Consider the following 71,013-nt stretch of genomic DNA (forward strand, 5'->3'; position numbering starts at 1 on the left):
TCTTAGTGATGTCCAAAGGGAGATGGTATGAGGGTGTCTGGTTGTCCCAGGATCCTCAGGCTTGGAAACTCACAGGACCTGCCTTGAAGGCCTGTGATTTCTGGCTCACTCAACCTTCTTTTCTTGCCTCTTCCCACCTCATTCCCCCCTCCCTCCATTTCTCAGCAGCCCTCAAAGCTCTAAGGCTTCCCTGAGTCCTGCTCATAGGGTCTGCTATGCCCCTACTGCCTGTCATCTCTTTTGTCTCACTAATTTTTATTCTTTCTTTAGGACTCCCTTCTAGGAAGCCTAGCTGACTCCTCCCTGTCTCAGGCTAGGCTGGCTGTTCCTCCACGTCTGTCTCTATAGAGTACTAAGCTCCTGTCCCTTCTCACCACAGCAACTTGCCTGAGGTCAGGGACAGTGCCACTGCTGGATCCTGGTACACACACTGGACCTGCATGTAGGAGGTGATCATTTGGAATCAGTCCATGAGTGGTGGTCAACCTCATGGCTTTAAGAGACCACAGTTTATGGTAGATGTGGGAGTGGGAGTGGGGGCAGTTCCTGCCCTCAAGTGCTGTTCCCACACCAGAAGTTGCCCCTCCACTCTCTAAGTCCTGGATTTTAGGCTCCCTTCCACTTCTGCACCCCTCATCCCCACCCCATTTCTTTCCACAATTCAGAAGCCAGGAGGACAATTCTAGGACAAGTGGCAGTGGTGTCCAGGGGAATCTCTTGGGTGCATAGGACAAACAAGTGGCTTCAGTGGCAGGTTCTCTGCCCCCGTGTTTGTTTGGCTTTGGGTTCAGGATGCATCTCTGGCATTATAGGCATGTTCTCAATCTTATGACTGACTGCCTGCACAGTGCCAGAGCCTGGGAAATCACCACCTAGGCCCAAGGTGGGGAGCAGAGTCAGTCCAGGCATCAGAAACATGAAATCTTTGAGCAGGCCAGCTGCTGCCTTGACATCTGGAGGGCTCACTGCCCACCCTCAGGCAAGGACGACCACCTGTGCAAAGGCAGAATAAACGTGGCCAAGGACCAAGGCCAGCATTGCACTCACCCCTTCTCTGCATAATGGAAGGCATGAACCCTGGAGGCAGACAGGTCTCAGTTTTAATTCTAACTAGCTGTGTGTGACCTCAGGCATGTGACTTCATTTCTCTGAGCCTCAGTTTCCTAAGCTATAAAATGGGGATAACAAGAGCAGGTCTTCCTTAGAAAGTGATAAAGATTAAATAATAAAATTCATATAATGCATTGAGCTCAGAATGCACATATTAAATGAATAATAACTGGTAGTATTCCAATTATTATTATCTGTCCCTTACTGTGTTCCCAGCATCTACCCAGGATACTCTAATGCTGTCCAACTTAAGAGTCTGAGTCTATTGAACACTTATAATACCTTAAAGAGCTCAGTTAACTGAAATGAGAGGAAAGAAGCCCACCAGGTTCTAAGGAAGGGGCTGCTATCCTTTTCTGCTCCCACCCCAAACTGGGGCCCCACAAGGTCCTGCATGCTGTTTGTCCTTACCTCTTCATGTCCAAAAGCTCAGGGAGGTCTTGCTGCATCTTCCCCATGTGGGAAGCTCAGGCAGGTGGGCAGCCCTGCCACCTGAGGACAAGTGTCCTGGCCTGGAAGCTGTGGGCCTCTCCAGCTGCTTGAGAGTGGGGAGGGTGCATGCCTGGCTAAAAACAGTGATGACAAGGATCACACCTTTGCTTAGTGCCACCCTTCTGGCTTTCCAGTGAGGATTCTCAAACCTTTCTCTCCATAGAGCTGACTAATGGGCAATGATACCAGCAGTAGAAGTGGACTCTTTCTCTATGCTGCAGGGGGGTGGGGGTGGGGTGTCTCAGGGACAACCAAATCCAGCTACAAAGCTTTGTAACCACTGTAAATGTGGACTGGCTGGCAGAGGAAGGGAGAGGCTGAGAGAGCCACATCCCCAAAGGCCTGCGCAATGGAGCAAAGCAGGTGCTAGGTCCCAGGCTCTGGCCTCAGTATGTGGAGTCATGCAAGGGGTAACACACCCTCCCATCTCAGCACACACACATCAGGCTCATCCACATCTATAAAGACAAAAGGAAGCAAAATGAAGTGACCACCGGTGTCGGAGGGTCTAAACTCCTTCATCTACTATAGGTTGCTCCTGGTTAACCTGTGGCAGCAATATGGGCACTTACGTGTCAGCTGAGGGACCCTGGTATTCCCAGCCAGGCCACCCTGGAGTTTTTTCCAGATGAGACCGAGAGCAAGGACTGAGGCCAGTTGGTGGCCCTGGCCACATTGTTGGTCCTTAAAGCTGGGGCCTAAATCAAGCTATCCACAGTGTATAGCACCCTCCCCGACAACCACCAGCAGATGTTGGCACTGTGGTGAGGAACTGGCCCTACTGAGGGGCCCTGCACCCCTATTCAGAGGGAGCACAGGGATCCTCAGCCTTCTGTGAGCTATGCGTGGGTGGGTGGAATGGAGTGGGCCATGGAGGGGTTGCCTCCTACCTTGGTACTAGTGTTCCCATGTAAGGCTCCTTGGCTATCTGGCCAGTACAGTTCTTACCTGGAAGCAGGGTAGCTGCCCACCTCCCCCTCCAAAACCCAGGCCAGAATGTAGGAGAGAAGCCAAGGTCAAGTGAATGCAGGAATCTGGGGTGGCTGGTTTGTTGGATGAGTCCAGTCTGGGGGCTTTGCTGCCTCTCTCCTGAGGGATAGGGTGGGGGACTAATCCTGGCCAGCCCCGGAGTGGTGTGGGTGAGTGCTGAGGGGTGTGAATGTCAATGTGTCAAACCTCTTCATATTTCTTCTAGAGTTCTTTTATTAAATGTCCCAATCCTGTATCTTACCATGGAGCTCAGGAGGCTAGGCCAAAGTGGGTCCCACAGCCTGAAACCCACGCTTGACTGTCCTAGAAACTTCAATGACCACACAGGACACTGTGGCCTCCTGCCACCAATCAACAGGAGGCAAGGAAAGGTGCTTGGCATGCTCAGAGAGGGCCATGGGGAGGGGCTAGCAGATTTCCTGGGTGAGGCATGAGGGGTGAGGGATAGGGTATAGGGAGGCGCATTCTTGAAGCTCTGAGGTCATGTTTCAGGAGGAAGATAAGCAGCATGCCAGGTTCTGCCAGGTATGTGACCCAGTCAGTTTCCTTCTTCTGCCCCTCCCACACAGACTGGTTCCTGTTCTCCCCACCTTCTGTGCATGTGCTCAGAGTATCCTATGATTTTCATCATGGCTTATAATTCTCTATTTGCTAGATGGTTTGATAATGTCTGTCTCCCCTATAGACTGTGAGTCTGCAGGGCAGGACTAGTAGGATGACTGAAGTTATGCTTGTTTTTATCACTGTCTCTCTAGCACTTAGCACAGGGTCTAGCACATAGTAGGTGCTTAATACCCATTTGGTGGATGAATGAGTTGAAGAATAAATTCCTCCATCAGACCCATGAGCTCTCCAAGGGCAGGGACTGCTTATTTATTTTTGTATCTCTAACCCCTGGCACAGTGCCTGGCACAAAAATGGTACCCACTAAATTGTGTGGGGATAGAAGACTCATTGAGTGTAACAGTGGGCTACGAGAAGCCTTTGCAGATGTGTTCATGAGACATGTCTCTATTGCTTCTCACCCCTGATGCACTGAGGACATTGCCTTCTCCTCTAGGTAGCTCTCTTGGGAACAAATGGGCCCCCAGCAGGGCTGACAAAGGGGAGGGGTAGTGCTGACTCTAGAAGAGGCTGGGAAGTGAGACCTCAGGTGGGCTGAACTGGGAGTGCTCTTCCAGGCCGGCTGCTGCATTCAGGTAAATAGGGGAGCGCTGTGGGGGCCACGCCTGTAAGCACTCACCTCTAGGAAAGCTCACAGAAGATGTAGGGTTGGCAGCAGGGCTCTCACAGGTGCTACTCTTTAGACATGAGGGTCTTGTGGTCACGTGCGGCTCTGGACTGTAGGCCACTCACTGCCTTCACAGAGCCAGGATGTCTCAGAGACACAGGGAACTGAAGGACAGAGGGCACAGGTGTGGGATCTTGGGCTGGGCCTGGAGTGGATTCCCTGCACTGTCAGCAGGCACAGTGTTTGTGTACTGGGAGGTGAGGCTCCCTCCAGGCAGCAGTCACTCAGGCTCTCTGTCCATAGGATCAATTTCTGGGCCCATCTTCCGTGTCCAGATGAACTGAGGAGGAGGTAGAATCTCCTGAACCCAGGTCTGGAAGTTTGAAGACTGGAGTTTGCACCCAACCCCACATCTTAGAGCTTGAAAGAGACTAGGCCATATAGGGATGATCCTGCTCAGCGGACAAACCGGTCTTGTCTTGCTGGCTCCTGGAGGGCAGAGGAGCGCTCTCCTCAAGGACTCCCTTCCCCAGGGGTTTGTCTGAGCATCTAACCTATCAGCATGAGTCAGAAAAAAGACTGACACAGATATCAGCCCTGGACTCCTGCTGTGGAAACCTGGGCTAAATGTTAGGGCTTGAAACCGGAGCTTGAGACATAATTTAACCTTTAGCTGTTGCTCTGAGGATTGCAAAAACCCCCAAACCTAACTCAACCAAACCAAAACAAAATGTAAGTGACTAACAAGCAAGTAGAGGCGTACTATTTCAGACTCCCCTTGAAACGAAATATAAACTTTACTTCTTTTATTCAATGGTAGATATGTTTACCTAGAATGGATGTTGGCTAGTGTGTGCACACAAAGAGGATTTTAAAAAACACACACAAAGGTTTATCACCAACTCTGGCAGCCCCACGTTTTGAAAAGGGCTGACTTGGGTTCCAAAGGACGTATTAATACTATTTTTCTATGGAAACAGCATCTCAAGTGGAAAGATCCCCCGCAGTGCCAAAGGCGGGGGCGGCAGGGAAACAAACGATGGTGAGGCCGGAGGTGGGGGGCTGATCTGGTTGGGAGCCTTCAGGGTCTCGGGCTGCAGCCCCAGAGACGTACCAAGATGTGGTCCTTACCGTGAGCTGACCGAAGAGGAGGCGGCAGGCACAACTGTAAATCCATTTTGTCCCCGTTTTGTTTTCCTAAAACCAAAAGGGCCCCCTTCAATAGGGGACTGTAACCTGGGTGGTGAGACTCATGGTGGCCGGCTCGGTCTGAGCAGGTAGAGGCACTCTGATGGGTGCAGGTATGGGGCGACTGGGTCCAGCAGGCCTTTCACGGGTCGGGGGGTTTCTCCGCAGGCACCAGCCGACGAAGCCCCAGGGTGCTGAGACCTCCTGAGCACCACCCGCTGCCGCTTCGCGAGGTGCAGAGAAGGTGGAGAGCCGAGTTGCCTCCTCTTTCTACCTCTCCTTAAATTCCGGCGTCCTCCATTTGCTGCACCCCGAGGTGTGGCCTACTCAATCATCGACCCTAAAATCGGGGTGGCCGGGAGAGCAGAGCCGGTGCTGCCAAGAGGGCTGTCCAGCGGCGGGAAGGAAGCGCAGCGAGCCCGCGGGCAGTGCCCTGTGCGCGCTGAGCGGGCGCACTGTGGCCCGGCCACCTGTGCCGGGTGTGCGGAGGCTGCGCCCTCGCCCAGGCCTGGGGCACCTAGAGCTACCAAGCCGTCCTAAGGGCGTGGCTGGAATTAGCGGCCCGGAGGTTCTGGCGGGCACGTCTTCCCGGGCTGGGCCTCTCCAGAGCGCAGAGCCAGAGCGCCGGGTGTCCCAAGAGCCGGCGGGCACCGCATTCGCCCCCTGGTGGTGCCTGGGACCAACCAGGGACACCACCGCCGCCGCCGCCGCCGCCGCCGCCACCACCGCCACCGCGGAATGAGCTGTCCACAGCAGCACTGGGCACTGCCCGAGGTCACGCAAGAATCTGTCTCCGGGCTGCAAACCTGGAGGCAGGCCGCCTTTGGGGGGAATGGAGGGACGATGGAACAAGGCAACTGTGAGATCGGGAGTCGGGGTGGGGGGCTGGGGGATTTCCCTAAATCCTCGTTCTCCATGTCCCCCCTGGGCTTCTCCACCAGTGTGATGACTGACACCCAGGGACCTCATTCCAGACTGGTCCTCTCTCCTCACTCATTTTCCCTGTAAATAAAAGCCTTCTCATTTACACCCATTCTGGGAAATGTCCCCATATCTTCCCTCCTTCTGCAGTGACCTGACAACCGTACACTTGACTGGCCCAGCCACACCCAGACCTGCCGCTCCTCAGACGCTGAGGTAGGCACAGAGCTCTGGGCCAATGCTAGGAGGTCATTATGAGAGGATCAGCATTCAACAAGTCCAGATTGCCTAACACTGCACTAGGATTTATGGAGGTAAACATCCCTGCCCTCTGGGTGCTTCCAATCTCAGAAGACAAACACAGTCAGATTACTGGCCCAGCAAGTGGCCTAGCAGCAGGAGCCTCAGGGGAGGGCATGGTGTTGATGGGCTGAAGTGTGAACACTGGAACCATCAGAACTTGCCAAGTGAACAAGATTTGGAAGTTGGGGTCGGGGGAGAGAGAAGGGGTGAGGGAGAAAAGGCTGGAGAGAGACTGAGAATATTCTTGGTCCAAGCTGGAGTGGAGTGGAGGGACGGTATGGGAGACTGGGGGTGGGGGTGGAGGTTAGCCTAGGAGGCCCAGTAAAGGTTGGCTCTGCAATGGAAAAGACAGAGGGAGAGGCAAGAGCTGGAGACTGGATGCCCCTCTGGGAAGCAGCAGCAGCGTCTGCTCAGAGGTGCTGACTGAGGCAGGCTGCCACTTGCACAATTCTGAAGTGCACAGGTGCACGTGGGAAACCCGGGTTTCTTGAAGAGGTTGGGTCATATGCTACCAAAAAACCCCAAGACTCCAAAACAAAAGAAAACAAAACAACTTGGGTTAGATTCAGCGGTTTTCATCCTGAAGGAGGAAGCCCAGGTTATGGAAGGAAGAGGGAGCAGCTGTGTGCTAGGCCCAAAGGCAACAGACTAAAAGAGTGCGTGTATGTGTGGTGGTGGCAGTGTGGTGAAGTAGCTTCTGGGACCAAAAGGAAGAACCAGTCTGCCTCCAGGGAAGGAGGTAGCCAGAGGGTGGGAACCTGCCTGACAGGCCAGCAGGGGGCCTTAGAACCTCAGGCTCACCAGAGCTGGCTGTAGTTGACAGCTTGGTTGTGTCATTTCTGCCGCATTTCCCATTCCATTTTCCTTACCAAAGTCATCTCAGGTAATTCCCACCCAGCCTCTAGCTTTGTACAGATGTGGCAAACCCATAATGAAACTTCTAGGCTTGCCCTCCTGCCTAAATCTGTCTAGGTCTTAAGGCTTGCCTCTGTCTTTGACTTTAAAAAGCCATCTTTCTGGCAGCCGGAGACAGACAGACTACTCGGTCCTGTCTCAGTAGCATGTCTTCCCACTTGGCCTTGACTTCCAGAATGGCCTGTCCATACCTGGGGCTGGGCTGCTTCACGGTAACCTCCCACTCTGACGCCTGGCAGACAGATTGAAAAGCCCAGATCCCGAGGCATTGGCTATGCTGGCACTTTCACAGGAGATACTAAGACTGCCCAGATCATGAGCCCAGAGTCAGGGGCCAATTGTCCAGAGCTAGCAATGGGCAATGGGACTCTCCTGTAGCCCAGCGGTCAGACAGGACAGGCTGTGAGATGCTCATTAGGCATGGCAGCCCCAGAGGAGGCAGAGGGAGAGGGAACACGCTGTCATCATATCCTGTCACAATACAGGCTTTGTCAGGGTACTCCACAGGAGAGGGCCCAAGGAAGCACTATTTGGAAGACGGGCTCGGGTCAAAAGTCTTCTGGCATAGGAGTGGGGTGGGGTGGTGGGGTGTGTAGGGACAGGGGTGAGAGGAGTAGGGCGGGGGCTCTTCTGCCTAATAGAGACCACATAGGCCAGTGCTCCTTTGCCCAGGCCAGATTTCCTTTCCTTTGCAATAAAATCACAGCTGAAGGAGAGCCTCCATTTACTTGTGGTCTGCTTGAATTCCTCCATGGTCAGCTACTCCCACTTTCTCCCTCTTTTACAAAGGACCTGGTAAAAACAGAGAGAAGCATGCCTGAGGGCCTGTGTCCCCTGCAGCACCTGCTCACCATTACCCTTCCATCCTCTGGAACATGTTCCAGGGGGGAAGATTGTCTCACAGCCACCTCTCCCTGACATTCCATTTTACAATTTACAAACACAGCTATCAATTTCTAAGTCCTTAATATGTGCCAGGAACTGTGGTAAGCATGCTAGGTGCATGATCTCATTTTATTCTCACGGTAGCTTGGAGACCCATTATCCCTACTTTTTGACTGGTTACAGTTCCCAATCCCAGGCAGGCACGAGGGGTTGAAGTCTGTTCCCTGAGCTGATATGGAGGACACAGTCCAGTCTTGGCGTCACTGTGTAGTGGCTCAGTAAATATTAATTAACTCTGAGGACAAGCTGCACTTTGACTCGTCTCTGGCTAAATAAACCTGCCATGTAAATCAGCATAGGGAAAAGAAATACATTAGGCTGTCCTGAAAAGAAATTGGGCTGAGGGACAGTAGGACCACTGACTTCCAAGTAGAAATCAACCTTGACCTGCTTTAGGGCCAGAGTGGGGGGGATAAGAAATGACTCACCTCTCAGATAAAGCCTCACCCCTGAAGCCCTGGAGAACGGGGAGGAGGGAAGCAGGGTTCAGATGCCCACTGGGTCCTGCATGCCCACAGGACATGAGAATTCTTTAAGGAACTAAGACAGAACTCCTCCTCCCCTCCTACCCCTCCCTATCCCTGAGGTGTCGTGTCCCAGTGGTCCTAGATCAGCCATGGGAGACCTGGGGCCCAGGAAAGACATGGTGTGAAAGCTTCTTCCAACGGTGGCTGGAAGTTTTGGAGTGTTGGGGCTGGCAGGCACCCTACTGGGCTCTGCGTCCTTCTACACCTTCCTGAAGAAAATGAGCCATGACAATGTCTCAAGCCCCCCTACCCCCCGAGACCCAGCTCCCCCTCTGACCAACTGGGAGACCTGAAACAGGGCACTTGGCCTCATTAAACCTGGCCCCTACTCTGTCAAATAAGGAAATAGCAACGTCAGCCTCACAAGGAGGTTGAGTATAAAGTAAAAGCTCAGTAAGTGCTAACTATTCTATGATGGTGAGGATGATGATACTATCAAGTTTATAACAACCACTTGTATTCCCCAATAATACTGGGCTGTCTTGAGACATAATCAGGAGTAGCTACTGTGTTTGTGCCTAAGCTGTCACTTTGAAGGTAGCTATACTCTATATGGAAAAAGAACATCATCTCAAAATGTCATGAAGTTAATATGTAAGAATAAAATGAGATAAGGTAAAGGTGAGGGCTAGGGCAGAGTGAGTTGCTGAGAAAGGATGTAACAGTGTGGCAGGATGCTCGTGCTTCTTCCTCTCCCATCCAAGTCCTACTTTGCAGCTACTTGGGAGTCCTTGCCCCTCAGAAGCCTCATCCCTCCTCCTCCCCTGGGCTAATGTTATCAGCATGGCTCAGAAAGTTAAGGCCAACTCTGGGAGTCTATGGCTTACAGAAGGTGACCGAAGAATCAGAACAAGTGCTGATATAAAATTGGGTCTCCTCCTCCAGCTGGGTCGAAAAAGGTGGTATTTAAGTTTCGGTCTGTTAATAATATGGTAATGCCAGCAGCTATGTCATATATGTCACCATAGTGGGCTACAGGAACCCCACAGAGTTCCCTAGAGCTGCCAAGGAGGCACAAGACAAGCATTTACATTCAACACTTTGGAACAGATCAAATGTGGTTCTCAAAAAGCTTAGACTTGGAAGCTTTGGAGAAGGCCCAGGTTTGGCTCCTTTTAACTCCCAAACAAATTCTTGTGGGATGTTGCAATTACTTGTGACAATCCCTCTCCCTGTCTGGGACTTTGATTTCAGATCTAGACATGCAAAACTGGGTGACTGGCTAAGTCCTGAGCAACTTGGCAGTGGGGGGCAGGGGATGGCCAAGGAAAATTCTTTGCAGCATATTGTGTTTGGAAGTGAGATCTCGAGGAATCAGATGATGTAGCTCTGTTTGTGTTACCAGAACTTTTCAGCCACTGTGGCAGATTTCCTGTCACTGAAATTGGTTCACTATGCTGGAGTGGCTCATTCTGTCATTTGAAATGCAAATGTCTAGGAATTATTTTCTGTAAGAGTTTTATGTTAAGGTAACTTTCCAAGCACTGTAACAAATTCCACAATCCTTACTCAAAATCTTAAAATCTAAGAAGCAGGTGAAGTTTTGTCAAGGCTACAAGGAATATTTTAGTGGTAACTCAGGCTGACCTGGCCCCAGCAAAGCCTGGAAGCAGGAGAAGGTAATAGAGAGAGAGTCAAATGGACAGAAACAGGAGAGGAACCTGGCTGGGCCAAGCATGTTCGGGTGGCAGGATTCTGTGGCCTTTCTGGGTATCTGTGTGTATATACAAATGCTCTGGGCAAACTGCCTATGTCTTTGCATTGTTATTGTACCTGGCCTTAAAGCACATTCAACTATTCTCCTGGGGAGGTAGGGACCTGGATCCTGGCTCACATTCCTGTTTTCCTAATTTCTGGCTACCACACTGGTCAGAAAGCCCACACGACTCTGGTTCTGGTCCTTTTGACTTTCACACTGGCAACAGAATAGGTAGATGCTGCTATTCCTGAAAGAGATAAGAGCAGAAGGGCTAGGGCCTTCTTGCTTCACCCCCAGGTCTTTGGCAGTCAGCCTGACCTAGCAGCCTGCTTCTTGAAGCTGATGCACATGACAGAAATCAGGGATCAAAATTGGCCAGGAATTCCTAGATTCTCTGTGGAGTTCAGGCCAGTGAGCAGAGTCATAAGATGGTACCTTTTGGCAAATCTGGGATAATAAGCTCATGCCTTTAGTCAGGGCAACTGGTATAGAATCACTAAATGTTGGTACCTCCTCAAATACCCTGTGAGCTTTCCACTCCTTCTAACATATTATCTTGTCTGGATGAAGCTTATTAATTACATGGAACAAAGTGAAAAGAGAGAGGGTCAGATGAGGGGTTGTGTTTGAAGCCAACCAAATTCTCAGGGAAGTCCAGACTAAAGACCACATTAAGCTGTGCTACTCTAGATTAGAAATATTGGAATTCCTGAGGGAGCAAGATGAGAAGGGAGATTCCGAAAATGGGATTTGAAGACAGGGGAAAAGAGATAGGACAAGTGCCCCTGGAATTCTTCTGGGTCTTGGAAAGATAAAGCTCGGAATTTCTGAGAAAAAGCAAATGCTCAACTGTTTCATATATCTCTGAGTGGGAAAAGGGAATGAGTAAGCTAGAATCACAGGACACAGTAAGACAAGGATCTGGTGGTTCAGGGCATTAGACAAAAGATGCTGAGGGACTGTAGAAGTCAGGAGAAGTGAGCATGTCTCTTCTTAGAGGCCTTTAAGAACATAGTTGAGACATTCTGTTTCTGGATGAGAAGACTCAATGCTGGGAAGATATCAACTCTCTTACAATTTAATTTATATAATCAGTAATATCCCAAACAGGCCTGGCTGCTGTGGTTCAGTGGACTGAGCGTTGGCCTGCGAACCAAGTGTCACTGGTTCTATTCCCAGTCAGGGCACATGACTAGGTTGCATGTCAGGTCCCCAGTTGGGGGCGCGAATGAGAGGCAACCACACAGTGATGTTTCTCTTCCTCTCTTTCTCCTTTCCCCTCTCTCTAAAAATAAATAAATTAATTAATTAATTTAACAAATATCCCAAACAAAGTTCTAACAGGATATGTTAAACAAAACTTGACAAAGCTGAGCCCTGGCTGTTGTGGCTCAGTGGATTGATTGCTGGCCTGTGAACCAAAGGGTCACCAGTTTGATTCCCAGTCAAGATACATGCCTGGGTTGTGGTCCAGGTCTCCAGTTGGGGGTGTGCAAGAGGCAACCACACAGTGATGTTTCTTTCTCTTCCCTTCTCTCTAAAAAAATACATAAAATCTTAAAAAAAAAACAACAACTTGACAAGCTGATTGGAAAGTACATCTAGAAGGAAAAATATGTAAGAATAACACAATAATTTTGGGGAAACAAAACAAAGGAGAGAAAAACACACTGCATCAAAACATACTCAAAAGCTACAACAATTAAAATGGTATGGTACTAGTACGAGGAATATAAAAAAGTTCAATGCAACTGAATAGAGAATCTATAAAGAGGTATTTATGAAAGTTTGAATATGAGAAGAGTATTATGTCAAGTCACTGGGGAGAGGATGGCCTATAGAATAAATAATTGAATAGCATGTGACTCTGAAAAAAAAAGGTCAGATTCCCTAATTTACATCAAATATGAAAATAAATTCCAGATGGAGTAAAGAATTAATAGAAACACAACTATAAAAGAAATATCTTTAAAAAGTACAAGAAAATATGGGAGAATATGTTTATTCTGGGGAGAGAGAAATGTTTAAAAACCATAAAATATTAAGCTATAAAGGAGAGGACCTATACACTTAATAAAAATAAAAAGCCTCCAGCCCTAGCTGGTGTGACTCAGTGGATTGAGTGCCAGCCTGTGAACCAAAAGGTCATTGGTTTGATTCCCAGTCAGGGCACATGCCTGGGTTGCAGGCCAGGTCCCTGGTTGGGGGCATGAAAGAAGAAACTGATTTATGTATCTCTTGCACATCACCATTTCTCTCCCTCTCTTTCTCCTTCCCTTCTCCTTTCTCTAAAAATAAATAAAATATTAAAAAAATAAAAATAAAACCCTATATGCAATTGATCTCTGCCAAAAGAGCAATATAGAGCAATATAATGGTTCAAAGATAAGCTTTTTTTTTTTTTTTTTTTAAAGCCTCTGTATAGCCCAAGGAACCATGAATAAGGTTAAAGGGACCAGTTGGCCTGGACTGAGGTGTGGCTTGTTTTGCCTGGGAGCAGAGTGGGACACCAGATGGCCTTGAAGGCGTCTCTTCCTTCACAATTCCTTCTCAGAAGGCCTGGTTCAGGAGGAAGTAAATAAGCACCAGAGGGTGACTATTCCCTATTGTTCATCATCCCTAGAGTCCTACAGTCAAGAGATAGCTCAAGTCATAGTTATTAAGAGCCAGCTGAAAACATCTGGATTAAGTGGAACAAGGTACATGACAGGAGTCTTGAAGCAAGATGGAAGGAGTAAAAAGAGTTTTGCTGGCTCTGGGTGAGAAGTGGGAGGAAAGGGCTGCCTCTCTGTCAGACATCATGGTACCCAGTCTGTAGGCCCATCTTTCACAGAGTAGATGTGGCTCAGGCAGCTCCTCCCAAGATCTCATTTTCTCTGTATAGAGAGGTTTTGGGAAGAGCATGTGGGTTTAATCACCTCCATGAGACCCCTCAGCTCTATGTGGGTGAGGACAGTACTGGGATGATGGCAGACTCCCCAGTGGCAGCATCAATGGATGTGCCTATGGTCTTGGCGAGCTGGGTGGCCTTGCATGGTCTGATGGCTCCAAGTCGGAGGCCTATGTCTTGGAGACTTGACTGTTTCACGTCTGGAAAACATTCCCAACTCAAGGCCTCCATAGCAAAGTGAAAATCTTTTCCCATGGAGCCTTTAGCCAATTCACCCTATGGGGATCAGACTCTGCTCATGGGGGAGCCCAGGCAATCACTGTGTTCAGCTATTCTCAGCCCATACGTCCCACCTGTGAGCTGACTCTGGACTCAGAGCATGTTAGTCTGGTTCAGTCAGGAGGACAGCCACACCTCAGGAAACCTCTGCAGCATCTAATGAGGCATTCCAGTAAACTGGATTGAGCATATGGACTTGGGGTTTGAGAGGAGAGGGAAATTCTCAGCAGGCAGGTCGATGCCATTTTCTAACTTGAACATGAAGTTGCAACAAGGAGTTATGGAAATAAAGAAAAGCAGGAGGCAGTAACAGGACTGGCCAGAATTGGGGTGTAGCCTCAATGATAAAATCATATTCCAAGAAGCATCAATCTCACAGGCCCCAACCAAGCTGGCTTTCAGAGATATCTTTCAGAATTTGTAGGGTGAGGAGTGAGGAGTAAATAAGCACAGTTGGGGATAAGACCAAGGCACCTGACCCCTCATGAAAGGATGCTACATGGGTAAGGAGAAGCTATTGGCCTTTGCGAAATTAAAAAATGGACTATGGAGCTTAGATTCATCTCTAAAAGGAAAGGAAACAACTCCATATCAAACACACAAACTGTGGCTAAATACCAACTATGTACCAAGCATTCAAATGAGGGCAACATAAAGATGGAGATCCCTGCAGTCCGCCATTACTACCACAACACACACCAGTGAAGTCACCCAACCCTGCTTCCTTCCTCTGAGATGGCACCAAACCAGTTCCCTAATCTGGCACAAAATATGGCAGTTTACAGTGCTTGGTATATTGCAACCAAATTTCAGGGAAAATAGGAGACATTTAGCTAGCTCAAAAGTGACAGCTTCCCACATGGATGTGGCAGGCTCCAATCAGCTAACACAGGTGTAAGAACAGCTCTCTTTCCTCAAAGCCTAAGCAACTAATAGTCCTGCTGATCAACAAGGCTGAAGGATGCAGCCTCTTAGAGACCCCTTAGAGGAGGGTTCTATTCCTACTCTCAGATCAGGACCTGTGATTCTGAATCTATTTGGGCTCTGACTTGAAAGTTTTGAAGAAAACTATGAATCCTCTTCTCAGAAAAATGTACCTTGAACATACAGGTATACTCTTATGAAAAATTTTAGGAGCTTTATAGACCCCAAAAAGCCCAGGCTTAAGAATTTCTGCCATAGGCAAATCACTCATTTTCTTATGCAAAAGCTGTTTCCTGTGGCTGATTAACTGCTATCTTAGATGTCCAACAGGTGAATTAATATTCAGCATTGACCTCTAGTAATCCCACACTCTTGGCAGATGGCAGAGTCTATGCTGTTGCATATAGCCAGAAGAAAGCAGAGTCCCTAGACTGAAACCAAATTTTGTTTTTCAAAAGAGCACTCTCTTCCATCACCAGAAAACCTCAGACACCCCAGGCCTGGAACAGAGGCACTAAGTGACAAACCAAAAATAACTCTGGTCCAGTATACAAGTAGGCCTGTGGAGATACAGCCACAGATGCAATCTTCCTTGGGCTGGCAGGAGAAAGGTATGCAGGTAGGCCAAAAGCTGAATAGGAAGGGTTCAGAATGGGTCCCCCTCCCTTCAGTCTCATGCAGACAAGTGAATCATTCTACAGAGGCATCTGCTGCTTTCATGGTTCCTCCACTGGGAATGCAGAGGTTGCTGGGGGCAGTGCACCTATGGACCACTCAGGTTCCACATTCATCTCCCCTTTTTCCAACAAGAAGGATAATGATGATGATAACATTTATTGAACATTATTTTGTGCCAAGAACTGTCCTATAAGTTCTTGACAAGAATTATTTCATATAATATTCCCAACACTCAAATGAGGTAGGCACTCTTATCCTACTTACAGATGAGGAAATTGAGACTAAGAAATGTTAGGTAGAGATGCTTAAGGCCACAGAGCTGGAGTAAGAGAGCCTGGATTTGTATTTAGGCCTGATTTAAACCTAATACTTTTATTTAATCTCCATCTCCTTGCTCCTTCCCCAAAAAACCAAGACTCAAAGGCCTTGGAAATCCTCTTGAGTGATTATCTGATCTCCCAGTTTTCCCTGTCCACCATGTAGCAACCTGGTTTTCATGAGAGAATCACTTTATGGAGAGTTGGCTGGAAACTCTCAAACACTATCTCCTATCTCTGTATGGCCTTGCTATTTGAGTTCATACTCCATAACCCTAAATTTACCCTGGAGCCTAAATTTATTTTAAACTCAGCTGAACTCAGGAGCATCATTTCTTCCTCAGATTTAGAATCAAGGAGGGAAGACTCTTTTTTCACTTCCCTGGGAAGTTGCTAGGGGGAGGGCCAAGGAACAGAGAGTAGAAGAGCCAGGATTTGGTGAAATGTCACCAATGATGTTGGTTGCTCTATGGAGGCCATATTTCTCTAGACATCTTCTGCCCTTCAGTATTTGGAAATAGGGCATATCACCCCTTGGATAGCTAGTCTCCTCCGTTCCCTCAACTAGTGGATTCCAGAGAGAGTGAGCGCCCAACTTATTGAGGGAAAAGCCCCAAAGAATGCTGCCCATCATATGCTTAGTGGCCAAGGATCCCCTCCCCACAAGTGCATGTTAAATGGCTAGCACCCTAATCAACTGTGCTTTGGAGAGCAGCTGGGGGTAGAGTGGGCACTAAGCTATCTGTTGAGTCCAGGGTTATTACTGTTCTTTACCCAGAGCCTCATCTGGAGATGAGACGGCTATGGAGAGGAGATGGTGAAGCCCATAGACAGGTGGGAGATACTAAGGAAGCTAAGGAGAGTTGGCAGCAGGCAGAGAAAATCATCTCATATTCAGGGTTCCAGTCTTACCCACATGTGAACCAGAGGTGAGATAAAACAGAATGGCAGTACTTGCATTTCAGGTGAATGAGGAAGTCAGCCCCAGAGGCACAGCTGACTGCCAGAAATGCCCTCGACTCACTGAGTCCAGTCACTTAGCTAACAGATGTTTATTGAGTATCTGCTGTGTGCCAGACCAGTTTGGACACTGGGGATGTCTTAATGAGTCCTACCCTCACAACAGTAGCCCATCAACAGAAAAAGGCAGAAAAGACTATTTTAAACAGTGATAAGTACTAGGAAGAAAACTGACTCAGAGCAGTGAAGAAGAATGATTGGAGGGACCACTTCAGTTTGGGTTGTCAGAGGAGGCTTCCTTGAAGCAAGAACATGAAAGCTGAGGCCTGTGTGTGTAAAAGAGCCAGCCATACGGGGATCTGGAGGGAAATATGTTCCAGGCACAAGGAATAGCAAAGCCAAAGACCCTTAGGTAGCAATGGGCTCTGTGCACTCAACATACAAAAGATGTCCAGTATGGCTTAAGAGAAATGAACAAAAAGATGAAACTAGGAGAGGAAACTGGAAAATTAGGCAGGGGCCAGATCATAAGAGCCTTGTAACTACATTTACAAGCTAGCTGTTGTGTGAAGACTGGATTGCAAGGGGCAAGCATGACAATAAGGAGATCAGTGAGGAGGCTGTTAGGTGAGGAAATGGGTGACCACAAAATTTGTCATCCAAACCAGGATACTTGTGTAGGTGAACAGGGATTCTACAAACAACTTAATCAGGGACAACAGGTGTAACCAGGACTTGCCATTGACTAAGCTCTAGCTGCAGTTGATCCCAGCCAGGACTGTCACTGGAAGTTCAGCAATTTTTAGCAGTTCTGCTCTGACACAGAACTCCCAGCTCCAGGAGAAGGAATCCCTTTTCTATTTGGTCCCAGGATCCTGGCCGAGTGCCCCATGCCTGAGCATTTGGTTTTTGTCTCAGTGCCACAGGCTATAGTTACAGCACATACAGGGAGCAGCAAGTCTTTTTCTCTGTGCTGTCTGGCGCAGGGGCAGCCCACTCTCAGCAACAACCAACAGCACACAGATGAAACAACAAATGGGGAGTATGTGGCCACCACTTCTCCAAGTCATGTTGAGAGGGTGGAAGTCACAGAGGCATGAACCAGCTCTGCATTCCAGAGCAGGGATTCTTAACTTGGACCTCAGGGGGTCTGTGAAGCAGGTGAGAGGGCCCCAAGCTTTCATCAGATTCTCAAATGTAAGACTCCAAGAGATAACCTTTCCTTTAGAGAGCAGTGGTTCTCACACTTTAACGTGCACCAGAAGCACCTGGAGGGCTTGCTACAATGATTGCTGGGCTCTCACAGGTTCTGATTCAGTTCAGTCTAGAGTGAGGCCCAAGCATTTACATTTCTAGTAATTTCCAGGGAGATGCTAATGCTCTTGGTCCAAGGGCCAACTTTGAGAATCACTGCATTAGAGGAAACAGAAAACATGAGGGGTTCTAGTTTAAATGATAATATTTCCTTTTCAGACAAGAGTTCTAACAAATGCCATAGCCCTTAAAACCACCCCTAAGTCCCGAGGAATTTCATATTTTATTTTTGGAAGAAGCCCCTGGAGAGTGACAGACTCTGGACCTCCTCTTGAAGGTCAGGAAGCATCTGGGAAATAGCATTTTAGAGGATGCAGGGAAATAAATTTCAGAAACGTAAAAGCCCAAGCAAAACTGATCTGGAAACTACAGGGCTGGTCCCAACAGATCTGGGCAGACCCAGATCTTCTAGACTGCCTCCTGATCCTTTTTGAGCCTCGAACTAAATGGGCCACGATAGGAGGTCTGCTGTAAGGAAGACATGGTATCTGCTAGGGGGTATAATCTGGGAAAAAGAAAGAAACCAACAACTCCACTATACAGAATTCAAGAGCTCTGTTCACAGAGCCCTTTGATCAGGTCATTTTGGTGAGGGCGGGAAGAAGCAGGAATAGTACTCAGGGCAGTGCTTACTTTAAGCCAGAGTAGTGGAGAGAGGCCTGGAAGGGCCATTTGCCAGCTTTCTTCAGACCTGCTATAAGTCATTCCCTCATGAAAGGGGAGGGGCAAAATGAAAATGTGAATTCATTCATGAATCAAACTTCAAAACAGGAACTGTGGCTTTTGAGCTATACAGGGAAGTCCTCATTTGCTACAGAGAACATTGGCTTTGCCTTCCAGCTAAATACATCCTGAGGTGAGGCAACATCAAAGTCAGGGAGACCCTACAAGTTAGGGGAAGAGGAGGCAGAACATCACAAGGAAGACAACACACTAGAGTTCTGGAGACCAAGGATGTGCTTTGGCATCAGCCTGCCAGAACCGGTGACTTGAATTCTGTGTGACCCTGGGCACATTAATTTCTGTCCCTTAGTTTTCTCTTCTGTAAGATGGGGATAATAATAGTGCCTATCTCCAAGGGTTACAGTAAGAATTAAAAGAAATAACCTAGGCAAAACACTTAGCTTGGTGTCTTGTATATTTTAAGTATTCAACATTAGTTAAAAAAAGTAAAAAGTGGTGAGCTTGGAAAAATTTAGGATGGTGGCAGTAGAGACTCACCTAGGTGTCGTAGCCACAGATAGAAAGCAGAGCTAGGTTGGAGCTACTGCCAATCTCCCCAGAGAAAGAGAGAGAAACTCCTGCTCCCTAAGGAAGGTCTGAGGTATGAGCTGAGCACGCAGGACTAGTCAGGATTCTTAGGATGGTGGGGTTAACTGGACAACTCTGCTGGCTATACAGTGGGGATATCCTGCTCTTTTAAACATCGCAACATTCAGAGAGTGTTTTTGTGACATTTTCTCACTGCCAACCTAAGTGCCAAATGACCTGATTTAAATAAATCAAGATGAATGAAAACCAACGTTGGTAGGGAAAACTGGAATCACGTTATGGGAAATGCTCTGCAGATTTGCAATATTAAGGTAGAATCCTCATTTCCGGCGCGCGCGGGGGGCTGGGGGGATGGATCGCCCCCCCTCAGGTTCAGAAGTGTGTGGGATAATGCTGAGGTGAAAGCAGTAGTGACATGTGCTAACCTTCATGTTAGCAAGCAGTTGGAGCTCGAAAAAGAGATCTCTCTTTACTTGGATGCTGAATGAACAGAACCGTGTCCAAAACCTAGTTCCCCAAATCAAAAAGTCCTTTCTGCTTAGAAAGAAGTTGTTACTGGAAGTAGGAACAAAGATTTCTAAAATCCATGCAAAAGAGCCAAAGTAAGTGACATACGACATGCTTAAATAAGTTAACATCAACGGGGGGTGGAGGGTGGGAAGAGATTGACAATGACATCATTTTAGAAATGAAAAGAGCTAAATAAAAATGACAAATAGTTTGTAGGACATGCTGGGCTCCTTACTTAAGGGGTTCCTGTGGCCCTACAAGCCTCACCCTATTTCATGTCTGGGATGTTTTCCTGTGGCCCTGTATTTTGAGTCTTTAAAAGATTAAGGCCAAAAGACAAATACCATATGATCTCACCTAATATAAGAACCTAATGAACAAAACAAACAAACGAGCAAAATAGAACCAGAGGCATGGAAATAAGGAGCAGACTAACAGTGAGAGGCGGGAGGGGGAGAAGAGGGGAAAGAAGGGGAAGGGTTGAGTCAAGGAACTAATGTAAATGACCCATGAACATGGACCACAGGGCATTGACTGTGTGAGAAGGAGGGGGTGGGCAGGGCAGGGGAGAGCAATTGGGGGAAAAATGGGACAACTGTAATATAACAACAATTAAAAAAATGGAAAAAATAAAATAAAAAGATTAAGGCCACAGGACACTTAGGAAGGGGCCTGGCTTCTGGCTTTTCACTTCCTATATTTAACTGCAAATAACGGCCAGAATTTCCATCAAAAACTCCTGTATTTCGAAGTCTTCCTCTCAGAGATTCAGGAATTTATCTGACTCCCCTTCAGGAGAAAGGGAAATCTAGTCTCTTCTTCAAGAAGTACTCACCTGTCCTCTGTGTGCTCCCCAAAATCAGAGGCACTGCAAAACACAGGGAAATGTAGAGTTTCTTAGCACCCCACTTACCTCCCCAAACAGTGGCACACTAAATTAAGTACAGCAAAGTTTCTGCATTATTTTTTGTTGGAGTTGGTGGTCGTCAGATCTGGAAGCTAGTCCAATAATAGCTAGTCTGCTATTCTCTACAAAGAAGGGGCATTTTATTATTATTTTTTAATTCACTGATTTTTGAGAAAGAGAGAGAAATCAGTATGTTGTTCCACTTATTTATGCATTCATTGATTGCTTCTTCTATGTGCCCTGACCAGAAATCGAACCCACAATCTTGGTGTATCAGGAGATGTCTAACCAACTGTGCCTATGACCAGGGCAAGAGGGGACATTTTAACAGGAAAAAAAAAAAAAAAAACCCAAACCAAAACAGTTAACAACGATTTCTTGGGATTCACCTGGGGAAGCTTGGAACTATACTGTGAGATACTTCAATGGCCATGCATCCGCTTTTAGAATATAACCACTGTTATACACATTTAAAATAACATTGACATTTTTTTTCCATAGTGTCATTTTTGCAAGAACCCTGTTCCTACAAATACTTGTTCCAAGCCTTCCCATATCCAGCCTGAAGGTAAATAAAAGCGCCAGAAAAGATAAAATGAGGAGAATGTTAAGAATAAAACTTCCAACTCCATTTCTAAAGATCAAGGGCATATTATACACCTGAGGCCTCCACTGATTTTTTAGTTAGAGGCCAAAACTGGGATGGTTCTTCCTGGTCAGATAATCTGATCTTCTGTGAGAAGGTCCCATTAAAATTATTCTGAAGGATCCTTCAGATCCTGTGCCACATTTTTATTGGTAACTGTATTCACTATCTACCACTCCGCTCACTAAAAAAGCAGTTTTAAAAGATCTTATTTTCAAGCACAAGTTCTCTTTTCTGCAGAAGATTCTCTTCATCTTTTGTCATATACACTTAAAAAAAATTTTTTTTAAATATTTTATTTATTTTTAGAGAGAAGAGAAGGGAGGGAGAAAGAGAGGGAGAGAAACATTGATGTGTGAGAGAAACATCAATCAGTTGCCTCTCACATACCCCCACCTGGGGACCTGGCCCACAACCCAGGCATGTGCCTTGACCGGAATCAAACCAGCGACCTTTCAGGCTGCAGGACAACGCCCCACCCACTGAGCCATACCAGTCAAAGCATCATATACTCTTTTGTACCCTTCCACTATCCCAAACCAACTTCAAATTTAAAACAACAGAAAACAAAAATCTTCCATTGGAAAGAGGCATAACCTATGGGGAAAGTTTTTCTTTCTCTTCAATTCTGATATCTAGGTTAAGTCATGCCGTCGGAGAATTTTCAAAACTGACTCAAGAAGCAAGACCAGGAAGCCACTCACATAAAATCTTTAAAAATAAATTTGTTTTTAAAAAGTTTTCCAGTGTGAGAGAACACACTTAATGCTTGCAGCCAATTAATGATCAGGCAAGTATACCTGCCACTGAGTCCTAAAAATGGTTTCCATCTATCAAATATTAAAAAGAAACAACAAAAAAACCCCACAAAAACCCAAGAGCAACCAGACCCCCAAAGGCACTGAAACAAAAGACTGATCTGTTTATATAGTCACATGAAAAATAAACATCTTTATTTTTTGCCTACTTTATTTCATTTTTTCAAATAAAATTTAAATCTGTACAAAGTATACTGTTACAGTATATATTTTGTAAGAATCAATGCCTAAAAGAATCACAATACTTCAATAAGCAGTACAGCAGACCTTGCTAGTTTCAGCTTTGATATTGAACAAACTCAAGCCAGCTGATGCACAACACATTTGCTTGGTTTCCACATGGTGAGTTCCCAGCACTGAGATGGGAGAACATGACAGCAAGTATGGTTTATATTACAGCCTGACACACTGCGCTTCTTCATGTGATAATAACTGCACATATTTAATACAGAATGCTCAAATTTACTTTTTAAATTACATTTGCTTACTTCTTAGTTGGCAAAATTAAGCATTCTTAATGGGGGTCCCCAAACAGTGCAAATTAATGATATTCTATTGTATAATTGGCACATCTCCAATACGGATTAACTTGTAAACTCAAAAAATATCACAACTTTGTCCTAAATTTTAACTAATATACATCTGGTCCATTTAACCAAAGTCATTTTGGAAAGATATTAAAGAACAGCTCTATTTCTGAAAGGATATTGTTTTGACCATTCTCTGAAGAAGATAAATCTTTAAATTGTCATTAAAATGTTTTACTATAAAAATTTTACAAACTTGATTAGAAATTTCAAATGATTCACAGCAGACAAATACAAACTGTTTATATTCCAACAATACCTACTTTTAGACTTTCAAACAGAGCACAACCATGTCAGCTGTGTTAACTAAAATTCTGAACAATGTACTAAATCTGTAAGTGGTGCTGGGTCTAGCAAGTGTAAATACACAGTATATTTTAATGAAAAGAATTGTCTTCTTTATACTTTATTTGTTTTCCCATAAGGAAACATTAATGTTTACATTCTTTAATAAAGTTAATCTTACATCAGAATATAACTTAATACTGTCAGCAACAGGAACCACACACAGTAAATAAGAAGCACATTTAAAATAAGTCTAAATTCACATAGATTAACATTTGTTGGTTAATAAAATATCGACAGTATTACAATCTTACAATATTTACAGTAAGAAAAATCTAGAGTAATATATACCTTTCACAGCAGGATTCCTTTTTTTTTTCTTCCAGTTTGGGATTGTGTATAAACAAAAAGCTCAAATAAAGCAACTCTGCAATATAATCTTAAAATAATGGCTACTGGGGGAAATTCTATCTCAACCATTGAAAATAATGGTGACTTTTCACGGAGTCTGTGGCATCTGAGAACCCAGTTAATTAACGAAAGTCTTCCTCAAGCCAGTCTCAGTTACCCAGATTTAAAGCTGCAGAACTCCGGCCTTCCCTGACTACTGAAAACCCAACAGATTTTCTCAAAATGCTACAAGAAAAGAAGGAAAATAGGTCTCAGCTCACACCTCATGGCTAGAAGCCTCTGGCCAGTGCACACTCCCCAACTTATGCTAAAAGAGGGCCAATTCCATCCCCAAAGCATTACAAGAGTTTACCCTCCAACTACAGGGTACTTTGACACCAAACTCACTCATTTCTCCACTCTTATGCAATTAGAATAAGACATGAACTTGGCCTACATAATATACACCAGCATCTTAGAGACTTGGGACTGGGGGAAAAAAAAACCAGACTAGATCGGTTTGCATTGAGATCAACAGGGAAAATGGGAAGTGATGCACATTTCCAATTAGAATGGCAAGAAGACCCACATCCCTAAACTGGAATTTTGCCAGGGCATCAGAGTTAGCACCCCCTCTCTGAGTACCACAAGCAATTAGGATGTGTGCTCTGGGCCTCCTCCAAGAGAGAGCAACTACAGTAAGTAACACCATGTGGGACATTAGTTCAGTGATGACCCCCAAGAAATCAGATACAATTCTTGAAGCTGGGGCTGTCCACAGCATCTGAAGGCACTCATCTGAGCTGTGACTTGTCCCAACCCTGCTTACTTTCAGAGATCTGATGGGCACAGAGCACTCAGGGATACAGCTGCTGGCTACTTTGGACTCTAGATCTCACAGGTCATCAACAGGTATCAGATTGAATTAGCAAACTGTACCATAGCTCCTTAAACAGACAATGTCAGGCTTGAAATCAGGTGAAGTATGAATCTTCCCTGTCAGGTCAAAAATCAAAGTGGGAGTCTTCCCACATCAGCCAAGGTTAGTTTGTCAAAACCTTAGAGGAGTTGAACAGTTTTTCATGTTGCAAGTGGTTAGTTTACTTATTTTAGTCAAGCTGGATTGGCAAACCAGACTGATCTATTTAGTTAGCTTTGTTTTCTTGATTCTTAATGTATGTGTAAACCCAAAGCTGTTGGATTTGGGCTAAATACACTGACAGAAAAAATTCAAACAACAAAAGTTTTCAGCAAACTTCTGTGGCATTTTCTTTTTGGAAGTCATTGCAAGATCTAAAGGTATTTCTACCCAACAAAGTCTGTTTAAGTATTTAATGTTATTTCATTTTTGGTCCTATACAGAATGCTATGACTTCTATATAGGTCTGAATGCTGCTCCATGTAGATTCCTTCTGTATCTCTAAAAATATATACTTCTCAGTAGTTCAATACATGATTAATCTTCCCACAGAGGAAGATTTTTGTGATCACATGTTGCAAAGTAGAAAAACATTTCCTTTCTAAGAAAGGGACTATACTTTCCTATTGTACACTTTTTAATAAGCCCAAAGGCATGCACCAAAAATCATTATTAAAATTAATACATGCACAAAAATGGTGTAGAGTTAGACTTAAAGTGCTGCTTCTCAATTTTTAAATTTGGAGAAGACATCTTGTCAGTTGTTGACTCAAAGATCTCTCCCCATTCCACCCACCCCACTCCATGGCATCAAGAGGGAAAAGTAAGAAGAATGCATAAATATTTAAACTATTCTTTACATGGGGGAAAGGACAGATATACCAACTATCCTATTTATAAACTGGATTCCCAGTTTTAAATAAAACCAATATTTACTGGTAAAAATTGTCAAAGCTAATACATCCAAAGAAATGTTACTAGTAAATAATGTTCTACATAGAGAATAATTTACTTTGGTTTTATGCACCTTCTCAAAAATAATACTGGTGTCCCATATATCACCAAACTGATGTGTTCTAGCAAAATTGTAAGGCAAATCTTTTGTTTTTCCTTCCAGTGACATCTTGTTTCCCAATAGACAAAACTAAAAATCTTTTGGTGAGGAAGGGGTTAAGATAATGGCTAACCCCTTGGCATCCTGAGCATTGTGGTTTATCAAACTCTACCATGCTAGAAGCTGTCAGGCACCCTGACCCTTGCCTTGAACCAGAAATGGCTCCCATGTCTAGAGATGCCCTGACTCCTTATAAATAGCTCTCAGAACTTAGCTTCTTTTTTTCTTCTGTCTGGATGTTATAATGTCTTACAAAGCTCATTGCAATGTCACATTTTGCTAGTAGGGGCCACCATCTAACAATAATTCCAATCTGAAATGTTTTAGGCCAATAGCTAGTTACTAATTTTATCAATTAATTGCATTAAAATTTTCTCTATAGAGTTTACTTAGAGCAGAGATCCTTAAGTTGGGTTTCAGAAGATGTGTGATGCCCCTGAGGTTGTTCGCAAATTATCTATGTGCACTTTTTTCTGAGGAGAGGGTCCATCACTTTCATCGGATTATCAAAGGTATCTGTGACCCCCAAAAGGGGTTACAGGTACTTAGAGGGATACCCGTAATTCACTTCATACCAGGACTGGGAAATGGGGGCAGAAAACTAAAAATGGCCTCAGCAAAGAGGGCGGGGGCAAATTGCTAATCTTTCCCCTTTATTCACATTCGGAAAATAGTGCTTCAAAACTAGGAAAAATAATTAATTAAGCTGATTAAAATCTATTAAAAAATAAAGCCACTTTCTAAATTTTTTTTCATTTTCCATATATGGTGAATTTAGTCTCCAAGAAAAAGTTTGGAGACTGGATTTTTCTCTTGTCCCAAAGAAAATTCATAGATATAATGCTGATCATCATCCACATTTAAAGATCTGACAACATAAAACTTAAAGAAAACTCTAATGATGTAAGCCTTTAATTTACAATTTTTAGTAAGGATTATCTGGAGTCAGATACACATCTGTCAACCTTCATTTCCTAAAATTGGTCCATACTTAGACAACTACTGGGCACAATTCCACTAGGTAAGCCTAACATCTGAACAATGGAAATTTAACTTTCTACCCAAATTAAAAACAAAGCTAAAAGGTTCCAGCCACAAACATCCACACTATGTCATAGAGGACTTTCGCATTTCAAATACATCACTGAATTTTCAACACAATTTGCAAACATAAGATCCAGAACGACTAGCAAAACATGCTGAGAAAAGCATGTCAAGAATTAAAATTACTACCCCCTGCCCACCCCTCCCAATCCAGAAACACACTCAGGCATTCCAAAAATAAACCAGATCTAAAGAGAGGCCTTTCACTTGGTTTTAAGTATGAAGCGTCTAAAACGCTATGGGAAAGGGAATATAAAATGAAATAATTAAATAACTTACAAAAATAATTTTAGCCAAAACATTTCTGTTCTGTTGACAAAATCATCTTTTTTTTTTCTTTTTTCTTTTTTTTTGCAATTCTGAACCTAACTGTGTTGCACAATCTCACTAAGACAAAAAATATGTTCACAGGTACAGTTTTTGTTCTACTATTCTTTCTAGAGCACATCTTGAGGTTATAAGAATGCTTCTAGTTAAAATAAAGTCTCTTATCCCTTGCCACACCCCCCTCAAAAAATGAGTCAACCTTGAATTCCAAAAAGGAATATTCATTTAATGTAATTATTTCAATACCAGTAATACCACATAGACCATGAGAAAACTCTATGAGCATTATGCAAAACTACATGAAAGAGGGAGTGCTACTTGCCACCCACTTCACTTCCAGATTTTTAAGCCAACAGCCAGCTAGAGTCAAATCTCATTGACTTGAGTGAAAACAAATTACTCCAAAACCAGGCCATCTCAGGCTGGAAGATGGATCTCAAAGAATATGAATATATATATATATATATATATATATATATATACACACACATATATATATCTCCATCCTAAGATTTCACTTTGTCTATTCAAATAGCTTAATAAAGCTCACATTTACAAAGGATTTTATTGGCAAATAAAGGCCCATATTAAAAATTTCATCAAAACAATTTTTTCTACATAGTTAACACTAAAAAATATTTTCTTGGATTTATAAAGCATATTTAATTGCATATAAGCTTGCTTTGGGTGGGATATTGAAAACATAACTCTTAAGAAATTAGAAAGACTAGAAACAAAAGTGAAAGTGACTAGTCTTAACTTTCAAAAAATCAAGTGCAAAGGTAAATAGTGCAAATAATGAAAACTAGAAAATTTATAGGCAATTTTAGTTTTTCCTGCTTTTGCACTTTTACATATTGACAACTTTATAAATCCTAACAATTATGCAGCATGGAAATGGGCTATCATTTATCTCCATTGGCTAGACTCACGGAAGCCTTTCAAAGACATTAAAATCACTGGTTCTTGACACAGGTTTGGGAATTCACTTCTTTTGAAACAATTCCTAAGGGCGGGGCTATTTAAAAAGGCTCTGGACTGACTTGTAACTATATTATAATTTAAAATCTGACACAATGAATTGTGAAAGTTATACTGCCAACTCTACAAAATAAGTTATAAAAACAATTCTGATGTTAAGAAACTTGACAAAAAATTACTTCCCAAATACAAAATCAAAACCCCTCTTTTAGCTATCTTTAAAGAGATTTCATCACTCAGGTACACAGATTTGGGTAAAATTAAACTTGAAAGTAATCTGTCAAAATCACTGAGAATAAGTTCATATTAAAGTATAAAACATGAGCTAACCCAAATATACTTGAATTACGTAACTTTAAAAACAAGTATTATAGAAGTTCTTTATCTTAAATAACTTAAAATGCTTCAGGGATATTGGGAACAGAAATCTAAACACAATCAATTTATTATACAAAGGACATAAGAACTTCCAAAATGTACTAAATTATATTATTAGTATCTTCCACCACTGAGCTCTTGGGAATTCTACAGTTTTAAAAGAGAGACAGCGGGAAAACAAACTTGAGTTTGGGATGGGGTTGTCTAATTTCAGAAATATAGTATTCTGAGGGTCTCATAAGGTTCATACTTATATGTTGTTAGGATTGCAAGGTTTAGGATTACAAATGTAGAAGAAATAGAAAAGATAGCTAATATTGCAATTTAGTATTTTTATCTGGTTTATTGTCCTCTTCTAAGAAATTTATGTGGACCAAAGGCTCAAGATTCTGTAAAAGGTGTAATAAATATATTGTAGATCTTTATGGACTGCAAAAATCAAATGATTTTGATCTAATGACCATTTTCAAAAGTAAAGGTAAGCTACATTGTAACATGAGCTCAGGATAATAAATAGTATATATGATATATATTCCTGATAGTTTAAAAATTATAACTGTGAAAAAGTTTGAAATTTTATCTTCTTTCTCTCAAAATAATAAGTCTCCAGTACCAATTTGCTGTGACCAGAAAAGCTGCCATTCCACAATTATTTTAATTTCTCCAGAAAAATCCTACATCTGAAAACAGGTTTGTATTATGTATCATCATCCTAACATCTAGCTACAGACCAACAGCTTTCCCTAGACTAACAAGGTACCCCTTTTCTCTAGCATTATTGAAACTTCCTTAGCAAAGATCAACTTCATTGTCCTTAGCAAACAACTCTTAAGACTCCACCTTAGTATCTTTTCCTACCTCCAATAAAAATTTCTCTTTACCTCCACACCATTCCCTTTATATACCTCTCACACTCCCATACTCGAACATATCAAACAGCTCTCACTTTTCTGCTCTCAGATTTCCACACTAGTAAGTCTCAGCCCCCAGTAACTTACCTAAAATACACATACTTCTAACTCTCTTCAATTTACAAATTTCTTAGCAAACAATATTGCTTTCTTTCAAACTACCAACTTCAGACTATGGGGCAAACAGCAGTCATAAAAACTTCCTGATTACTTCATAATATAGCAATGTTTCTGCGGTCAGTTAGCTCTGTTCTAAGGTAGGAGTCAGCAATTTCTTTACTTCTCAAGGAGGTAAGCTTGAGTGGCACAGGCAGGCCTATGGCAAGGAGAATAAAGAAGGAGAGATAAACAAGGAAAAAGGAAGATGGATGAAAAAGAACGCCAGATGTATATGGTAAGGGAGGTAGGTCAAATGCCACCAACAACTACCTGCACTCTAGCTGAATGAGAGTCTGACCCAGGCTCCAGCGTGTGTCTAATAATTCATTAGTTGATGGCCATTACTGTTGGACTAAGTCAAAGTGAATACATAAGTCACCTGCCCCATTAGTTTGACTGCAAGCTTATAAGAAGGACATCTTAAGTCCTCTTAGGATCCTTCTGTGTTAATCCAGTTCAGACAAAAACATATGCTAACATGAGTATTACCATGTTTCTCAAGATTCTAGAACATAAAGGTTTGGTCCTTGAACTTGGAGGCCTCCTGAATTATTAAAGTACATCCTAAATCAAGAAAATCAAGCTCTTTAAGATTTTTCCATGAAATACTACAAAAATTTAGTAAGCAAATTATTAATAATCATTGAAACAAAGTATGTATTCATGAAAATGCAAAAACCTTGCAATTCTAAAATGAGTAAATATTTCTGGTAAAAAGTAATTTTATTTTACATAGAGTATCACCACGTTTCCACCTAGCAGACAAGACAATTTCCACAAAAGCAAAGCACAATGGTAAAAAGAAAGAAAATAAATGCCAAACATAATGTGGAGACAAAATGAAAATGAGTAGCCACGAAATTCTTTTTAAGAAAAATGGTTTTAACATGTGGGTTTTGCCAAAAACTTTCCTAAAGATGTAATTTGTCTAGACTATTCAACATCAAAACTTGGTAGTCAGTTTAGCAGCTAAAAGATGGCAAACATGTTGTCTTGAAACCAATCATTTTTCATTTTTCATCTGGTTGTTCTTGCATCAAGAAATCCTACTTGACTCATGTTAATTAATGTTAGTTTAGGTAATTTTCACTTACCTATAATAATTAAATTTATGTTCAAAAAGAGCCTGTCAAATGGCTTAGGCCTTGAATTTAGGATTTGTTTTAGGATCGATAACTTTTCAAATATTAAAATCAGCTGTTCTTAAAAATATATAAATGCTCTATAGCAATTAATGCTGCCGGGTGAAAACAGTAATTTTAATAGCAGTGGTCACTTTAGTTTTATAATGTACTTCATTATGAATAGCCTATATTCAGTTAACTTGCAATGAAAAAGAATAATGTCTGACTTAAAAATGGATAAACTTTTAACAACTTTGCACAAATAATTTCAGTATATTTATTCACTTAAACAACTCCAATTGAAGTTTTTTCCTTTTCATTCAACCCTCATGTGGAAGTATATATATTTCCAAATTGGGATGATCAGCAATAAATGTTATACTCAGAGTCATCACCAATTGTTCCAAACCTAAATTTTTAGCTAAAGATTCCCTTGCTTTATTCAGAATCCTCTTACTTAGAAAGCAGGATCTCATTATGATATTGAAAAGACTCTGAAAAGGGAAAAGACATAATTAGATTTGGTATCTCATGTTTTTCAGGGAAAAAAATCTTAAAAATATGTTCACATGTATAATAAAATAAATTGTGGAGCTATGAAGGCCACCAGAGCAACAATATCAGAAATCACCATTGTAAACGAATCTGGAACGTGTGTGTGTAACTTTTTAAAAATGAGTGGGAATATGAAGGAGAGGGTGAACCTTTCCAGGGAGATAAAAAGAATCATGCCCATGGTGGGGTCACCATGTTGGCAGATGACCCAAAATGTCATAAAAGAAAAAATGTGTTTAGAAAGTTTCAACAGTGCCAAATGAAAATGTTAAACCACAGACATATGAATGAGATAACCCCACAAACATCAATTTCCATAAAAAACAGGAACAAAAAAACTGATGTAAGCATCTTTTTTAATATACCAAATCTTAACTGACTTAAAAATTACATAAAGTGCTTGGGCCATAGTACCCACCCAGATTCTCATTATCAACAGACTTAATTTTCTCCCCTCCCTTCCACCCAAATTTAGTTCAGTCTTCCTGCAGAAAAGTACAGCATTCCTATGTTAATAAGAAATGAAAACAGTGAGTACGACTGTTATAGATCCATTGACTTTTATTACAAATGTACTTGATCACTTGGCTTCAAAAAGTTTAAAATCAATACCCTATTTTCTGTATGCTAGTACAAAGCAAACTGTTTTACAAATTAAATACCTAAAAATTTGACAAAAATATTAAAATTTGATGAAAAACAATTATAAAAATCCTTAATCTCTCTCTCTTCAAAAAAAGGAGGCAGTCTTCCCAGTCCTATTATACAATATTAATAACATTCACCATTTTTAGAATAGGTAGCTAAATTATATTTTTCTGTTAGCATACAAAACTCTTAGACTAATAGATTTTATTTGTATATGCTCCAGTTAAGTTTGTGAATGCCATCTGATTGCAATATAATCAACTATCTTTGAGTCCTAATTTACACTTGCTTAATAATTTGCATAGTTTAAAAGGGATAAAAGTTTTCCTACAACTAATTTTCATAGGCTATTACAGTGCTATTTTTCAAGGCAATAAGTATTTGCTCCCAAATGAAATTATCTGTCTTCTTTAGGCAGGGGTTAAAATTACTAGCAGCTTTCTCCATTACCTGAAAAATCAAATTGGAATAGTTATCCATCTCTAGATATGAAGACCTAAAAAACACATTGATATATTTTCCACTCTGAGTCAAATTAAAACCCCTGCATGGGACTACTAGAAAGTGGACTTTCACGGTTTTTTATTTTCCCTATTGGTTTTGGTTTCTACTCTCCATGGCTTTTGAGAAGCTGGAAAAGTCTGTCTTTCCTGACTTGCATTACTGTTTTTCCCATTTGGCAAATATTCATCTACCTCCAATCTTTATCTAGTGGAGGAAAAGCCGACATGGCTTTTCTTATAAACTTCCTTTGTTGTCAAAGGCATGTATAATGATTTCTAGTTCTGGTTAGTTAACTTTAGCTCCCTCTGTGGCTGGATGACTGCTGCTTCTAACATCAGCATGATAAATAGGAGGCACAAATAAAAAGTAGCTTAAAAAAAGATTTGGTGATTTAAAAGAAAAAACAAACAATACCAAACACACACACATATATGGGCATTTCAAATCTGGTGGCTGATCTCTACATTAAATTACTTGACAGTGTCTCTCATTTTAAAGAATGTCAATATTGCAATGCATTTCAAGTTTTCTTTTATACTTAGGCAAATAATAGTTTAACCAAGCTCTTGGACCTTAATTGTAAGACAAAGCAGATCATTAAAAATAAGGCATACTTGTCAGGAATTAAGTTTTGTTTGCTTGTTTTTGGCACATTTGATCATACTGTCTTCTATGAATAACACATATGGTCAAATATACCAACCATTTCCTTTTTTTCTGTTTCAGCACAGTTTACCAACTAGTAAAATAAACACAAGGAAAAACTCCAACATAAAACACTGAAATACAGACCTGGGTAAAGTACTGAGCACCTGGGGGAAGGGTGGGGAAAGGATGAAACAGGAGAGGGGAGAAGGGAAGCCTTGGGAGGGTGCTTGGGAAGTAAAGTGAGATGCAAAAAAGAGCATCTTTACAGTCACTTAGTCTTTTCTATATCATCTCTGTGGATTTGTTTTTAAATCCACTGACCGTAAATCAGACAATGGTTTCAAAATCTTAGTAAGATTGTGTTTAACTGTTATAGTGTAAAGATAATTGCACAATACATGTGCTTCTTGATCCGGTAGGATTCCAAGCAGAATCTGAAGTCTATAGGTAAGAAAGGCTTCACTTTAGGTAACTCTGACCCTAAAGAAACCTCATGAAAGAACTTGCATCTCAAGGAAAGGACACTTTGCCTAAGTTTGCTGTGTTTTTGTTGACCTGCACTACTTATTGCTGGCTACTATGAAACACTGATCTAGGAGTACTCCAACAACCTGTAGTACAAGGTGTAACTTTAAGAAGCTATAGTAAACAAGAGACAAAATCAAAGCAATTCTCTTTGCTAACTAGTAACAGCACAAAGAATGCAGTCTTTTCTATATCACAGTTAAAGTACAGTGAACAAAACAGATCAACAAATCTTAAGACAAAAAAAGTGCAGGTTATTAATGTTTACATGCAGTTGATAAGCATTCCAAATGTCACATTATGCACTGTAAAAGCTCAACCTTACTATATGGAAAATAAGAAAAATGCACCTTGGGGAAAGGGGGAAAGCAATTTAATCATTTCCAGTGATTTTGTAAGTAAAGAAACTCCTACCTATTGTACGGTCACCTCATATTTAACATTGTATGAATACTAAAAGCAAACAATTTAATGGGAAAATGCACAGTACAATGGAAATAGCTTGTTATTCAACACATACAGTAGATCTCAAAAACAAAGACAACACACTCAACCAGGGAGCTTAAAAATATCAAATCAAACCCAAAGAACCAGCAGAAAAAAAAAATTCCTTCAAAAAGACAACTTCCTAGGCCTTCCTAGGCCAATGCTTTACAATATGAGAAGCACTGACACCTTCTAACTCCTACAGGTGATGTCTCCTACATACAGCAGTTAGATCTATATGTCTGGATTTGCCAAGAAACAATTCCATCCCCAGAACTCACTCTGTCAGACAAGATCCTTTTTTTTTTTTTTTTACCCAAAATACTTTCTACAGAATTCCAAACCAAAATGTACTGTTTAAGGCATCTGTTTTTATAACATTTTCTCTTCACTCAAAGATGATAGTCATGCAGCAGTTTAATGATAAAAATATATTAATATTTTACTATACAGCAGCAAGAAGTTAGTTGTCAATTAAAAGCACACAAACATCTTAAATGAAAACCTGTAAAAGACTACCATTACAAACAATTTCAGTTTGGAGGACACCAGTTTGGTAAAGTGCTCTCCTAAGCTTTCCATTTTCATACCCTACACCTTGAATATATGAATTATAGAACACACTTTTGATAGAAGGCTTGTACACTTGGGGAACACAAATACACTTAGCATATAATGTAGCCAGTAATAACTAGCACCACAGCTACATGGAAATCCTTTACATATACCAACTTAACTTGACTTTCTCTTTTAAAATGAAACTCAGAATCCATGGCTCAGTAGGATAACTGTAATTGTGTTGCTCTGCTTTTTAACAGGTCTACATAAGTTAATAGCACTGGCAAAAACCAAAGGATAGCTTCAGGCCTCTTACAAGTTTAGGAGACAGTGCTAGTGAACACAAATAGACTCACTACCTGATGTCCAAGTACAGGTTCACTGGAAATTGCTGCACGTTAGTTAAGTTTTTAAAATCTTTCTACATATTATAAAAAAAATATATTATGAACAATACAAGTACATCTCATATACACAATAATGACAAAACGCCTACTCAGTCAAAGCAAACAGATGCAGAAAAATATTATGGGAGATTTCCTTTTTCTCTCTTTTTCTTTTTCCTTTTGCTATTTGAATAACTTTGGTTCCAACCGTAAAAATCACAACTTAGCAAATTTCATTTAAATGCCTTTTTTAATAATTTCTTCATGTTCACAGAAGTTTCACTGACCATTTTTATATGTTTAAGGTCCAGATGCAATGCATATTGTATAAAAGAGAGCACTTATTGTTTACCTTGCATGAATTAAACCTACGTACCTTTAACTCTACAAACTTCTGCATAACATTTAGACAAAGCTCAGACACACAGCATGCCTAGCCCTCATATATATACACATCTCTAATCACAGGTATATAGGGTGTCAAATATACTATAATAACCTCCATGTAAGGTTTGAAATTTGGTAACAAAATGAGAAAAACTAAAAATATTATTTTACGTGTTCTAAAATATCTCTTTTTTTGTGCTAAAGTCAAATGTTAGCTCAACATGAAAAGGACTTTTATATAATTCAGCAATATTATAATCTTGACCATTTTGCAAACACTTTTAATAATAATAGCTTAAACGTGTACAAAAGTTCTTGGTTAATTAGGGAAATAAACACTCAGTTCTTTATATTTTTTAATCAAGTAGGAAACACAGTTCATATAATGTTATTACTTTTTCTATTTTTTGTTTTTTGTTTTAGCAGCTGCTTACTGTTTTATATGGTGGATAAAGTGGACAACATCCAGCGATGGGTGGCAAGTCAAGAAGAGAAACTGTCAGTTGGTGGAGGTTCTGTGGGTGGTGCTCCCTTGGAGTTAAGTTTTTTTTTTGTTTTTTTTTTACTTTTTATTTTTTATTTTCTCTCTTTACAGTATATTTTCTGTGTGTGGCTGTGTGTGTGTGTGTGTGTGTGTGTGTGTGTATGCATGTGTGGGGTTTTTTTTCCATTAAGTCTGATCAATCTTCTTCCCCTTCTTCCTCACCCTGCAGTAGCAGGGTGGCAGCGGCGGTCTCCTCCTGCTGCTGCTGCTGCTGCTGGTGGAGCTGCTCACAAGCAGCTCGCTTCTCCCTCTGCTTCTCTTGAATCTTCTTCATCTCCTCCGAGTATTTGCAGAAGGTGTGTCCGAACTTGGCCCACACCTTGTAGGGCACGGTGATGGAGTTGCGGTAGGTGGGCTTCACCTCGCTCACTCGCATAAACACACCGTACTTGTTGGAGCCCACATCGAAGAAGAAGCGCTTGTTGTCCACAGTCAAGGAGGTGCCCTCGGGCAGCTCTGCCGGCTCCTCCTCCACTCCGTAGTCGTCGATGAGCTTGGCCAGAGCGTCACGGAACTCGATGAGCCCCTGTGCGGGCAGCGCAATGGTCTGGCCCTGCGTGGAGCCCAGGCCGGGCCCCCGATTGACCGTCTGGCGGATGCGCAGGAAGCGGCCGCGCTGGTTCTCCTTGAGATCCATGTAGTACTTGCGGTTCTCGCGCACCAGGAACTCACTCTTGAGCGCCCGGCGCGGCTCGTCCTGCGCCTGGGCCAGGTCGGGTGGCTGGCTGGGGCCCAGCTGTGCGTAGTGCTCGATGAAGTCGCCCAGGTAGTCGCGGAACTCCACGGCTACTGACATGGAGAGAGTAAGGCGGCTCTTGTTGCCGCCCGCGCCCACCTCAGCGATCTTCAGGAAGCGGCCCTTGGCGTTCTGTTTCACGTCCAGGTAGAAGCGCTTGTTCTGGATGTCCACCCGCTTGGAGGCCAGCTCCTGCGTCTCATGCTGCAGCCCCCCCGGGGCCCCGCCGCCGCCTCCGCCGCCACTGCCGCCGCCGCCCCCGCCGCCACCACCGCCCCCGCCGGAGCCCGAGCCTGAGCCCGGGTGCCCCAGGGAGCCGCCCGAGCCCAGCGCCGCACCACCCTGCTCGCTGCCGCTGTCTCGGTCCGCCATGATGCTGCGCTCCGCCGCCTCGCCGCCTCGCCGCCGCCTGCCGCTCCGCCCGCCGCCGCCTCAGTCTCCTCAGCCGCCGCTGCTTTCCCTCCCCGGCTCCGCCTGCTGCCGCCGCAACCCCCACAGCCAGTCAGCCACTCTCGCGAGATCTGCGGGAGAGACGAGACAGACGAGACCCGGTAACAGGGCACTGACTCCCCAGTACAGTAGCAGGGCGCCCTACTGTACGCGCCCACCCGCTGCCCCGGCACGTGACCTGCGCCCCCTCCCCACTGCCAGCCCCCAGCCGCCCGCCCGCCAGGCGGCGCCCACCCGCTGGCCCTCACCCCACACCCCTGGCTGGGAGGGGGGGTGGGGGAAGCAGGACGCGCCGCGTCGCAGCTGCCGCCGCCACCACCACTGTGGCTGTCGCTGTTGGCCAGACCCTGGGCGGCCTTGGCCCGGGGAGTTGGGGGACTAGGGGTGAGGAGAGGGCTGCCATACTAAGCATAGGGAGTGGGCCTGAACTCTACTTTCCAGTGACCCCAAAGAGAGATGTGGGGGGAAGGGGCCTGCGCAGCACAACTGAGTCCGCTGCAGAGAGGGACACCGAGTCACGGCCAACCCTTCCTCTGCGGACCCCAACAAGACCCAGACCCAAACCCAGAACGGCCCCACACACCACCAGGCTGTGCTGTCTCCTACCGCAGAGCCCTGGCCGCAGAGGCGGGTGAGGAAGAGGAGAGGTGGTGCGGCAGTAACCCTTAGCTGCAGAAGGGGCTGCCGGGGATGAGGTTGGGGCGCCGGCAGCAGTGGCACGGAGCAGCAGACACCTAGCCGGTCCCTCCCCTCGCTCTAGCCGCTCCCCCTCCCAACGCAGCGACTCTGGCCTCAGATGATCCCGCTCCCCCCTCCCCCCAACCGCAGCCCCGCACAGTCGGGCGGGCGCACTCACCGGCGGGGGGGAGCTGAGCATAGGACGGCAGCCGCACTAGGGCCGGGGTGCCCGCAATGCCTCTTCCCGCGGGCTCTGCCCTTCCCCCCAAGCAACAATCAAAAAGAAACCCCACACTCACCCCCAAACCTTCAACCAGCCCCCTTTGGGGCCAAGACTGCCTGCCTGCCTCCCCCTCCTCCTTCCGAGATTTGGGGAAGGGGGGCAACCCTGCTCAGGGCTGAGCCCAGCCTGGGTTGCCGGCCAGCTCTGCGGATGAACCAGGCCCTACGGAGCCTTCAGACCCTAGCCCACTCTTCCTCTCTGGAAGGACCCAGAAAGGAGAAAACCAAGCACGCTTTAGGATATTCACGAGCTAAAAATGCCAGGAATTTCCTGGGAAACGCAGTTCCTTACGGGATTCATTAACGCAGGTTCACTCATCCATTTTACCCCTCAGAAACTCCTAAGTGTCAACGAGAGCCCCCACTTCTCAAAAAGTAAAACATTAAATGATCGCTGGTTTTTAGGTAGATAGCTAGGATACCGACCATTTGTTAACCAATGAGTCTTTGGACAGTGACACCTAAAGGGGTTCTCTCTGGTTTCAAAAATCATTGATTTTTTTCTTTCTAGATTTGAGGCAAAATCTAAGGCCTATTTTCCTTCTCCCAGATATAGAGCAAATGCTAATAACTACCTCACTGCAGTCTGCAGTCCTCACAGAACTAAAAAGCTAAGGCCTATCTGCAGAGGACCCCCTGCCAATGTCTCCCCCATTACCTTCCACAGGGGCTCAGAGCCCTGTTCCTCACTTTCTCAAGCATGCAGTGCTACCCCTATCCTGAGAAGAGTATGCCTATCCCATCTATGGTTCCCTTCCCAGTGAACATCCTCCACTCCCCAAAACAAAGAGACTTGCCTCCTTCACTCTTAGCCCCAGAGACAACTGAGTACGTGATTGCCCAAGCTTCCTGGAAAAGAGAGGGATAAAAAGAGGACTAGTGATCAAGAAACCCAGACCAGTCCAAGGCATAAACCTTATCAATACCTGAGCCCTCAAAGCCACCTAATATTTCCCTTCACATCCTGGGCAAATCTGCCTGCTAAGTACTCACAGCTTCCTTTTTCTTAGCAAGGGCCCCCATTCTACCCAGGATTAGCTACTTCAGCTTTGGGCTGACGTTTGCTACTCCCGTTACAGATGAAGAAACAAGGTAAAGCACCCGGCTATGGAAGAGCAAACCCCAGTAGTCCTTTGAGCCAGCTCTAGAATCACCCACCTGTCCAGTGGTCATCGAAATGACTGTCTATTAGGGAGGCCCACTAAGAGATAGAAATCCAGTCACTGGGCACCATTAAGAATTTTCCCTTAGATTGAGGGACATCCTCCAGTACCACGTAGTAGCCTTTCAGTGCTAATTTTTTCTGCACTCCCTCCCCTGTCAGGAAGGGGACATAGGAAACTGTTAGCGTACTTCACACCACACACAAAAAATACATGTGTAAATTAGAAGAGGCTCCTCCAGGTTCCCACAGTAGCGATCAGGACCCTGGATAGACCCCCGGCCCCAAACAGGGACGCAAAGGCTGAGCGGCAGGGTCTCCGCACAGAATTCTGCAGGGAATTACGGTTCCACTTTTTAACTCAAGCTAAGATTTAGTGAAGTCCGATCTACAAGAGCCGCTGTTCTTCCTCAAGGGTTTATCGTGTGCTGTACCAAGACTTCGCCCCCTCGGAAGGGCACAAAGCAGCAATAAGGCCATCGGGATTGCTATGAAGGGGCACGCGCCTGCCGGTCCGGCCACTCTTCCATGCTAATAATGATCGCTTCCCCCATGACAAAACACACAAACAAAAACAAAAACTAGGGCTTTAAACTGCCAGCCTACTTGGACCACCTCTGGAGTCTAAATTTCTTGCCCTCGATCCCAAACGATTATGTCCAGGGGTTCTGAAGTGGTTTTAGTTTGGGAATGCTCTGATTTTCTGATAAAGTGTCCCCAGGAACCGAGTTCTTAATTGCCTAGTACAGAGGCAACTGATGAAGTTTCTAGACAAAACACAAATATCATTTCTTCGCTTAAACTGGGAATTTTATGCTCAAATCATCAAACGACCGAGACCTGGATCTCTCCGCATAAATATGTACTTACTGATTTAATGATATTTATTATATATGTTTAAATTTTCTATTATAAACTAGCCTCTCACCTACTTTTTAAATGTATCTAACAAGCAAACAAGAGTAATAATGCCTTTTCCAAACTAATTCAATGATAAATTGGATATTTAGTACATTTTTCACTATTCAAATAGGAGCGTTAGTTTCAGGATAAGCCTGTAAGTCTGGGCTTTTGGTCAAACTGGGAGGAGGTTGGTGAAAGGTAGCTTTCCTTAGACTATAGGATAGAGTAGCCTTAAAAAGGCAGTCTGAGAAGAGAAAGTCTTAAAACAAAAAGCTTAGAACCTTAACTAGAATCTCAAAGTTAGATTTGCATCCAAACATTGATACTCCATTAGAAAATTTGTGGATTTAAAATGACATCTAACCATGTGTTATCTACCTAAATAATATACTAGCTTGGTAAATGAAAAAGCCAGTTTTAGTGTCTAGCTGCTTGAGTATATAACTTTAAAACAAATAGTTGTAAAATGAAATTTATAATGTAGGAAGGACAAAGGGAAAACGAAATATATTAATATGCAGCAAAATATCCGTGTTAATGAAAAAATTAAAAAAATTCCCTGTCTCAAAGTTTGCTTAATTTTTAAAAATGATAAATGTCTCTAGGTTTCTTGTGCTTTTATTAACACTACACACATATTTTGAAAAGAATAGATTACTTTGTTTTTAATCCCATTATCTTTATGTCTTTAACAAACTCTTACCAACAAAAAATTGTTTGCAAGTGAAACAGACATTACGTAGACAAGAGGGGAAAAAGCCTCAATTTTCCTCAGCCTGAGCTACAGGTTCTGAAATAACTTAATTCAGCTTTGGTTTTTAAAAGTAAAGATTAACACACATTTATAAAACAAACTTGGAGAGAGGGAATCTACTTCTGGGTAATAAACCCTTTTGAATATAGTTTCCAATAGAAACAATATGCTGATTAATATTTTGCAGAATTGCAGATTTCCAAAATAAAAAGAACGAGAACATTAAGACTTGTGTTTTTAAGTGCTGCTTAGGTTAGAAGCCTATTTTAAACCAGACAATTATCTTCAAAATCCAAATTACTAAAATTAACTGGAATGTTTTACAGCAAGTGTTCAAATTGGAGGAATTACTCACTTCTTCTCATGGCTATCTACCAGAAAAATTAAGGGACACCCTCAAGTAGACGTTAACATTTAACAACAACAAAGACTAATAGTAATAGTATTTCACCAATCACTTTTAAAAACGTGTATCCCCTTTCTATAGCTCACTTGAACTTTAAAATTATGCCTCTTCAATGCTATTTTAATGTTTAGGGTTAAAGATATGAATTAAACATTAAAATCTGAAGAGAACAATCCCTGTGATACAATCCTCGCATTTCACAAAATGTTTCCATTTTAAACATTCACTGAAAGCTTAAATAAACGTATCACACATTCTAAATTCGATAAAAATTTTCAGAAAATCCAACATTTTTTGTACCCAAAAGGTCCAAACAGAAGCGATGCAAATGTCAACAGCTCCCTCTTTACCGGCTGATACTTAAATGGTTTTACTAGTACCCAAAGGAATGAAATCAGCAACTTGCTCCACACACTAGCCAACACTCCAATTCTCAAAACCGCAATTCGCAAACGTCAGTTTGGTAAGGAAACATTGAGGGGAGGATATTGGAGTTATCAAAAAATTCCTTTTTTGCTCTGACAGTCTACCAAAAGATGTCAAATCAAATTCTGCCTATCGTAAACACTGGGACCTCCCTTCCAAGAACACTGGACACAAACATAGACACCGCTGCAAAAAGCTGCCCCAAAGCGCCTACTTAGTCCGACAGAAACGTAAAGGGCCCAGATAATAACGAATTAGAAGCCCCCAGAGGGTCCACAGTGACAGCGAAAAGAAGTTGGCATTTACTAGGGGGTAGACAACAACGAACCAAAGTAAGTTGCCCCAGTCGGGCTCTTGGGCCTTTCTCTATCCAAGGCAGGTATGTTTGGGGGGTCGGTCCCTTTCCCTACAGACATCTCAGCCGCCTCTGGCACCCACCGTAGCTCAAAGGGAAGCCCCTCCAGCTTCACAACAGTTCCTTTTGCCCCCGGACAAAGGCAGAGAAGGCTGTTAAGCTGACCTAGCTCTTCGGGGGCAGTAAAAATGCCTTGCCTGGGCCACCCATCCTTGGGCCTGGCTTCGTGTGCGATGTCAGCATCAATGTATTGTTTTTTATTTTTACAACGCACCCTGGGCGAGTGTATGTATTGCGTGGTGGTGGTGGTGGTGGGGGTTTGAACACAGGAGAGGAGGGGTTGGTAGTGCAGCCCGGAACCCTCCTTCCTCTCCCATCCTGCCAGGTTTGCTGTGCAGGGAGTGTCGGCCACGTTTGGCGCACTGTCCCAGACCCCGGGAGAAGGTGCCAGGGAAAATGGGGTTTAGGAATTGCTAAGCAAACGGCACCATTGGTGGTCTCCAGCGCCTGTGGAGGTAGGATTGTTTTCTTTCTTTTAAGGGGCGTGTGATTTTGTTCTTTTTTGGAGGTGGGAGGGAGGGACTTCGTTCGTGTGGTACGGTGTGTGTGTGTCGGGGGGGACGTTGCTGCACTGCCAGGGTCCCCGGAGGGAGGGTGCGGGGATATCTACAACGGTACAGTAATTATTCCTGGGGCGTAAGAGGGCGATTAGAGGGACGGAGTGGGCGGTACCTCGAGCTGTGGCAGTGGTAGCAGGAAAAGTCGCGAGGGGCTTACCCGGGCGGGCGGGCGGCCGCTGTCCTGCCGCAGGTGAGGGAGGGCGCGCGCTAGGCAGGCGCGAGGAAGGGGGAAAGAGGAGGAGGGGGCGCGCGCCACCGCGCGCGCGCGCGCGCGCACACACACACACTCTCTCTCTCTCTCACACACACACACACACACACACACACACCTGTCCTGGACAGCGGCGCGAGCCGAGCTGCGCCTCACTCGAGCTGTTAGCTGTGGAGGGAGGAGGGCGGGCCGGCAGGCGGGGGCGGGACGCCGAGGGAAGGAGGAGGAGGCAGCTCGGATGGCTGGCTCGGCTCGCGCTCGTCCTCCCTCCCGCGGGCAAGCCCCGCTCACACCCTGCTTCTCCCGCTCACTCGCAGCCCCCTTCGCTCTCCCTCCTCCTCCTCCTCCTCCTCCTTCCCCTGCGGGATCCGCTCGCCGCCGCCGCCGCAGACGGCAAGTCGTGGCAGCCAGACGTCGGCGCGTAACCCGGCGCTCCGTGCGTGACTCCGGGCGACGTCAGCGCGCGCTCCGCGCTACCCACCATCCCTCCCCCACCACTCCCCTGCCTTCCGTGGCTCGCGCCCTCCGCCCTCGCGTTCCTCGGTTTTAGTTGCCGCGGCGGCCGCCGAGCTCGCTCCCTCCGCCCCCATCTCGCGCGTGCGCGCGCCCTCTCCGCCGTTGGCTCGTCAACAGTCAGCGGCCCAGGCCTCGAGGCGAGTCTGAGAAGGGGGCTACTTGCGGCCTCTTTGCCCACGCTTCCTCCACCCGCCGCGGGGAGCGGACACTGGAGGACTTATCCCTCCTTGGGCTTTGAAGGCCGAAGCCAGGCTCAGGCAGTAATACAGCCTTGTAGGGCCTGCGTCAGTTCCAGCTTAGGGCCCTCAGCGTCGTAGTTGGTGCTGCTAGCACTGCGTCACCTTCTCCCCCACGCCCCTCTCTGGCCGTTGTTCCGCCCCCATCTCTTTGGAGGCAAAGGGCCTTTTATCTCCTGGGAGGGTCTCACCTTGGCCTTAAGCCGCCTGTCTTGAGAGGCTAGAAGGGCAAAATTAGCATAAAGAAGAAAGTGGCTAGACCACGTTTAGGCTCTAGCCTCAGGAATCCTTGACAGGAAGCGTAGGGTTGCTGCCCAGCCTCCCACACCGTGTAGGTGAAACTGGGCCCTTTTGAGGGACTGTGACTAAGGACAAAACGCTGATAAATATTATTTATGTGTCTTTGGGTTGAGAGGGAGTAAGTCAATGCTGAACTTCATTTCCTTTAAGACAAGATTTTTGGTGCACAGCAACTTTTCCCCTCGCTTTGTATGCTGTCACATTTCTATTCTGCAGCACTGAGTACATAACGGTGGATCAGTTAAAAATTATCGGCTGCAAAATAAATAGAATCTCAGAGACGTCAATCTGTGAGTTAGGAAAACTTAGCCACTGTCCTAACTTACTTAACTGAGTATATTTCCTTTTAAGTTACTTTGCAGTACACCACAGGATACACTTTTATTAGGCAATAGTAGACTTTTTAAACTCACTTATCATAGGACTTTTTCCAAGAAGCATATCTAGTTAACCTGCGAAGCAAGTAGGAGCAAAGTGAAATTAACCCTACTATATAGATGAGAAAATTGAGTTACAAAAGTACAAGTTAGTTCAGTTGCAAGGAGTCTGTCACAGAAATCCTTCAAATGTTTACTTCCAGATAGCTTGATGCCCCCCCCCCCCCAACCGTGTACAATAGGCAGTGCCTAATGTCTGAGAGAAAGAAGATTGGGGAGATATTCCTGGAGACCCCAAGTCATAGAGGACTAAAAGGTTTGAAATTTTCTACCATAGAGAATTGCAGCTCAGCACTAAGTTATTGTGAAACGATTCAACTTCCATACTAACAAAATAATGTTTATTAATCCCTAGTTAGAGGTGAGAAAATGAGACAGGTTTAAGAATGATGGGTCATTTCTTTTGAATTGCTTCTTTATTCACGCCATCTTTAGGTGGCAGCACTACTATATAAATATCTTTTAAATTACAGTCTTCTACAACTTGATATCCTAAAGTGTTTTGTCCTAAATGCTTCCAACTATATTGTGGAGATTAGAAGCCAGTGAAAACAGAAAATCATAGCTGAGAATTGGAATACTTAGGAGGTTCTAGAAGAGGAAAAATGAAGGCTTTCAGAGTAATTATTAAAATACATGGGTGGACTAAAGAAAAAGATTTGAGAGTTTCCCAAAACCCCCTTTTTAAGCTATATGAGGAGCTTTTTTTACTGTAAACCTGATCTCTTATTGAAACATAGCTCAAGATATCCTTCCAAAGCAAGCCATAGTTTCTCAATACTGCATATTTATCAAGCATTTATAACTTTAAAATTGCTAGTTGTATAGTTGCCCATATTCTAACTACAATTTTAAATTTTAGGTTCAGCCCTGGTTGGTGTGGCTCAGTGGATTGAGCATCAGCCTGCAAACCATAAAGTCACTGGTTCGATTCCCAGTCAGGGCACATGCCTGGGTTACAGGCTGGGTCCTCACTTGGGAGTTATGAGAGGCACTGATGTCTCTTTCCCTCTCTTCCTCCCTCTCTTTCTCCCTCCCTTTCCCTCTCTCTCTCACTAAATAAAATTTTTGAAAAAAAATAAAATTTAGGTGTTTTCCTCATTAAATTTCATCAAGCTTATGAAGATCCCAAATAGGACCTTGTTTATTGTTGAACCTTGTGGAAGAGAACTCTTCCTGGTTTATTTTCTCACTTTCTAAATTGTTTATATACAAAATAAATGATCACTTAAACTCAGAGAAGTGAGAAGATAAACTAAAGTAATAGCAATTACAGATATTCTATATCTTAATTTTACATTTTTGAGGGTAATAAACTGTGAAAAATGGGTGTTATTCGGAGCAAATGCTTTCTAACTAGAACTTTGTCATAACTAATTTTGTTCTCCTGTACCCCTTTACCCAAGCAACCAAACAAAATTGAATTTACATGCATTACAAAATAGACTGCATAGATTTACAACATAAACATAACCATCAAGGAATATAGAGGTATGACCATCAGCAGTGGGAAGCTAAATTAGTTCTGGATAGAGGATAAGTCTTAATAAAGTCTTTCTGGATAGCAGTTTTCATCTTTCTCTAGTCAAATCTGGGGAAGAAGTCTCAAGCAAATTGGTAGAATTCAAGCTCAGCAGTATCATGTTAAGATTTTTAAAGCTCTCTTGTGCCAGCAAATCATGCAGCCTAGGGGCCTTGGCTCCAAACTTCTGCCAACTCCCTTTTGGCAGTAAAGTGTTCTGTTGAACAAAGTTTGCACGTGTTTAGGGTGTGAAGTGGTTCCTCAGGCATTTCTCTGGTTTTATTCCAGTTTTGGGACTTGACTACGAGGGTCAGAAGCACGAGACTTGTATAGTTTATATAGGCCTTGACACAGAATATACTAGCGATCTTGGATTTTTCACTTAAACAAGGGCAGTTTTTTCTTTGTTGGTGTAGGAGTTATTGAAGCGGACCCTTTGGTTTACAACTTGAATGCTAACATGATAGTGAGCCAATTCTCAGAAGCAGATAAGCAGGACCCTCTCTGCTGAGGTGATAGAGTTGTGGAAATTTACTCCTCATCCTCCTATCCACAATACCACCTAAATGTGTTTATCCAGATGAAACTCACTAAATAATAATATGCAACTTGAAAGCAAAATGGGCCACTAATTATTAAAACTTGATCTCATTTTTAGATTTTAACTGAACCTCTGATATTTCTTGGTATGAGTTGTCTGGCTTCATCTCTTTTAACCACATCCTCCCATCCTGAAGTCATTGGTTAAGAAACAACACCTGGCACAGATGTGTGTGCTAACTTGTCTTATTTCAGGGGTCCCTCTTCCTAAGGGAAACATAATACGATCTCAATTTCTATTTTTTTTTCAAGTAAGTCTAATAGAAAATCCTTGCATTATCTGGGGTAACACAGTTTGAAAGCCATTAAAGTGCTGTTAGAGCATATTTTTATTTTTATGTTTTGGGTTTTTCCCCCTGGTTTAAGAGTAATGGAAAGAAAAAAGTGCAAAAGTAAAAGTAACATGTTGAAATGATTACCCTACCTTTAACCGTTATCAATGAAATGCCAATTTATAGGATACAGGTATAGTAATTTGAAAACGGTAGTTATTCTTAATAGCTTTGCCAAGAATGTGGCCTAAATTCTTATTTTCACCTTTCGCTTTTCTTTCCTTCTCTTTAAAAGTAATTCCCAAGTCACAACTAATATATGGATGAGGTTAGAGATGTAGAGGTTAGAGCTGGACCTTTCCGAGAGTGGGTTTACTGGACTGGAAAGTATTATTGAACGTTGTTGCACATTATGGTGCCATTTTACTACCTGGAGCAATACTAAATACATATAACAAGGTACTTATATACAGCAAGATACCACTGCTCTCTGAAGCTAATTTAGGCCATTTTTACAACTGAATGTACTAGCACTTTGCACTTAGATGAAGATCGGTTAGTTGGGTTTCTTTCTATAGTGAGTAAAATGTGTGTTTTGTGGGGGGGGGATGCAAAGTAAATGTTTTATTGTTTTGTGCTATAGTATTTTTTCTCAAGTATACTTTTTCTTGTTAACTTAAATACTTAAAATTAATTATTAAATGTAAATGTAAATTTAACTAGTTTTTACTTGCTTAGTCTGCTAAATTTTCATGTTAACGTGTGTTTCCTCATCCTTTTCCTTTCCTCTGAATATTCTTGGATACTTATGTTTACTTGATAGGTATATGTATAAAAATGTTTTTAATTACTTTTTTGGAATCCCATTAATATACATATTACATAAACACATTAGAGCTGATGTTTAGATGATTTTTCTTTTTTTATTTGCCTTAAATTTCCTTTTTTAAAGTAGATATTACTTGCTATATTAGAACTAGTTCTTGGGACCCACTGCTGTTTATGTCAGCCTTATTTTCTTGAGTCATTTATTGAATAGTATCTATCAAATGCCTCTTTGCCAGACATTGTTCTAAATGCTCAAACAAAACAAATTCCTGCTGTCATGGTTTGCCAGTCTAGTAAGAAAGGTAAACAAATATATAATATAATGCTGTATAGTGATAAGTGCTAGAAAAAAAACAAGGAAAGGGGAAAGAATTTTTCTGTGTAATTGTGTGTGACTGTGGGTTTGCATGCCTCCCACCTGATATATTAAATAGTATCATCAAGAAAGCCTCTCTGAAGAGGGAGTAACATTTGAGTGGAGACCTGAAATAGTTATGGGAATATCTGGGGAGACGTTTCAGGTGTTGTGAACAATTTATGAACATGAAATCCCAAAGTACAAACCAGGTAATAGCCCATGTGAAAACTACATATACATCTTTTTTTTAAGAGAAAAAAGAAACTCATTAGGTTTTCTGGGCAGTCATTAGGTTTTCAGGAAAAAAATTTCAGTTAATATCACCATTGTTCTATATTTCCCAGGATTATTTATTTTATTATTTAATACGATAAAATTTATGGTTCTACAGACAAAGCTTCACAATAATGTATCTGCAATTTCTAAATCCAAAAACTTTTTTTCTTAATTTGTTTGATTGGAAAAACTGGAACTGATATGACTCTAAAGTCTTCATTTGTTCTAGTTCGTGTGACTATTGATGCATTTCATTGTGGAAATGTGTTTGATTAAGGACTGCTGCCCAGGACAACACATGTTACGGAAACTATAGACAGCATAATATATTAAACTCCTAAAATATTTTAAAAGATTTAATTTAAAAACCTGGTCCCATGGATTTGGGATAAGAGATTGCATACCAGTATCAGATTTCTTCTTAATTCTCTCATTAAAATATCACCATTGATGTTGATCTTTGTATATCCTTTATTCAAAAGTGGAATGTTTACATAATGCTCTTATTATGTACCTAGCATTGTGTAAACACTGTATATATTAGCTCATGAAGTCCTTAAAACAACCTTATAAGTAAGTTCTATTATTTTGCAGATGAGAAACTTGAAGAACAGAGAGATTAAGAAAACCTGCCAAAACCACACATCTACCAAGTGACAGAGCTAGGAATTGAACCTAGGCAATTTTCTTTCATAGCTTGCACTCTTTGCCATTAAACTAACTTCCTCTCCCACCCCTGTCTCCTGTACCTCTACTTTGGAAGTTTTGAATTTTAATCCTTTCTAAGAGCATAGTTTTTTCCCTCTACTCTGAAATATCAGACATCAAAACTTTACATTTCTTTACAAATGGATATCTTTGTTTTTTATCATTATTGTATTTTTCCTTTCCCATTTAGTCCCCTTACTCCCCTCAACAAATATCTTAAAATAATTTAAAATTTTTTTTATTTGGTTCTGCTATAATTTGAGCCATTCCTATTTCCAATTGAAACTGGAGATTTATTCATGCTCATTCTTAGTCTGATAAATTTTCATGTTAACGTTGTGTTTCATCATTCTTTTTCTCTCCTCTGAATATTCTTGGATGATAATGAGGCACATACCTTATTATTGTGGCCTTGTCAGATGTCAGATCACATTAAAAATTTGGATGTAGTTTAGTGAGCGGTAGCATCTACTAAATAAAGCTCTGTCACTGCTTTGTGGGTTTCTCTCAATGAATTGCATAACTTGCTTCAGATCGCTTTATTCTGGGAATATTAAATTAGTATTTTTGAGTTGGGACTAATTTTGTTTTCACTAGCTTGTCCTCAGGTAAGAGCTCTTCCATAGGCAATTAGAAACTAAAATAGTTTCTGTTCCCAGTTTTCTATTTATTGGCTATAAAAAAGCAAGATTGATTGAGTATATATCATGAGGTTGGACAAAGACTGTGTTATGTGTAACTGTATAACATAAGTAAGGTCAATCTGAACAAGTATAATATATTGAACTTTCCAAGCATCTATTCTTGATTGCCCCAAAGATTCACTGTGAGACATTAAACAAATCAATTTAGTCTTTCTCTGTGAAAATTAATGTGTTGTCCTTGAATACAAAGATGAAGGTTCTGACACATACTCAGTAAAGCATTATCTTTTGTAACATTGATAGATTTGTTCTGAGCCAAACACAATTTCTCTGGGGTCATTCGACAGCTCATGTTTGCTAAGTTTAGAGGTACAGTTCATGGCCACCTGAGCTAAAAAGGAATTAAACTCATCAATTTTATCTCATTAGCATACTGCTGAATCAAGTGATCTCAACAAGTCAGTTATTAAGTTGCTGAGAAAGAAATAAAAAAGAGACTGAATATGTATGTGCACTGATATTGGCTATAATGTACATCAGTTTATTATAAGAGAAATTAAAGGTTTTGCCAAGCCTTATCTTGAATAACTCTGTCTCTATCTCCAGAGGGATCACAAAGATGAAATTTTTTCCTAAGGTCATGATCCTTTAGACACAACTTTTCTCTACTAGTTTCTCTGCAATATTCTGCATTCATAGTGTCCAGTAAAAAAGTTTAGTCACACCATTAATATTTACCAAGGTATTACAACGTCTGGGGATAAAAATTTAATAATTACAATTTACCTCACCTGTATATAAACAAACTTTAATAAGTTTATGTGGTGAGAGACTTCCGGCCAAGATGGAGGCTTAGACGGACACGCTCGGTCTCCTTCTACAACTAGAGAGGAATACAACTACTTCAAAACAAAAGATAACTAGAAATTCCAGAAAATAAAGCTACAGGGAAGCCCAACGTATGAAGTTATAAACCAGCAGCGCCCTTTGGGCGGGTAAGAAGAGCGAAAGGGGGCGGTGCTGTTTGCGGTAGCACCAGGGACAGCGGCAGGGAGAGCAATCTCAGCTGCCGTCTAGCCCCCGCAGCTTGCGACCCCAACGCTGGGAAAAGTAACCACCGCATCACCTCAAACAGTGAGGCCCAGAGGGCGGGAGGACAGATCCCAGTCTCCTAGTGGAATAACTGCGGGAATCTATCTTGGACCCCCGCCCCCACACAAAGCGCCACAGCGCTGCAAAATAGGTTGTGGATCACCACTGATCGCTGGGCAGTGATGACAAAGCACCACAGCGCGGCGAGAAAGGTTGCTGGACCACCGCCAGCCGCTGGGTTGTGACGAGTATACAGGCACTGCCCCCTATAGCCGGCCCAAGAAAACAAAACGCATCTGTCAAAATGAGGCAGACAACTATAGAAATCCCGGTGGTGCAGCTCACCAGGCAACAGATGAAGAATCTGACAGATGAACAAATAAGAAACCTGTCAGAGGCTCAGTTAAGGGCCATTGTTATCAGGTGGCTTACAGAATTAACAAAAGATCTGGAAAAAGATGAGAAAGAAGCGAAAAACACTCATACTGAAAGGAACAAAACCACATACGAGACAGATGGTGAGGAAATAAAATCCAGAGTTCAAATCAACAAACCAGAACATAGAGAAGGAACAGTCAACCAGTGCAGAGAGAGGAAACGGGAAGCAAGGAAAATGATGAGAGGATCAGAAACCTCTGGGACAGCTATAAGAGATCCAACATACGGGTGATCGGATTGCCAGAAGGCGAAGAAGAAGAACTAGAAATTGAAAAATTAAGTGAAAATATAATAAAGCAGAACTTCCCAAACTTGGGGAAGGAAATAGACTTACAGGTCCAGGAAGCACAGAGAGTTCCAAAACAACTGGACCCAGGGAGAACCACTCCAAGACACATTATAATCAAAATGTCAAAAGTTAAAGATAAAGAGAGAATCTTAAAAGCAGCAAGAGAGAAGAAAAGAATCATGTACAAAGGGGTCCCAATTAGACTATCAGCTGACTTCTCAAGGGAGACCCTGCAGGCAAGAAGGGACTGGCAAGAAATATTCAAAGTAATGAAAATCCAAAACCTACAACCACGAATACTTTATCCAGCGAAGCTGTCATTCAGAATAGAAGGGCAGAGAAAGTGTTTCCAGGACAAAATAAAACTGAAAGAGTTCATTAGATCCAAACCACTGTTATATGAGATGTTAAAAGGACTGGTTTAGAAAAAGGAGGATCAAAACTATGAACACTAAAATGAAAACTGCATCACAAGAAACAACAACAGAAGCTAAGGAATTCAAACAAAGGCAAACTAAATAGGCAATGAGAGTGGAAAAAGAACTATAAGTATGGGGAGCATATTGGGGGGAAGTCAGCAGGGAAGGGGGAGAGGGAGGGAGATAATATAGGAATTAAGAAACATCATAGGAGGGAATGGAATAGACAGAGGTTGAGAAGAACTATATGCACAACCAATGGACATAGACTAAAAGGGGGGGGACAAGGGGAGGGAGGGGGGCCACTGGGTGGAGGGGAGCAGAGGGAAGGGAAATTGGAACAAATGTAACACTGTAATCAATAAAACACATTAAAAAAATTTTATGTGGTGAACAACTCTTCCTTTTATGTATATTTTATTGATTATGTTATTAGAGTAGTCCCAATTTCTTTTCTCTTTTCTCCCCTCTTCCCAGTAACCCCCTTCCCTCCAGCAGTCCTACCCCCCTTAGTTCATGTCTATGGGTTGTGCTTATAAGTTCTTTAGCTTCACCCTTTCCGATATTATTCTTAATTTCTTCGTGTCTATTTTGTACCTACCAATTATGCTTCTTAATCCCTCCACCATTTCCCCATTTCTCCCCCTTCCCCCTGCCAGCTGATAATCCTCCAAATTATCCCCACATCTATGATTCTGTTCCTGTTCTGGTTGTTTTCTTAGTTTGTTTTTGTTTTTGTTTTTTTAGATTCTGTTGTTGATAGCTGTGAGTTTGTTGTCATTTTAATGTTCATAGTTTTTATCTTCTTTTTTTAAGCAAGTCCCTTTAACATTTCATGTAATAAAGGCTTGGTGATGATGAACTCCTTTAGCTTTACCTTGTCTATGAAGCACTTTATCTGCCCTTCCATTCTAAATGATAGCTTTGCTGGATAGAGTAATCTTGGTTGTAGGTCCTTGCTTTTTATCACTTTGAATACTTCTTGCCAGTCCTTTCTTGCCTGCAGTTTCTTTTGAGAAATCAGCTGATAGTCTTCTAGGAACCGCTCTGATTTTCTCTTGCTGCTTGTAAGATTCTCTCTATCTTTCACCTTTGGCATTTTAATTATGATGTGTCTTGATGTGGTCCTTTTTGGGTCTAGCTTGTTCGGGACTCTCTGTGCTTTCTGGACTTATATGTCTATTTCCTTCACCAAATTTGGGAAGTTTTCCTTCATTATTTTTTCACACAAGCCTTCAATTTTTTGCTCTTCCTCTTCTCCTGGCACCCCTATGATTTGGATGTTGGCATGTTTAAAGTTGTCCCAGGGGTTCCTAATCCTCTTCTCATTTTAAAAAAATTCTTGTTTCTTCATTTTGTACTGGTTGACTGTTTTTGTCTTCCTTATATTCCAAGTCATTGATTTGAACTCTGGTTTCCTTCTCTTCACCATTGGTTTTGTGTGGATTTTCCTTCGTTTCATTTAGCATAGCTTTCACTTATTCCCTTATGCATTTGCCATACTTAAGCATATCTGTCAAGTCTGTGAGCATCTTTATCACTAGTGTTTTGAACTGTACATCTGTTAGGTTGGCTATGTCCTTGTTTATTAGTTCTCTGGAACCTTGATCTGTTCCCTCTTTTGAGCCATACTTCCCTGTCTCCTCATTTTGACAGGGTCCTGTGTTTGTTTGCCTCTGTGTATTACGTAGAGCTGTCGCACCTGTTATATTGTAAGGGGCAGAGCCTTAGGTATTTGTCAGTACAGGGTGACCCATTTCACCACGTTGTGGCGCTGTATGTGGGAAGGGGTCTGAGAGGGAACAATGCCGCTTGCTCAGCACTCATCCCTTTTCCAGGCACTTCTCCTACTTCTGTGTGGGACTGGCGCCTCTCTAGCTGTTGTCCTGGCCATTATTCCCAGAGTGAGTGGGTCTCTGGGATATTTTAGAACTGTGGGGGCCCTTTAAACAAACAGACTCTGCTGAGAGACCAGCAGTTTCTTCCTCCACCCCAACCCCCCACTGGTTCTCACAGTCAGAAGCAATGAGGCTTTATTTTCCCCGGCGCTGGAACCATGAGCTGTGCGGTCTGGTCTGGTGCAGGAAGTACTCCCCAGGTGTCCCTCTCGACTTTTTAAAACGTTTGTGCTTTCTGCTGACCTGCCGCTGCTGCCACTGCCACCGCTACTGCCACCACTACACTGTGTCCTTTCTGCCCTGGCTTCACCCCTCCTATCTCTCTGGATGAGTATTTCTTCTTTATATCTTTGTTTGTTGGACTTCCATGCAGCCCGATTTTCTGGAACTTTGGTTGTCTCTAGTTTTGCAGTAGTTGTATTCCTTCTTAGTTGCAGAGGGAGATGCAGCGTGTCTGTCTAGGCCTCCATCTTGGCCAGAAGTTGATGAACAACTCTCTCTAGCTCTTCTGTTTTTCCCAGCTTTTATTTAAGAAATCCCTCCTGTGTCATAGTCAAGAATTGGTCTGGTTAATCTAATCTCCTAGGTTCAATACTCTACTTTCAAATTTCTACGTGACTTTGGGCAAATTACTTAACCACTATAGGCCCCAGTTTTCTCATTTATCAAGTGAGGATAATAATACTAACTTTCACATAGGTATATTATGAGGATTAAACTAGTTAATTCATAAAAAGCAGTTTTTAAAAGATTTTATGTATTTATTTTTAAAGTAAGGGGAAGGGAGGGAGAAAGGGAGAGAAATATCAATGTGTGGTTGCCTCCTTCACATCCCAAAATGGGGACTTGGCCCTCAACCCAGGCATGTGCCCTGACTGGGAATTGAACAGGCAACCCTGTGGTTCATGGGCCAGCGATCAATCCACTGAGCCACACCAGCCAGGGCTATAAAAAGCATTTAGGAAAGGATCTGGCAAATAGTAAGCACTCCATAAATGTGGACTCCCACTGGCACGGCACTAACTTTTCCTGCCTTTCTCTCAAGGCCCAAGCCAAGTTCGTTCTCCCTCTTCTTTTCCCTTCTCTTCTCTTCTCTGTGTTCTCTTGTGTTCTCTTCTCTCTCTCTCTTCAGATTTCAGGCTCACCACCTTTTGCCTAAGATTAAAACTGTCCTCTTCCTCACTAGATTCATCAGCTGCATTATTTTGAAGACCTCCGAATATTCTTTCCTTTTCTCAGTGTTGGGCCATTTTACTCTCTCTCTTTCTCTGAACATCTTTTTTATTGGTTCTTTTTAGGAAGCAGCAGGTTTCCCACTTATACATTGAAAAGTTTGCCTGTGATAACTTGAGGCTGAGTTCCTTGAGAGCATGGACTGTGTCTTAATTATATTACTCCAGCCCCTTTCCCCTCCCTGCTGCAAGTCTATGCTAAAGAAGGTTGGTTTAATAAATGAATTAATTTATTTAGCTTTTGTATTTTTTGTTCATTTTATGCTGGATATTCTATTCCGAACCTCCAGTTCTCCTGAAAATTCTCTTGCCCTTTATCTCTGGAAATTTTAACTTCACCTAGTGATACCGAGGTCCCATCCTGGATCATCAGGCAGGTAGGTTCAATGTACCACATACTCCATTCATATATTAGAAAAACAAATCCCACTTAATTCACCTGGATTTAATTTTACTTACATTCTCTTGATTCCAGATAGACTGATTATTCTTTTTGAAATCTGTCAGTAGCTTTGAGAGGGGTTCTATTTTGTTTCATTCTTTATTTGAAGATAGGGCCATACCACACTCAGTTTCTTTACATGCAGAATAAAAATCAGCTCTCTCTCACTTGAAGGAAGTGAGGATGAATTTTATCAATCTTTTAAAACTTTCCTTTCTTTCCTTCTTTCTTTTTTTTTTAACCTTCATCTGAGGACATACTTATTGATTTTGGAGAGAGAGGAAAGAAGGGAGAGAGAGGAGAGAAACATTGATGTGTAAAGAAACATGGATCAATTGCCACTCACACACACCCTCACTGGGACTGAACCCACAACCCTTCAGTTTACGGGATGATGCTCCAACAGCTGAGCCCCATGGGCCAGGGTAATAAGTTTTCTTTTTAATATATACAAAAGACATAAGTAACACATAAAGCTTAATAATATAATGAAATACCTAATTCAAGGGCTAGAACATTTCCCAGTAACTTGCATCTACTTTTGTATTTCTCCTTTATCTCTTCCTCCTGCCCTCAGAAGCAACCAGTACCCTACATTTTGTGCTTATCATTCTATTGATGTTTTCTTTATAAAATTTAGGTTTATGACAAATGTATATATGCTAAAACAATATGTTGCTTAATTTGTGTGTTTTGAACTTTATAAAAATGCTATCATCCATTATATAGTTTTCTGAAATTTATCCTATTAACATTATATTTCCAAAATTCATTCATGTTGTTGTCTATAATGACTGTTCATTTTCAATACTATATAACATTGTATTGTGTGAATATACTGCAATGTATTCTCCCATTGATACATAGTTGGGTTGTTTCTAACCTTACAAAAAATTATAAAAGTTGCTGCATTTAAAATTCTTATATGTGCCTCCTGCTCACACATGCAAGTGTTTCTCTTGGTTATATACCTAAGAGCAGGATTGTCAGTTTGTGGAGTGTGAACATATTCAACTTTGTGAAATAATTAATGTCAAATCTTTTCCCACTCTTCCACAGTTTATAAGAATTCTACTTATTCCTCAATATTAGTTACTTTTACACTTAATTTTTGCCAATCTAGTGGGAGCAAATGGTATACCTATTTTTTATAGAATGGAAGAGTCACCTTTACCTAAAGCTTTTAAAACTTTCTCTTTCTTTCTATACTATTTCTTTCTATACTAAGAGTCTGCAGCCTGATTTGACATTACTGTGCTAGGGGTTCTGTTAAGAGGAAGCTATTTTATTGTGTGATAGTTTCTGCTAAGGGTATAAAAACTGAGATGGGGTAGAAGCTGCTAACTGGGTTGTTTAAAAGTTGCTTTTTAGGTGATCTTATGTAAATGCCATATTATACAGAGTTTAAAATTTCTTGTTAATACTCTATAGAACTGGAAATGTGTTAAATTATATTGTTTGCTATTGGCCCATCACAAATTGATCTGGTCTTGAGTTTATACCTGTCTATAAAACTATTTTAAATAAAAGGCTCCTTCAGTCTGTTGATCTGGAATATTTCCACTAAATCAAGCTTAGTAAAGCTATCTGTATATATTTCCTTGTATTTTAATTGTACCAAAGAGATTCCATTTACCCTCTCTTGACATGGTTATATGAGCCAACACAAATTAGTCTATCAAAAAAATTTCAAAACTCCAAATGTTCATCTTACTACTTACTGTTAGCCACTGAATTGATACACACACGTTAACCAGAAAAATAAGCCCAAACAGATGGTACTACTACATTGTGCCCTAAAATGTGTGGGTTTTTTTTTTTAATTGAAAAAGCCATCTTGTATGTAATGATTTTCATCAATAACTAAAAACACATGGAGATGGAAAAAGAGAAACCAAGATAAATGGCAAAATATGTATATTTTAAAGAAGAACTTTGATAGCTTCTTGTATTTATTGTCTTTAAAAACAAACAAACACTAGTTTGTCAGTTATCTATTTTTTCTGCCTTTGAGTGAAAGATTTTTGAAGAAAGAAGCTGTGTATTTGTTTTATGTTTCTTTATTATAATGTTAAGTATAGTGTTATATCCCAAAGGGGAACTCAGAGAATATGAATTGAGTGCAAAAGTCCCGTCTGTACCATCAATATTTGTTGACTGGTAAAATGACTGAGTGAATATTCATGACCAAAACATAAGAAAGCTGTAGTTTACTTTCTGCTCTATAGTCTGTAGTTATTATTGGAAATAATCATTCATCAGGGTGAAGACATTTATGCCAAGTGAGTGCTTCTCAGCTTTATTTATATAGCTAAAACTATGTTTAATAAAGTTGCTATCAGTGTTTGATTTCTTTTTATGTTCTCTTTTCAAGTCACGTGTTAATTCTCATTTCCGCATTCCCATAATGCCAGATATTCACCTCTATACTGATGAAGGAGCTGCTGAAAGAAGACTGACTCCTGCAAAGATCCCTTCAAGTGGAGGCTTTTTCTTCCTATCATGCAGTGTAAGTAAGCTTTTTGTTGTTAACTTGCTTTTGTTATTTTGTAAGTGGTTGTCTCTAAGAAGGGGCAAAGCTAGAGGTTAAGCCTTTACTTCTCACATGGATTGGAACATGACAACATACTCACCATAGTAGGCAGCCTCCAAGAAGGCCCTTAGTGATTCCTGCCTTCTGTTATTTACACCATTTTCTATAGTCCTATCCCACATTGTACAAAGATTGGTCTGTATGATCAACAGAATATGAAAGAAGAAGAGGTATGTCACTTGCAAGATTAGATTATAAAAGATTGTAAGGACATGGAACCCACAGGCCAAATTGGAACCCCAACTAGTTTTAAAGGGAGCTGTTTCTGAGATTGTAAAGTGCTAACCTGGATCCTGAGCTAAGAAGGTCAGGGTCTTTCATGAATCTAGAAGAATGTGAGAGAGAGAAAAATCTAGCTATGTAAATAGAAATAAGTAACAGGCTAGTTGAATGAAGCCAGTCACAAAAGACCAGATAATGTATGATCCCATTTATATGTAATGATCATAATTAGCATATCTGCAGAGACAGGAAGTAGATTGACAGTTGCCTAGGACTGGAGGGTTGGTGGGCAGATTGGGTGTGATGGCTTAGTTCAGGATTTCTTTGGATGTAATAAAAATGTTCTAAGACTGATTGTGGTGTCAATGTAAGAAACACTCAGAGAACTTTCGGCTGAGATGGGGGTGTAGGTAGACACACTGTGTCACCCTACACAACTAAGAAGGAATACAACTACCTCAAAACTGGGGACAACCAGAAGTTCCAGAAAACTGAGCTGCATGGAAGTGCTACAAACAAAGATGTAAAGAAGAAATACTCATCCAGACAGGTAGGAGGGGCAGAGCCAGAGTAGAGAAGATGTGGTGTGGAGGCAGCAGTGACAGTGGCTGTGGCAATAATGACTGTGGCTGGCTGGTGGAAAGTGCAGTCAACATTAAAAAAAGTAGGGAGGGACACCTGGGGAGTGCTCCCAGCACCAAATCAGACCGTGCAGCTTATGGTTCCAGCACCAGGAAAAATAAAGCCTAATTACTTCTGACTGTGAGAACCAATGAGGTTTGGGGCAGAGGAAGAAACAGCCCGTCTCTCAGCAGAGTCCATATGTTTAAAGGGCCCCCATGGTCCTAGAATGTCCGCAGACCCACCCACTCTGGGAGCCACAATCAGGGCAACAGCTAGAGAGGCGCCAGTCCCATACAGGAAGTGGAAGAAGTGCCTGGAAAAGGGCGAGTGCTGAACAAGCGGCATTGTTTTCTCTCAGACCCCTCCCCAACATACAGCACCACAACATGGAGAAACGGGTCGCCTGCACTGAATACCTAAGGCTCCGCCCCTAACAACGTAACAGGTGCCACAGCTCTACCTAATACACAGAGACAAACACAGGAGCCTGTCAAGTTGAGGAGTCAGAGCAGTATGGCCCAAAAGAGGGAACAGATCAAGGTTTCAGGGGGAGAAATAAGCGACAAGGAAATAGCCAACCTAACAGTGCAGAGTTCAAAACATTGATGATAAAAATACTCATAGACTTGACATATATGCTTGAGCATGGCACACACAGAAGGGAAGAAGTGAAGGCTAGGCTAAGTGAAACAAAGAAAAATCCACACAAAACCAATGGTGAAGAGAAGGAAACAGGTTCAAATAAATGATTTGGAACATGAAGAAATAAACAGCCAACCAGTACAGAATGCAGAAACAAGAACTGAAAAAAACAAAACAAAACAAAACAGGAGAGGCTTAGGAACCTTTGGGACAACTTTAAACGTGCCAACATTCAAACCATAGAGGTGCCAGAAAGAGAAGAGTAAGAGTAAGAAATTGAAAGCTTTTGTGAAAAAATAATGAAGGAAAACTTCCCTAGTTGGGTGAAGGAAATAGACATACAAGTCCAGAAAGCACAGAGAGTCCCAAACAAGCTAGACCCAGAGAGGACCACACCAAGACACATCATAATTAAAATGCCAAAGGTGAAAGATAAAGAGAGAATCTTACAAGCAGCAAAAGAAAAGCAGAGAGTTACCTACAAAGAGGCTCCTATAAGACTCTCACCCGATTTCTCAAAAGAAACTTTGCAGACAAGAAGATGCTGGCAAGAAGTATTCAAAGTGATAAAAAGCAAGGACCTACAACCAAGATTACTCTATCCAGCAAAGCTATCATTTAGAATGAAAAGGCAGATAAAGTGTTTCCCAGACAAGGTAAAGCTATAGAAGTTCATCATCACCAAGCCCTTATTATATGAAATGTTAAAGGGACTTACTTAAGAAAAAGAGGATCAAAACTATGAATATTTAAATGACAATAAACTCACAACTATCAACAACAGAACCTAAAAAAATAAAATAAAGACAAAAACAAACTAAGCAAACAACCAGACTAGGAACAGAATCGTAGGTATAGGGATCATTTGGAGGGTTATCAGCTAGGAGAAATGATGCAGAGATTAAGAAGCATAATTGGTTAATACAAAATAGGGGGGGAGTTAAGAATAATATAGGAAAGGGTGAAGCCAAAGAACTTATATGCACAACCCATGGACATGATCTAAGGAGGGTGGGAGTGCTGGAGGGAAAGGGGATACTGGGTGGAGAGGAGCAAAGGGAAAAGAAATTGGGACAGCTGTACCAGCATAATCAATAAAATATACTTAAAAAAAAAAAGAAAGAAACATTCAAACCTATAGAGAATTTTTGGTGAGTTCATTTGAGCCAAACTGACAACAATTGCCAGAAAGCAAATCTCAATGGATAGAGAAATGGTGCACTGAATGTCAGTTTAGCGCCTTATTTTATACATTAGGATCAAAGGGGGAGACTTAAGGAGGTTACATGAAGTCCATTGGTGATAAATTAGGGGAGGCAGGAGAAAGCAAATCAGGAAACCTCTGGGATTGGATAAAAGGTAAAATGGTTGATGCATACTTCTTTTACATAGGTAGGTAAAGGTTAGTTAAAAATCAACAATTAATATAACAATAACAATGAGGACATTTATGGTCTCAGCTTGTGCCCTAGGGATTTGGGGGGGAAAAGAAAGTTACCTCGACATTCCAAAGGTACGTTATCATAGATGCAAAAAGGCAGTAGACAGGCTCAGTTAAGGTAAAGATTGACCTTTGTTAGGAAAAATACTGGCCTAGGACATGACTACCCACCACGAACTGCTTTTAGTTAATAAGGTTTAATTTTAGACCATCCTTTACAGTCACTTTAGGTCTCTGAAGTTGTAAGGCTGCCTCTCAGACCTCCTCTGAGCTTGTCAGGTTAACGTGCAATCCCTTTTCTTCCATAGTGGTGATGGTTGCAAAACTCTGTAAATATATTAAAGCCATTGAATTATATACTTTGAATGGATGAATTGTATGGTTTATGAGTTATATCTCAATAAGGCTGTTTAGAAAAAGACTGTGGCTTCTATTTTGGACTTTCTCTCTCTTCCATTACTTGTTCTGAAGGAAATCGGCTGCCATGTCTCAAGGACACTCAGGCAACCTAACTATGGAAAAAGTTATGTGATGAGGAACTTAGGTTTCCAGCTAACAGTCAGCTTTAGCCTGCCAAATAAAATAACCTTGTCAATGATCTTTGCTAATCCTATATAGGTGGAAACTAGTGTCGTATTGAAGTTTTGATTTGCACTTTCCTATTATGAGTGATATTAGGCGTATTTAATATGCTTAAAGGCATTTATAGGAGAATTAGAAATAAAAACACGAATGCCACATTCAATAATGTGAGGAAACATCTTTAAACTCAAAGCATCAAATATGAAAGTGAAAAGTGGATGGAGAACTGACAAATGACTGAAGTTAGAGAAAGGTAAAACATAGGTGCTGCAGAAGAGGAGGACACCAGCAATAAGCACACCTGTTTGTCCTACGGAACCTCAGAAACCCACAGGAATTAAAGGGGTAAAGAATATGTGCAGGGAGGGAAGGGGCTGAACAGGGGTGGATTATTTAAAAGTCCACATAAGGATCAGGTAGAACCCAGGTCCTCACCCTCCACTGCCACCCCAAGTAGTTGGATGCTTTCTTCTTCACCATATGGGAGATGGAGGGTGTTTTCTCTGGAGAAATTGAACTAGAGAACCTCTGAACTTGGTTATATCAGGCTTGGGATGAAACATTAAAGTCTGTATTCTAAATAGGTCATGCTGTCCTTTTCCCTACCCAGCTTCAGAAAGCTCGTCGTCGGCAGCCGTCCGTCTCGAGAGACGATGGTGTAGCTTCTTAAGAGTCCATCTGCACCGCCGAGAATGGCTGTGCAGTCCGACTCGGGAGTGACACGGTATCTGTCTCCCCCCGTGTCGAATCGACATCTTGCGATGACGCTGGAGTGTCCTCTCCAGTGGAGCTGAAGCTACAGAGCCTGGGCAGGGTGATATGGAGGGTCTGCTGTTGCCCATGCAGCAGACCCCCCCTCTCTTCGCAGCTGAGGGATCCAAGGGAAAGACGGAGTCAATACAGCTTGGCTTCAGGTGCGCCGCAGGAGTTGCCGGTGTTGACTACAACGTCAAACCGCCTTAGAGACTCCGGCTCCGGATTTTCTGTCGGGGTTTACTCCCTTAGCCTTTCCCCTGAAGAGGTATGCCGCAAGGCAGCGGAGCTTTTTTGGAGTCAGAGTTTTCCTTCAGAAAGCTAGAAACCAGATTATTGCTATCTCCAGGCAAGAAATAAGAGGATATTTCACTGGAAAACTGAACTGATACAGAGAAAATATCATTTTTTCTACTTCAATTTTTAAAAAGCCAGCTTCGTAGTATAACAGAATTCATAACATATCCAGAATATAACCCCTCTCTTCACCTTTCCTTATTATCATTCTGGTGTTAGCCACCATCATCCTGTACTTGGAAAATTGTAGCATTTTCTTATCTAGTCTCCTGCTTTTCTACTTTTATCCCTAGATAATTATCTCATCTTAGCAGTCAGAAGGATCTTTTTATAATGGAGGTCAGATCTTTTCACTTTTCTATTCAAAACCTTCTAGTGATTACAGGTTTCAATCAGAATGAAAACCAAAGTCCTTATCATAGCCTACAAGGGCAAACATGGTCTATCCTCTCTGTACTCAGCCTCTCTAACCTTGTGTTCTTCTAGTCTCCATTTTGCTCACTCTACTTCAGCTATATTAGCATCTTTGAAAAATGCTAGGCTCTCTCCCACTTCAGGGCCTTTGCATTCACTGTTCTCTCTACCCGGGACCCTCTTTCCTAGATATTCTCTTGGCTAATACCCTCACTTCCTTTAGGTCTTGCTCAAATGTAATCTTAATGAGAGATGTTCCCTGGTTACCCTATATTAGATAGCATCCTTACAATTATTGTCTCCCTTCATTTTTTCATAGTCTATAATACTAGATATTACATATTTATTTGCTTAATTATTTATTATTTATCAACCTTGACTAAAATATAAGCTCTCTAGGACAGAGATTTTTTCCATTTTTATTGACTACCATATCCCCAGAACCTAGCATAGCACCTGGTACGTAGTAGGTGAATAATGAAAATGTGTTAGTTGAAGAAATCAATCAATAAATCACTGAAAAGGGATGATAATACACTTTTTTCTTTTTGATTTTTTAAATGGTTATTGCAATAAACTTTCTAATGTCGAACTATCCTTGCATTCCTGATGTGATTTCTACTTAATCTGTTGTATAATTCTTTTAAAGATGCTGAATTTTGTTTTCTAGTATTATTTCCTCAGCAGCTTTTCTTTATTTGTGGTACATTTACTGGATTTTATTCTTATATCTGCTTTGGATTGAAACAAAAGAGCATCATTTTTTTTTCTATCCTCAAGGCAGTCTACATTTTTCTTGCTTAGCAGAAGAGATAGGAGTTTGCTTTAATTTAAAGAGCCATCATTATTTCATCTCATATTTTTCTCCAATGTGTGAGGCTGAGGTTCTTCTCAACTCGAGTCCCACTTACTGATCATGTCCATCAAAGACAGTGAAAAATTCTCTGAAAAGATGTTTATGTACTTCAGAGGATTCTGACCTTCCCATTTACTTGGTTGGAAATAGTCTTTCTGGGATCCTCAGGTTTCCCTTCATTACATGCTTCCCCTGGGCTAAAGTTTTGGGAGAGGGATCTCTGGTCTGAACATTGACCTTCTCTTAGAGTGTTGACCATTATTTAACTTTTAATTGATGAATCAGGATAATTATTAGGAATAGCAGTTATATGTACTATAAAAATGATATCCTCATTGGCTGTTCCAGTAGTTGTGTGTGTGTTTTTCAATATCTTAAAGAGACTTGTGCATTTTGTTATATTGTCAGCATTCTCATTTTTGCTGTCCTTCCCTTCTTAACTTTTCTCTTAGAAATAAACATTTTTATTTGTTTCTTTTCATTTTCCATGAGTTTTAAAAATAGCAAAATACTTGTTAAAATTGTGCCTAAGATAAAAATCAATAGACCTTGAACCTGAGAGAATTCTGTATAATACAATGAAAGACATTAAAAAACTTTTGAGCCCTGGCTGCTGTGGCTCAGTGGATTGAGCGTCGGTCTGCGAGCCAAGTGTTGCTGGTTCGATTCCCAGTCAGGGCACATGACTAGGTTGCACGTCAGGTCCCCAGTTGGGGGCGCAAGTGAGAGGCAACCACACAGTGATGTTTCTCTCCCTCTCTTCTTTCCCTTCTCTCTAAAAACAAACAAACAAACAAACAAATTAATTAAGAAAAACTTTTGACATCTCATTTGGCTGTTGAGAGTTTTTGTTTGTTTATTTATTATTCTATTCTAGATAATCTAGTACATTATTAGATTATTAGAAAGGCACTATAGAGCTGCCTAGGTTCAAATCATGGCTAGCTCTAGGCTTTTGGGAAAGAATCATAACTATTCTGTGCCTCAGCAAGATAAGAATAATAATTATATTTACCTTACAGAGTTGTTATAAGGCATAAATGGTTTAATACATGTAAGACACTTAGAATGATGCCTAGAACACTTTAATACTCAATTTTGAATTTTGTTATTATTACTATATTTCTAGAGTATCATTCCTGGATGTTCTTTAAGTGCATGATGAACACAGATGAAGATGTTTGAGGCCATATTTAAATCTCCTTGTATCTTATGTTCAGTATTATTATTTTCCTATCTTTTAAGTAGGAAAGTTGAGTCAGAGAGAAAGAAAGTAGTTTACTCAATTATACAAAACTGTTAGGAACCATTTGTAAGACCCAACCCTGTTGAACTTTTTCACAAATCAGTTATTGATATTATATGATTACTGAAATACACTGAAAACATGGGTTCCATAATGAAGTGGTTTTAGATGCACCATTCATATGGCACTATATTTCTGCTACATTTCATTGATTGTTAAAGTAGACAATATCATTACCATGGATTTATTCATACTTATATTATCTTGACGTATTATAAGGATGGACCATACTCTAAGAAATTCACTCGCTCGAAGCCAGTGATTTCTGTCTCAAAGTTTACGTATTTGAGAAATGCTAAATTCTAGCTACAACAGAATGATATAGAAGGTAAACATCCTATGTCCAGAGCCTAAGAAGTCTGAGACATAATGTCATTCCTGCTCCTGTATGCTATCCTGTTAAAACAAATTATTCTTGGTGGTAATTTTCTCCCTTGAAAATTAAAAAAATTGTATGCACCAAATAACTTTTACCGTGGCTCACATCTGCTTTAAATGCCTTTTCTTTAGTGGTTCCTCATAGGGTAAAGTCTTAATTTAACTTTGTCACAGAGGATCCTTAATAATTAGCCCCAAAAGACCTAAATAATTTAGGATTCTTTTGTTACATGTGACAGAAAATCTGACTTAAAATGGCTTAAGTATATATGGAAGTTTATTGGCTAACATGATTTGAAAGTCTAGAGGTTATTGATTCAGTCATGCTTTTATCCAGGGGCTAGACAGTGTCAATGGGAATTATTCCTTCTCTATCTGTTTGTCTGTCTTCTGTCAAATCAGAAACATTTCCTGTCACAAAGTACTGACCTCTTAGTACCCTCAAGCTTACAGCATTCTTACTATTAGTAGTTTCAGAAGAAAAGACCACTAGGCTGTCTAAGTAAAAGTTTATTGCATCTTATTTTTCATTCCTGAACCGTCTTTGAAACTTGGGGAATATGATGATGATTTACCAGGTTTGAGTCACATACTCCTGGACTGTGACTAGAGTCAACTCTAGCCAAAGTTCACCTAGTATGAGAAGAGGGAGAGGATACTTTGTAAGAGGAAAGTAGAGTCTTATTACGAGAAGGTTAAAAGGATGCAGAGCAGCAAAAACAATTTCCACTATAAGATTTCCTAACTCATTTGTCGCTATACTCCCCTCTATAAATCTCTCTTCAGGTAGGCTAGTCTCCTTATTTCTCCTAGTATATCTTGTACATTCTCATCTTTGCCACATAGTGGGATGTACTCTCCTCCAATTTATCTCTAATTGCTACCTATTCTTTGAAGTCATCATGGAGTCTCTCCTGGATACATCAAACTTCCCCTTTTGAGAATTCATTAGCTAAAGCACTTAAGTAAGTATATCAAGATGCAAATAAGTAAAAATGATGTTATTATGAGAATAAACTTCAATCCTGTGTGAGTTAAATAATATGCAAACTCTGATACCTTAACTAGTATGGGTACGCATTACTGTGATGCACTATACAATTTATAATGACATACCATTGTACTGAGGCACTATTATTGAAAATTGCTAACCTAGACTACTCACCTGATTCTTGCCTTAGATCAGAGCTCTTGTGTGGCTGACTCATACTATATTATTCTTATTTTAATGTATGAATTTTATGTACTTTTATAACATCACAAAATTGGAAAATGTTACTGAAAACTTCACAGCTATATTACTTTTTAGCTTTTTATATGTCATAACTCAATCCCAACAGGTTAGAAATTTCTTTGTCCCTTTGCATTAAGTAGGCAATCAGTAAATATAGTGAATTAAAAGATAAACTGGTGATGGGGAAATACTATAAAATATTTCTAGATAATTATAATGGTAATTTAACAGATCTATTAAGGAAAAAAAGGAATATTCCTATTAAAGTTGCTGCACTGTGGTATTGCCACAGTGTTTTAGTCACACTTTTATTATTGCAGTACAATGTTGGATAATAATTTATCTTTTCAAATAACTGTCTCCTTTTCTAAACTGTAACCAATTAGAGCACAGCATGTTGATTTTATTTCTTCTTATAATACTGGGTCATATAGTAGCTGTCCATTAAATGTTTGTGGAAAGAATAAATGACATTTGCTTTTTATCAAAATACTATTTTCACTCCCTGCTCAAAAGGACATATCTCCTTACTTTTTAACTCTTGAATATATTTTAACTTAATTTTCTTTCTAATCCATCTATAGTAGAAGCTATGGGTATGGCTGGCTGATTATTTTAGGCTAAGAGGCACAGATGACTTTAACTATGCTCTGCAGTCTAGTAACCAATAATACTTTAGACAGTACTAACCTCACCCACTCTTGAGAAAGGAGATAACATGGTGGTAGTAAAGAGATATTACTCTGTCACTTTTAGGCAAGTTTATTAGAAGGCTATTGCACTAATCTGAGTATGACAGCATAAGAACCTGGTGAAAGGTAATAGAGGTAATAGAGAAGAAAAGAGGAAACACATTGCTATACATGCATTTTTATTAATTTGATTTTTTTCTGATTTAAAGTAATACTTTGATTTTCAACAAGGATCCCAAGACCATTCAACAGGGCAAAGAACAGTCTTTTCAACAAATGAATATCCAAATACAAAAGAATGAATTTCAACCCCTATCTCACTCCATATGCAAAAGTTAATTCAGCCCTGGCTAGTGTGGCTCAGTGGATTGAGTGCCAACCTGTGAGCCCAGGGGTCACTGGTTCAATTCCCAATCAGGGCACATATCTGGGTTGTGGGCCAGGTCCCTTGTTGGGGGCTCATGAAAGGCAACAATACCACACATTGATGATTCTCTCCCTCTCTTTCCCCTCTCTCTAAAAATAAATAAATAAAATCTTTTAAAAATAATAAAAAAGGGACAAGAACTTGAATAGATGTTTCTCCAAAGAATATATACAAATGCCAATAAGAACATGACAAGATACCTTAACATTAGAGAAATGCACATAAGAGATATTGCTTTACACCCACTAGAATGGTAATTAAAACAAACAAACAAACAAACAAAAAAAAAAACCCAGAAAATAACAAGTGTTGGTGAGGATGTGAAGAAATTGGAACTCTCATGCATTACTGATGGGATATAAGTACATACAGCCCACTGCAGAAAATTGGAATTTCCTCAAAATGTTAAATATAGAATTACAAATGATCTGGTAATCCTGCTCCTGGATATACTTCCAAAAGAATTGAAAACAGATGTTTAATCAAAAACTTGTATAGAATGTTTATAGAAACCAAAAAATAGAAACAATCCAAATGTTCATCAACAAATTAATGGATAAACAAAATGTGGCATATTCCATGTAATGGAATATTAGTAGTCAAAAAGAAATGAAGTACTAGTACATACTACAATATGGGTGAAGCTTGAGAACATTATGCTAAGTAAAAAAAAAAAAAAAAAAAAAGCATAAAAGCCCAAATACCTGGCTGCTGTTGCTCAGTGGATTGAGCATTGGCTTGTGAGCCAAGTGTCGCTGGTTCAATTCCCAGTCAGGGTACATGACTAGGTTGCATGTCAGGTCCCCAGTGGGGGCCCGAGTGAGAGGCAACCACATAGTGATGTTTCTCTCCCTCCCTTTCTCCTTTCCCCTCTCTCTAAAAATAAATAAATAAACAAACAAATAAATAAAATAAAATAAATGTCTTAAAAAAAAAAAGCCCAAATAGTGTATGACTCTATTTGTATAAAATATGTAGAAATGCCAAACCTGGATACTGAGATAAGTCAATCTCTATGGCCCAACAGAGACACAAAGCAGATTAGTGGTTACCAGGGGATAAGGGAAGGAGGGACTAGGAAATGACTACTTAATGGGTACAAAGTTTTTGTTTGGGATAATGAAACAGTTCGGAAACTAGATGGTGGTGATGGTTGCACATTGTAAAATGTACTTAATGTCATTGAATTATACACATTAAAAGGTTAAAATGGTAAACTGTATGTTATACAGAGTGAGACAAAAGTAGGTTCACAGTTGTTCATATGAAAAAATACAATAATTAAGAAATAATACAAGAATAAACTGTTTTGCATACTCACAACTGTAAACCTACTTTTGCCCAACCCTATACATATTTTGCCACAATAAAAAAGTACTACCTTATGCTTTGACCCAGATATTTCAATTTTAAGAATTTACCCAAAGGAAATAATGGGATGAGTGCAAAGATATAGCCAAAAGGATGCTCTCTGAACAGTTATTTAGAGTGGTAAAAAAAAGTTGGAACAGTTCAGAAGTAGGGAGTTGGCTTAGTAAATCATGATATCTCCATATTATGGAAAAATATACAATCATCAAAAGTCACATTGGAGAACACTGTACTTATGGACATAGGGAAATCTTCTGAATAATATGTCAAATAAAAACACAGATCACAGAACAGATATAATGATCATCTTTTTAACAAGAAAATAATCCGTAAAAAGACCAAAGATATACAGTAAAAGGTTAACAATAGTTATTTTTTGTATGTTGAAGTTACAGGTGAATTATGATAGTTTTCTTTTAATTTTATGTGTTTTCCTAAGTTAAAAAAATAGTTTATTTATTTTTAGAGAGAGCGGAAGGGAGGGAGAAAGAAAGGGAGAGAAACATCGATGTGAGAGAGAAACACCAATCAGTTGCCTCTCGCATGTGTCCCACCCAGGGACCAAACCTGCAACCCAGGCATGTGCTCTGACAGGGAATTGAACCGGTGACCATTCATTTTGCAAGATGACGCCCACCCAACTGAACCACACTGGTCAGGGCTATCTTCTTCTAAGTTTTCTACTTTGAAAATGAATTATTTTTGTAGCTTGAAAAGAATAAACAATGAGTGCTATTGATAGCAATAAAACTATCCCAGGATCATTATAAAAATCTAGAAAAATAAAATTTAAAGTAGAAAATAGAAATCACCCAGTATCCCACTACTTTATGAAAAATACCATAATTGTTTGGTATGTTTTCTTTTACATGAATTAGTGCTTATTCTTGCACTCACTTTGTGTGTGTTTATAATAAATGTGATGTAATAGATCCACATAAATATCCAGCATATTAATTCAGTTTTTATATATCAATCACTATAAATTAGTCTTTAATATAAAAGAATTGCATAACCATTGGAAAAATTTAAATGGTTACAGAAGTACTTTATGAAAGTTTATTGTTTCCCTAATCCTTACCCAATCCCACTCTAAATATTAACTACTAATATTGATATTGTTCCAGAAAGTTTTGACCACAAACGTACATCACACACACATACTGTATATATGTATATATATTTAGTTTTACCTAAACTGAATCATATTATTTATATACTGTCCTGAAATGTAGGTTATTTTATAATCTTGGAAATATTAGCATGTTGTTAATATATATCTTATTCTTTTTAATAGTATCAGAGTTTTACATAGTAGGAATATACCATAATATATTTAACCAGTCTCCTAATAATGGACATTAAGTTACTTCCAAGATTTTGTGTGTTTGTGTCTATTAGAACAGTGGTAAGGGAGCCCCTCTGTTTTATATATCTCTTCAGGCTTATCATAGTATTTCTCTAGATGTGTATAGCATTTTAAAGGAAGAAATGATAAGGTTTGGTGACAAATTGGTCAGAACTTGATTTTTATTAGTTCAGCAAAGAGTTGAGATAGGCATCAATTCATACAAAGCTCTGAATTATAACCCAGGGTGCCACTTCATTAAATTATAGTAAGAGATGTATTTGTTTGAAAATAGAAATCTATTGTCCAGAGCACCCCTTTCTTGGTTGAAAATTTTCCAACAACCAGAAAGTTGATTCAAGAACAGAGCATTTTTAAATAAGGAGGTTCAATGCACTATAGGGATTTTTTTCAAGCTGTGAAGGATTGAGTCATCCTTCCTCGCTGAACTATCTACCTGTCACACAGATTGCATGGCTCACACCCTCTGGTTCTCTTAGTGCTGGAGGCATGTTGACATCTTCTTACTTATCTGTTCTACTCTTTAAAACAACTCTATAATCAACTTGCCCTTGCTGTTTATGATATCAGGTTCCATCATTTGGGGTTGCACCTAATTCTGGACTGGTAGTCCACTGTCCGCTATTTGTTTCTTCATATGAAATTCTGTGTAGTATTCATACCAGACTTACTCCTTTCCTTTCCTTAGTTCTTTCAGCTCCCAAAGGGGTTGAGTGAGGCTGAGGAGCAACCTGCCTTCCTTTTCTCCCTTTTAATTGGTTCTCCTTTCACATCACCTCAAATGGAGAAATCAGTTAACTGGAATCATCAGACCTACCAACCTTTAAGTGGTGTCCTGGAGGAGAAAAAGATGGCAATTTCAGCTTTTAGGGGCTCTTGGCCCTAATTTCTACAAGAATGGTAGAGGAAGGGGGTGACTATTTTAGTCGTGAGTGATTATGTTCTCCAAGGCTAAATCTATAAATA

The 71,013-nt window shown here is 41.4% G+C and overlaps 2 protein-coding genes and 1 long non-coding RNA gene across 5 annotated transcripts in view; all 3 read right to left on the minus strand.

Annotated features, from left to right (window-relative positions):
• The window catches only part of LOC150000688 (uncharacterized), a 5,943-nt gene extending 1,581 nt beyond the window's left edge, over positions 1-4,362 (minus strand). The window contains exons 1-3 of the long non-coding RNA XR_016513303.1: positions 3,836-4,362; positions 1,522-1,676; positions 1,048-1,168 (exon numbers count right to left, since the gene is read on the minus strand). This is a non-coding gene — a long non-coding RNA (uncharacterized LOC150000688). The remainder of the gene's footprint in view (positions 1-1,047; positions 1,169-1,521; positions 1,677-3,835) is intronic.
• Positions 4,363-21,940: 17,578 nt separating this feature from the next.
• IGIP (IgA inducing protein) lies at positions 21,941-25,917 on the minus strand. Its single transcript, XM_090288187.1, is given in 2 exon segments — positions 21,941-22,224; positions 22,226-25,917. Coding segments are annotated over 2 exon segments (162 nt in total). The 5' UTR covers positions 22,277-25,917; the 3' UTR covers positions 21,941-22,113.
• A 9,155-nt stretch (positions 25,918-35,072) lies between these two features.
• PURA (purine rich element binding protein A) lies at positions 35,073-42,762 on the minus strand. 3 transcript variants are annotated; one of them, XM_090288188.1, is made up of 2 exons: positions 42,458-42,762; positions 35,073-36,613 (listed from the first exon to the last, which is right to left on the minus strand). In XM_090288188.1, the coding sequence occupies exon 2, from the start codon at positions 36,462-36,464 to the stop codon at positions 35,493-35,495; it is 972 nt and encodes a 323-aa protein (XP_090144314.1). In that variant the 5' UTR covers positions 36,465-36,613; positions 42,458-42,762; the 3' UTR covers positions 35,073-35,492. The 3 variants fall into 3 exon arrangements, with proteins under 3 accessions (XP_090144314.1, XP_090144315.1, XP_090144316.1); XM_090288189.1 differs by lacking the exon at positions 42,458-42,762 and adding an exon at positions 42,286-42,406; XM_090288190.1 differs by lacking the exon at positions 42,458-42,762 and adding an exon at positions 37,149-37,265.
• Between the last annotated feature and the right edge of the window lie 28,251 nt (positions 42,763-71,013).

Source organism: Furipterus horrens, unplaced genomic scaffold, assembly GCF_987537825.1.
Source record: "Furipterus horrens unplaced genomic scaffold, mFurHor1.1.pri manual_scaffold_10, whole genome shotgun sequence".
Taxonomy (NCBI): domain Eukaryota; kingdom Metazoa; phylum Chordata; class Mammalia; order Chiroptera; family Furipteridae; genus Furipterus; species Furipterus horrens.

Bases quoted from the DNA above. Each gene is read 5' to 3' on its own strand.
- PURA (XM_090288188.1), bottom strand. From the start codon at position 36,464: ATGGCGGACCGAGACAGCGGCAGCGAGCAGGGTGGTGCGGCGCTGGGC.